At 37.1% G+C, this 72,089-nt stretch overlaps 1 protein-coding gene across 1 annotated transcript; it reads left to right on the top strand.

The window, feature by feature from the left end:
- The first annotated feature begins 23,854 nt into the window (after window positions 1-23,854).
- Window positions 23,855-55,179, top strand: LOC149246283 (cytochrome P450 709B1-like). Its single transcript, XM_089440381.1, has 6 exons — window positions 23,855-24,172; window positions 24,373-24,596; window positions 24,997-25,247; window positions 25,507-25,897; window positions 26,005-26,467; window positions 54,806-55,179. Exons 1-6 carry the CDS (start codon window positions 23,881-23,883, stop codon window positions 55,177-55,179), a joined length of 1,995 nt encoding a protein of 664 aa, XP_089296507.1. The 5' UTR covers window positions 23,855-23,880.
- Window positions 55,180-72,089: the final 16,910 nt, after the last annotated feature.

The following is a 72,089-nucleotide window of genomic DNA, read 5'->3' as shown; positions in this document are numbered from 1 at the left end:
TTCACATCTATCTGTTCTGCTTCAAAATCAAAAGTAGCAGCAATAGATAAAAGTAATCTAATAAAAGCTACCTTGGCAAGAGGAGAAAAAATATCACCAAAATCAATTCTCAACACCTAGGAATAACCTTTTGCTACCAACTGAGCTTTGTATTTCTCCACCTTCCCTTCTTCATTTGTCTTCTTCTTGAACACCCATTTGCTGCCAATGGGTTTCCGTCCAGCGGACAACTCCACCAGATCCCAAGCCTCATTTTTGTGCAAAGATACCATTTCATCAACCATGGCCTCTTTCGAGAGATTTCCATCCTCTGAATAATCTGTTTCCTTCATAGTTCTAGGATCATCATCAGTAATAGATAAAGAAATATTTGAATAGAAAGAAAATGGACTATACCTTTCCGGTTGCCTTCTTTATCGAACTGATCTTCTCACAACCGGAGTTTGTGGCTCTTCATCTTCTTATTCCTCTTCTGTTGTAGAGTTTGATTCTTCCTCCTTTAGTTAAAACTCTATCTTCTCAGGTTCTTTTGATGGGACTTCATGTTTAATAACATTTTTCACCTCTCTGAACACCACATCTTAGCTATACACAACCTTCCTTGTTACTGGGTTCCAAAGCTTATAACCATTTAGACCATCCTTATACCAATATAGATGCACTTTTCAGATTTACTATCCAACTTTGTTATTTTCTCCTTTGGAACATGTACATATGCATCACATCCAAATAACCTCAGATGTGAAAGAGAGGGTTTCTTACCAGTCCATACGTCTTATTGAGTCTTATCCTCCATCGCTGATGAAGGTGATCTGTTGACCAGGTAACATGCTGTCTCCACCACCTCTCCCCAGAATTCTTGTCCTAACCTGACACTGTTGAGCATGCTTCTTGCCCTTTCCATCAATGTCTTGTTCATTCTTTGTACAACTCCATTTTGCTCAGGTGTGTACGGAGTAGTATTTTGTCGTGCTATACCACACTTCTTACAAAATTATTCAAATTCCTTGCTACAAAACTCTTCACCGTTATCTGTCCTTAGCACCTTTCTCTTCTTCACTGTCTGGTTTTCCACTAGATCCTTAAATTCTTTAAACCTCTCAAAGACTTCAGATTTCTTCTTAAGGAAATATATCCAGGTATTCCTTAAGAAGTCATCTATAAATGATACATAGTACAAAAAGTTACTTAGTGATGGAACCTTCACAGGTCCAAACACATCACTGTGCACAAGCTCTAATATCTGTTTTTCCCTCTTACCACCAAAGGGGAAACTCACTCGATTCTACTTCCCATATACACAATTTTCATAGAAATCAAAATCTAGAGAGCTATTAGTCATACCTTCTACGATACCTTTACCATGAAGTATTCGAAGGCCCTTCTCTCCAATATGTCCAAGCCTTTGATGCCATAGCATGGTCTTTTATCGAGAGACCACCAGATTTTCTGCTCCACTTTTAGGAACCACAAAAGTGTTGCACCCATAAATAATAGTGATACCTTGTAGCTTGTACAGAGTTCCAATCCGAACTCCCCGCATCAATACCAGTGCTCCTCGAACCATCTTGTAGGTATCTTTCTCGAGCACTGTTTTTACACCTGCATCATCCATCTTGCTTATAGAAATCAGATTTTTGGCCAATGCGGGAATATGCAGAACACCTGGAAGTGTTCTAACCCTTCCACCTTGCAACTTCAACTTTAATTTTCTGTGATGAACGATTTTAGCCTTCTTATCATCCCCTAAGAAGACATCACCACCATCATATTTCTCATACTCGTAGAACCACTCTATATGGGGAGTGAAGTGAAAGGATGCACCTGAGTCAATCACCATGCCTCATGATCTACATGTGTACTTGAAGAAGACAAGTATACATCCCCACCTTCATCTGAGGTTGGTTTTTCCTTTGCAGAAGGAGCATCATTAGATCCATTTCCTTTGTCAAGATCTTTATATTTACAATCCCTTTTGTAGTGCCCTTTCTTTCTGCATTTTCGGACCCTGTAGAGGGGGCTACCCATCCCCCTCAAACCCCTTGGATAGGGGGGGCTGTCGCCCCCCTTGTGACCCCCCCGCTGCGCAATCAAAGCAATGAAGGGGCGGCTCCACCCCCCTCTAACCCCCCAGTTAACTAAGGGGGCTAGTCGTGGAAAGAATATAACACAACCCCACGTTCTCGCACTTGTCGTTTTATTTCCACAGGGGGCCACAAGAGAGCTTAGTCATTTATCCAGCCCTACAATGCCCATTGTTTCTCTACACCAAGAGAACTTCTCAGAGCTCACAGATTTTGTCAATGCATCTACAGTATGCTTCGAAGTGTCCACCTTTACAAGCAACACCTTTTTTACTTTTATCATATCCCTCACAAAGTGATACTGAACATCAATGTGCTTTGTCTTTGAATGGTAAGCAGTGTTCTTTGCCAAGAAAATTTCACTTTGGTTGTCACAGTCTATCCTTATAGCTCCCTGTACTAACTCCATACTTGAACACAATCTCTGCAACCAAACTATTTCCTTGCTTGCATGAGTGGCTTCCATATATTATGCCTCTGTAGTTGATAGTGCCACTATAGATTATTTCTTACTCATCCAACTGCATGCACCTCCAAATAGGTTAAACAAATACCCACTTGTAGATCTTCTCTGATCTAGATGTCCAACCTAGTCTGCATCAACAAAGCCATGAATATCCAAAACTCTATCTAATCCTGGTCTTCCTTGGTAGCACAAACCATAATCACCAGTGCCACGCAAATACCTAAAAACCCGCTTCATTGTTGTCCAATGATCCTTCCCTGGTTTTGACATAAACCTATTCAATACTCCCATTGCATGTGCAAGGTCTGGTCTAGTACAGACCATCACATACACCAGTCTACTGGCTACACTTGCATATGGAACACAGGACATGTCCTCTTCCTCTGCTTGTGTCTTGGGACACTATTCAGCATATAAATTTACACCTACAGGAATAGGAACCATCACTGGTTTACTATCCTACATATTAAATTTCTGCAATATTGTCTCGACATACTTCCTCTGGTTTAACCAGAGCTTCCTCTTTGCCTAATCTCTTTTAATTTCCATGCCCAAAATATAGTTTGCAGCACCAAGATCTTTGATGTCGAATTTGGAGGACAATTGGGTCTTCAAATCTCGGATAATTTCTTTGTCATTTCCAGCCAACAACTTGTCATCCACATACAATACTAGATAAATAAAATGGTAAGCAATTAATTTAAAATACACACAGCGATTTGCTTTTCTTTTAGTGAAGCCAAGTCCCCGTATAAATGTATCAAATTTCTGATAGCACATCCTTGGTGATTGTTTTAACCCATACAGAGACTTCTTTAACTAGCATATTAGTTCTTTCTTACCCTTCACCGCAAAGCCTTCAGGTTTCTTCATGTAGATCTCCTCTTCTAGATCCCCATGGAGAAATGTTGTCTTCACATCCATCTGACCTCAAAATCAAAAGCAGAACCAACAGATAAAATTAATCTAATATAAGCTACCTTGGCAAGAAGAGAAAAAATATCACCAAAATCAATTCCCAACCCCTGGAAATAATCTTTTTCTACCAACCGAGCTTTGTATTTCTCCACCTTTCCTTCTGCATTTGTCTTCTTCTTGAACATACAATAGTTCTACAAATCCATGTTTCTCTTTAAAAGATCTAACACAATAGTTATATCTTCATACATGTAATCAACTATTGTTTCTATGCTTCTGCATATGTGTTCTTTTCACATAGTTATTTTCAAGAACCTAACATAGTTTCTCTATCATTTATGTACAAAGTTATTATGCATTTGTTTCTAAAAAAATATCATAAAAAAGTTCTCATTTATTTGTTTTCAAGAAAGCATCATAATCGACCTTTCTTTTGGGCATAAGAACTAAGATAATAATAATAATGGTAACCATTTATGCATTAAACCATGCAACTAAATCAAACTATCCAATATGCAATCACACAAATCATTTACCTTTTTAGTCACTAAAACATGTACCTTTTGCAAACTTTTGCAAAGGAATTAACACAATTAACTTATCTTTCACACACAAGAAAAACATATTCTTTCCAAAGAAGATTCTTATGACTTATATTATCTTTGTGCATTTCATCTATGCATAGATTATTAGATTTTCTCATAACTAAGTATTCGTTTTCAAAAGAATTCTCTTAAGCATGAGAATCGATGGGAATCTTTCCCATGGATTTATTAAATAACTAATCTTTTCCAACATTATGAAAAGATTGTACCATGATTAACCACAAAATCATTGTGTTCTTTTCAAGAACACCACAAAATTTGTTTATTCTAATTAAGCAAAAAATCATAGTTATTTATTTATTTATTTTCAATAAATATTTGCCTTATAAACAAGTAAGGTAGTTATTAAAACCACACTTTTCAAAAAAATCCCACTAAATAATAATGATAAAAAATAAATAAAAAATAAAACAAAATAAAATAAAATATTCACAAGGTCTTCGAGGGAAAGCTGTGACTAGAATTTTGTGCATCATTATATCTTCTTAATGAGTTGAGTTGAATATAGCTCTTTTTATTATTATCTAGTTGAGATATCCTTTTCCCTGTAATTAAAATAATTTATCTACCTAAAACAAATTTTAATATATTTATATCTAAATGGAATAAAATATGCATGATATAATTTTAGTTGCACAGCTGTGTGCAATAATTGTAAACGCATGTTCCTCCGAGCATTCTATGGAAGGATGAGAGTTGTGCAACAGTTAACAGGTGGCATAATACCGTTAGTGTACTGTACTAAATTTGTATTTAAAATATACCTAAAATAGTTGAAAACGAAGGAGAACAGAATTAAAACCTTACTATTTATATTAAATAACCTATATAATGTTAAAACTATCCATATCACGTAAAATAAAGCTATACAATTTTGTCGCATAGTTATATTATTTCTTTTAAGATTTTTGCTCTGAGAGGTCCTCTCACTTATAGTAACATCAAGAAAATATAAAGCATTGATTACATAAAGGTAAAATATTGTAGGAAATTTAAATAATTAAAAAACTAAAATATTGTCTGCAAAATTACATATATTAATATTATGGTTAAAAGATGTTTGTGTGAAGTAATTTTTAATAAAGTAAAAAATATTGCATGAAATTACATATTTACAAAATTAAAATGTAGCTTAAATCCTAAATCCATCTTATCTTCAAACGTCTAGAGGGATCAAATTTCTTGAGATGCGAATTCCTTTTAGAGCCAAAATAAATTTGATCCCTCTCATGTCCGGAGTTAAATGGATTTAGGATGGTAAATTATATTTCAAAGTGTATTTTGTTAACGTTTTAATAATTTTATATTTATATAGTAAATGATATATTAATTTAAGTAAATTTAATAGTTAAGAATATGTGTTTTTTTAAGAAGGTGATATATTCAAATCCAAAAGGAAATAGAGTATGTACATTTCTATAGATTTTATTAATTTCATGTCATATATTAATTTTTTTTAAATACATCGATCCTCCCAATATTTCACGAATCAAAGTTTTAATTTATTTTTTACATTTTATTTAATTTCTTTAATTAATTCATTAATCATGTTAGTAGGCATGTCTATTTTAGAATAGGGTTTCCATACTTCTAATTTAATTGTCAATTATTATTAGGTAGATGGTAGGGATTTAACTTCCACATAATATTCTAAAATATTTTTAATAGTATACACAAATCATAAGTCGAGATTCATCTCCAAAGTACTTATGTCATTTTTACCTTTTTAATTAAATCAATTAATTGGAAAATAATGTCATATGAACAAATGAGATTTGAAGAATTTTCATGAGCTATCCATACTCGGTTGCATCCTCAAATTCATCCCATTCTTTTGATGTGAGCTTCAAATTTTGTTCCATTGGAGTATAAAGAGGGTTACATTCAACCATGCCAAACTTGTTCAACTATACTCTAATATATTTATTTTGGGAGATGCATATGTACTTTGGTTGTTGAGTCATTTCCATGCCCAATTAGTAGTGAATTAGATGCCCCAAATTGCTCAAATCCATTCTTAAAATATTTCTCTATGGATTTAATACAAATTCTATTTTTCCTTGTCATCAACAAATCATTTACACTATAGTGTTGTCATTGATGTCAAAGGGGATGCCTAAGGAAGTAACAATTTCATTCATGAATCAGTATTATTACTTGATCTCTTGCATGCCCTCATCAAGTGAAGTCAAATAGGTTTGATGTTTATTGATTTTTATTTATCAAAATTATGATGTCCTAATGAATCTATGGATGGTATGGTTAGACAGTCCTCTCTGAGACGTTTCCAATGGTATATCACACTTAGAAAACTCCTCTTGAATGAGAAGTTATGTCCATTTGAAGATCAACATTAGTAAAGGACCTAAAACTATGTGGAAAACCCTACTAACACAAAATTTGTTGAACAATGTGCATGTTGTGGGTAGATCTATGGTTCAATGATCAAATCTGCGAAAAATAGCAGCCTAAATTGCATGAATTTTAACGACATTAAAGTTTGAGCATGTTGATCCGAATAGAAAATGGCATCCACCCATGTTATTCATCCACCCATGGAATTTACCCATGGTATTGTAAGTGGCATCCACCCATGGTATTTATCCACCCATGGTATTGTGACATCCACCCATGGTATTCATTCACCCATGGAATTGACCCATGGTATTGTAACCAAATAATACTATAAGTAACAAGTCACATTTTGTAAAAGAACAGTTTGTCTGCCACAATGTAGCTTTTACAGTTATTCTCCTCTTTAATAAAAACATTCTTTGTGGTTTTGTTTATTGATCATTCTCCGCTTTTTCTTATAACATTTCAATTTTTCAGATCTTGCGAGCCTGTCCCCCAAAATCCATTTCAATCTTTTAGATCTTGAGGGTCTCCACCCAAGATCCAGATCAGTGGTATCAGAGCAGGTTATGATTCCATGTGAATGAGGGTTTGATGCATATTTTAGTTTCAAATTTTTTAGCAATATTCAACAAACTTCAGGCATGTGCTACGTCCTCAACATAACATTTTCTTGGGCCAAGCGGGAAGGTTTTTTCTTTTTCATTTTTTGTAGGAATGTTTTTGGGCAGTGAGTTTGCAGATCAAATCTGAAATTTTTGGTGCAAAATTTACAGCAAAAACAGTAACATATCTGTATTCCTTGCGAAAATTACCCAAATAAACAAAAATTTAAAAAAAGTCAGCCAAATCAACCAAATTGGAGTTCGGATGAGGGAGATATCACTGATTTAAAATTAGCTATGTTACATAAATGTTTCAGACGTTAATTTGTGGACGACAGCTCTCCTATCTATTTTTGAAATTTTGGTACAGAATTTTAGAAAAGTGATCCTAGATCTCAGCTCCTCTCAAAAAATCGTTCAATTTCAAAAAAGAAATGGGTCAAATCGAAGTTCAGATGTGGGAGATGTCGTTGATTTAAAATCATCTATTTTTTAAAAACTTCTGTGAGGGCGGAAAAGTTAAAGCGCAAATTTGAGATTCTAGAGTGTCCAAATAAGGATTTCCAACACATGAGAAGATCAAAAATTGTCCTTCTCTTTTCAAAAACATGTTATAATAAATATTCTGAGTTATATTGACCAAGTTATGTCCATTTTAATTCTGGACAAGCATTAGGACCGGGTTCCTTTTGGAGATGTGCCCTCCCACCCCGCTTAGTAGGCACCTTCTTCACATTCATTAGTTTCAGCATAACAACATTCGACTTGGGTTCTTTGGAGACGTTCCCTCCCACCCCTAGCTATGTAGGCACCTGCTACTTCATCAATAACCAACATCACGATTATGGGTCAACCATACAAAATCCTTGTCATCGAAGTCCATTTGCTAGGCCGCACACTGTTAGTATCACAGTTGGTCACAGGAATTACACGGTATCTCTATCCTCAGACCTTCGTTCATCAAGGTTATGGGTCAGCCACAAACCCACACTTCATCAAAGTCCATTTGCTAGGTTGCACACTATCAGTATCACAGTTTGTCATAAGAATTACAAGGTATCTCTATCCTCGGATCTTCGTTCATCATGGTTATTGGTTAACCACATAAAACCCTTATTTTCAGTGCCTCTTCATATTCAACAATAGTTTCGCAGGAGGGAACTTCACGCAATGGGGACCATTGCTTCTTAAGGAGGGAGGAATGATACGAATAGAAAATGGCATCAACCCATGGTATTCATCCACCCATGAAATTTACCCATGGTATTGTAAGTGGCATCCACCCATGGTATTGTAAGTGACATCCACCCATGGTATTCATTCACCCATGGTATTTTCCCATGGTATTGTGACATCCACCCATGGTATTCATTCACCCATGGAATTGACCCGTGGTATTGTAATTGAAAAATACTATAAGTAACAAGTCACATTTTGTAAAAGGACAGTTTGTCTGCCACAATGTAGCTTTTACTGTTATTCTTCTCTTTAATAAAAAAATTCTTTGTGGTTTTGTTTATTGGGCATTCTCCTCTTTTTCTTCTAGCATTTCAATTTTTTAGATCTTGCCCCCCCTCGCAAGATCCAGATCACATGTTTTCATAGATCAGATGGATTCTACAACTAGATGAGAATTTGAATGACATATGTCATATCAATCTGCCCAAGGTTTAACCATGGTTGACCCTCCATGTTGGATAGTCCCATAGTGACGTGGCATATTTATATTAACCAAAGATGAAGACATGGACATGATGACAATAATGATAATGACATGTGGCAACTAACTATAAGCTGGAAGGAAATGATGTGGTAGCAAGATGAAGTGGCGATGATGAAATGGCTTGACACATCATTTGGATGAAGTTAGCAAGGTGGCACGGTGACACTAGTGATTTCCAAGTGGTAGGAACAATTAACACATTTTGATTAGCGAAAAAGTTGAAAATGGGTGACACGTAGCACCTCTCACAAGATGCCACATGGCATGATGACATCATGTTGATGTCACTATGTGGATGACCATGGCCCTCTAAGGAACACGTCACATGGCATGGTCATAATGGGAAAGGGAACAAGCTTAAGTCTCTTTAGGTCCTGACATTGGTCACATGGTCCATTCAAAACATTCATATGGTTTAGTTTACAGTGATGTTAGTGTGAATGTCAATTCCATGATCGACCCTCCATAATCCTAGGAACACATCAATATATAGATATATATATATATCCTCACACATTGTGGGATCAAGGAGGAAGAAAATACTCATCGATTATAACAAGAAACATAAGCTCTCTAGTTGGAAATAGAAAGTTTGGTGTTTGTGGTTACATTCTTTGTTCTAGTTCGATGATTTTTCAGAGAGCAATGAAATCTAGGCTCGTGGTTCTAAGTATATTTTTCTAGTTTTGTTTTGGTTTGGTGGTTTTTTAGAGAGCAATAAACTCTTGTTTTGTAATCCTACTCATGGTTATGTTGTTTTGGTTTATGGTTCCACTAGGATTGGAACCTCTAAATCATACTACAGAGGTGGTTTGACTATAAATGGAGGTGGAATGATGATTGACCATAGACCATCGGATTAATATGGTGGAAACATGGATCAACTCTTATATGAATAGTGACATAGTTGGATGATGATTGGCCATACTTGTGTATACAGTGAGATGAGTTGTAATGTTGAGACTATAGAAATATGGTGATAGAATTGCAACTGCTCAAGAATTTTAATCTAAATCAAGAGACATGATTCTACTCTGCTGCTCTGCACAAATTAATTTTAGAGAAACATCCACAAACATGCATCAATCACATACACAAGTACACATATTTATCTAGGGGAAACCAACTCGTAGAAACCACTTAAGCCTGCTTGCATTAATTAGATGAATAGAGAATGCATTACAATTGCTTGCTTATGTTTAGCTCAACCTGCAAGTGAATAACCTTTCTCTCTAGTCAATGAGAGATCTGACCCAGAGTTAGTCAATTTCTGCCTCCACATAAGCTCTTATTTCCTTGCATAAATCGTGAGGAATTAGGCCCCTATTTTTTAGGAATTTTCTTCCAATTGATTGCGCAATTCCCAAGGATTGATCTCTGATTGCATGCAACACTTGTACACTCAATACTAGTCTACAACTGGTATTCCACTACCTTGGAATCTCCACCACAGTTGAGGAACTCAAATTCTCTGCATGCACTAGATATTTTAGGTTGATTGATCAATTAACTAGATGACCACTGAGTTAGATTGTTGTCCCATTGCACAACTAACCTCCAACTAGTTCTATCAATAGTTAGAACTAGTTTAATTGTATATAAATTGAAAAAATTGAACTCAATTGCTACAAATTAGCAATCACACATGCATAACTGAACTCAAAGCCCTCTAACTAGAATTTACTGAGCTAGCTGAGTGACAAGAGCCATGTTGCCTTAGTTAACAACCTCCAAGTTTTCTACTGATGTGGAAATTCAAATTTTATCAATTTTACCAAGGCAAAACCAAATTGAGACTTTCTTGCTACACTTATCAACACTCCCTCTTAGCAAGAAAGGGATTTTCAACCACCCCTATCCTATACCTTTGGAATTTGAACTTCACTCTTGACAAAGCCTTTGTGACCCAAATGGATATTGGTGGCCACCCACCTATTCCACTTGGACCCCCACCATCATTTCTTTCATTTTTTTCAGTTTCCTTAATTGTAGCACAATTTACTATTTTTGGCAGTTTTTCGGGTCCTGAACTTCCGAAGCCATTTTGAGGCCCTAAATGATGTTTTCTGGGAAAATCATGGGTGGAAGATCTGAGTTTTTTACCCAATATTAATTGTCGCCATTTGTAGTCCTCATATAGATATTTCTAATGAGGTATCGTGTGCGTCAAACGAAGATCGTATACCAAAGTTACGACCATAGGAAGTTGATGTACCAATTTACCCCAACGGGGCCCACAATTTGGCGTGTCATCTCCTAGGGTTAGGTTTTTGGATGTTTGGGGTTTTCTAGTGTTTCTCAATAATAAATAGGTCCTCAAGCTGCATTGTAAAATAGTTAAGAGTCATGTAGTCATTGCATCTCTTCTCAGAGATAAGCTACCATTATCTGAGCTAGTTTATTTCCATTCTGTATGTAAGCATATTTTAGTTCTTTGATATTAATGAAATGAAGTTTTATTTACACTGCATCTATATTTTTATGATTATATCTGTAATTTTTTGCATTCCTATTTAAATTCGAATCAACGGTATCAGAGCAGTGTTCTCTTTCTCGATCCTTCTTTGCATGTCCCCATTGGGGTCAGGTTATAAGGAGTTAGGGCCCGATCTGGTTGAACCTTTACAAGATCAACCTTGCAAACCTCGACCACTGCCCATGGGGGAAGAACAGAAAGATGAGGGAGCAGGAGGTCCTATCAAAATATTGCCCGAGGAGGCCCTCGAGAACCAAAGGAACGCGATAATGGATAAATTTGCCCAGATCCTCCAACGGTTGCCCACTGTCGGTGCATCCACATCTAGCAGCCACTCTGGAGGCATCACTCCCTTTAAGGTAAAATTAAACTTTGACATTCCCATATTTGAGGGCCAAATAACTGCAGACCCAGTAGATAAATGGTTAAATCTGCTAGAAGGATATTGTTCTGTTCATGATTTTTCCAGCTGGGAAAATATTAATTTTCTCTTCTCAAAGCCGCCCCACACATCAAGGACTGGTGATAAACCTACTATAAGAAGAAGGATGAAAGTACGCCCCCATTGTTTTTAGCCACACCCACTTGTAATTCATTCCGGGATGCCATCAAGGAGCAGTATTACCCTGTCGGTAGCTATGAGGATAAATGCATAAAGTGGACCATGATGTGGCAGGGAAGGGACCAAGATGTGTTGAAGTATACCAATGTTTTTCATACCCTTCGCATGAAGTTGGGTATCAAGGATTCTGAGAAACATTTGGTACTCAAGTACCATGGCTACCTACACAGGTACATCCAGGATGAGATGGAGTTCCCGGACATCTCCTCGCTCAGCACAACTTACCAATATGCTGTCAAGATTAAGCAGGAGCTTAAACAAAAAAGGTGAGACTTTGGATCTGCGAATCTGAAGCAAGGGAAAGGTGCCCCAAACCACAGAACAAAGGAAAAATCCAAGGCAAGGTGACCCAGGACAAACCGCCAAAGCTGCAAGTAAAGAACAAGACCACGAAGTCGAAGAAGGACATGGGAAAGTGGTGCGAGTTCAATAAGGGCTCCACTCACAATACAAGTGAGTGTCAGGCCAAGGAGTCATTGGTGGCCGAGCTGAAGGCTTCTAAATCATATGCATGTTCTGACCCTGAGTCAAAAATCGACAAGGGGAATTATAAAGGGAAGTAGATTTTTGATGTGAATGTTGATTTTGGGTAGCATCGGATGTGATCTAGCCACAACAATTGATGGAGAGGCTAAAGCACATGAGATTTCCAATACCCTAAAATGGTTTGGGCAGATTCTAAATAGTTTGGGAGACATTAAAATAATTAATATTTTTAATGGAGTCCCTAAGTCTGAATGTAGGAAAATAAAATATTAATGTGAATTAACATAAAAATGTGTTAGAAGGGTCAAAAGTCATGGATCAAGCTAGAGTTAATCTTAGTTGTTGATTAGGCACTTAATCTCGGTCATTGAATTGTCAACGACAAAAGTATAAAAGGAGGCTTGAGTGTCACTTGGAGAACACACTCAGTTGATGAAGATTTCGATTTTCAGGGGTAGGGTTTGCTAAGGAAGTCGAAAGAGTGATCAGACTTGTAGCTGAGGGGCAGTGAATACAGAAGAAGAGAGGCAGAGATAGTACCAAGAGGATCAATGCAGAAGCCAGGAGAGAGGGACGCAGAGCCAGCCAGAGGTTCACGTAGAGCTAGCTAGGGCTCATGCAGAGGCATCCAGGAGCTACGCAGTGCCTCAAAGAGCCAGCGTGGCTGACACTGAGGCTCTAAGGGCTGATGCAATGCCTCCAGAGGCTGACGTACAGAGAGCTAGGGTGACGTTGGGCAGACACTGGGCCAGAAAAGGCTGACACAATCCCTAGAAGCTGACGTTGGGGTTTCAACCGGAATACCTACTTCCGAATAGAGAGGTACTACTGCCGAGATTATTCTTTTTTGGGCAAGACAGTTTTTGCACCCAGATTGTATTCAGAAACTGCATAATAATAAAACCCTTAGATTGCTGCATCGTTTTTCCCGCATTGGTTTTTTTGGGGACATTGGTCCAAAAACAACGGTGTCTCTTGTGTGCTTGTTTTTGTTTCCTTCAGTTGATGATCTGTAATGTGTTGAGCATGTACTTGTATTTATTTTCAGTATTTAAATGGTAAATAACTTGTTAATTAATCAGAAAAAGTAGGCAGAAATAAATCAGAAAAGTACATGAAGGGTTTCTAATGGGTTAGACTTAGAAATTCCAACATTGTAGCAGAGCGAGGTTACAGATCATAGGAGAACTGAGGACATCAGCGAAGTAAAGAAGCAATAGTAGAAAACAGTTGTCCCGAGAGACAGACGTTGTTCCTAGCAGAGAAGCAGCAGGGAAGGGGTGACATAGTGCTTGCATCATCAAGTTTGAGCCGGGAAGAGGATCAACGCAGTGGCAGAGGGGCAAACTTGACCTACGCAGTTGTCGGTCATCTTTCTTAGTCAGGAAGGATTGATGCCCGTGGCCAAGAGGTTCAGATTTTGCTGGTGCCAAGATTGCGCAGAGCCTAGAGGTTCTAACCTTTAGTTGCTGGTGCTTAGGAGGCTATGGGTAAGTTGCAAAGTGAAGCTGGTGGGGTACTATAGTCAGAACAATACCTAACAGGGCAAGACCAAGGAGGAGGGAGTTGTTATCGAGGATTTCTAGCCAAGAAATCCAGGTCAGTGGTGCAGTTGCACTAAGGATCGGAGTGGGGGCATCTTGACATTGGCCGAGGGGTTTCCAGGAGGGAAATTGAGGCTAAGAGGGAGTCACACCGAGAACTTCTAGAAGGGAAGTAGATGAGCATCGAGATGGTAGTGAACGGGGTAAGAGACCAGGACAGACTCGATGGAGCCTCAAACTTCGTAGTCTGGAAAGCCAGAATCTTATTCGTTTTAGACGGGAACCTTCTCAAGCACTTCGCCTTGAGGACAATAACAGTCCCAGTTGACCCAACTGATAATGATAAGTATGAGGATGCGATGGAGAGGCCCAAGAGCATCATCCTTGACGGGATCAAAGACCATGTAGTACCACACATTGCCGAGAAGAATACGACAAATGAGATGTTGAAGGCCCTAAAGAAGTTGTATCATCATACTTCTATGCAGAGGAAGACGCTACTAGAAAATCAGTTGCGGTCATACCAAATGTAGAAGCAATAAAATATAGACACCTCCCTCGGTTGATTGAAGGAGATCCGAGATCAGATGACTTCCATACAGCCACATCGGATCAATAATTGATGGTGAGAATAGCCCTGAACGCAGTCTCAGAAGACTAGGAGGTGTTTGTCCATAGCATACTAGCTAGGGCGACCCTTCCAAATTGGGAGGAAATGTGGGTGGCTCTTCACCAAGAAGAGATCAGAAGGCTAAGCAAGGTGGGAAGCAGTGGCAAGGGGATTAGAATCAAGGAGGAGGAAGAGGAGGATGTTGCCGTAGAATTTGAGGGAAAGCAGGAGAAACAGAAGAAGAAGGACCTCTCCAAGTTCAAATGCTTTAACTGTGGGGAACTGGGTCACTATGCCACCCAATGTCTGAGGAAGAAGAGCAAAGGAGAGGCTTACGAGACCAAGGCAGTGCCAGCAAGGGCGGAGAAGGAAGTGGAGACAAATGATGACTGTGCCATGAGTGCTCACACGCCACTTGGGCGGAAGTGGGGACGTTGAAAGGAAAACAGCTAATGGAAAGGAAAACAGGAACCTAGGGTTCAGGGTCTGGAGCAGGGCATCAAAGGACTCCTCCCTCCCTAAGACAAGAAACCAAACAGAAAAAGAACACACACACAAGAAAACCTAACACTTCAAGACCTGAAGTAGGGCACCAAAGGACCCCTCCCTCCCCAAGACAAGAGATTGGGTTTCTCAAAATGAAAACAACAAAGATGTTGGAAAAATCTAAGCTCAGGTTCTGGAGAAGGGCGTCAAAGGACTCCGCCCTCCCCAGGATGAGAGATCGACACTGAAAAATAGGAAAACAATAAAATCACAAAACAAAAGAAACACCTACGCTCAAGACCTGGAGCAAAGTGAGAAAGCTCGTTCTCTCCCCAGTATGAGAGATTGAGCCTCTGGTTGATACAGATCGTGTCTTGCACCTTGTTAGCCTCCCCGACAACGGCGCCAAAACATTGGTGTCCAGGTGTGAACAAATTATTCACCCCATTTCCTACATTAACTTATCAATCTGGGTGCGTATTCTTTTCAAGGTAACACATAAGGTATATGTAGGGGCAAGGTTACAATCGGTCATTGACCAAGGGTTCGCAATTACAAAATCAAGGCATTGTTGTAACAGGGATAAAAACTAAACTGCAAAACTTAAAAAGGCATTCATAGTAATATAAATAAATTTGTAACAAAAATCAAGAAATACATGCAACAATGAACAACATATGTAACAGGAAAACACGCAGCACCTGATCAGAAAAGCGGGCCCAACTCTCTGATTAGGGTTGTGTTACTCAAAGCGAAAGATAGAACAACAAAAAGGGTTGTATTTTATTAATTTGAAAAATGTTGTTACAATACAGATCAGGGTCTAGCTAACCCCTCGTACAGGAATGACCCGTCTTTTATACAGTACAAAGGGGAATAACATTTCTCCCCAAAACCTGGAAACTATATGCCCAAAAATATACATCAATTCAACACAACACCAGTGCCACAAGAATAAAAATGATCCAAAACGGGTTGAGAACAACTGCAAATCGGTTATGTTGTTTCATCGTGGTCAATCAACTGCTGTGAATCGTGGAACTACTGTGATATGCTGTGAGGTCAACACCTGTGCTCCAGAATTTGTGGTCATAACATGTTTTAGTGGTTCGCATAGGCAAAACCCTCATGACTCTACTTCATTAATTAAATATTCCAAGAGACGAAGAAAGGGGAATTACCTCATAGTTTTAGCATAGTAAATATATGTGAATGAATACAAAAAGGATGAAAAGAGGAGTGGAAACGCAGGAAAATGATAGGTTGATTTGTTGCCCAACACTCACTTGACTCTATGACTACTTTGCCCTTGCCAACCTGCTGCAATAATTTGGTTTTCTCTTTTTCCATGATCAATTGCTTCACTTTGAGATGACTATTCTCCTATTCAAGGAATGAAATGATGTACCTTGCTCTCACCATGTTGACTGTGAGCTCTTTGATCTGATAGTCTTTATCTTTGATCATCTATTGCATGCTTGAAGTCTGATCCTCTGCCTCTAAATAAACCATCACAAATTCATGTTCAACCATGTCCTTATCTTGCGCTGTCGATCCCTATTTTGTTGATGTAGAAGGCTTGGCCCCTTTCTCACCATGAGAAGAAAACACAAGCCTCTTCCCTCTCTTGTACATCCTAGTCACCTCAGGCTTAGGTTCTTTGGTTCTTTCAACTGGTTTGCTAGAGGACCCCACTTCCATTTGTTGTGTTGGCATGCTAGAGGGTTGAGCTACTACATTGGCTTCATGCCATTTCAGGGTTGTTTCCAAAACAGTTTCCCAAGTCATACCTTTCTCTGCAAGTTGATGAATTACTATAGTCTTGATCAGACTATGATGAAATAGTCTAGGGTAGTGCTCCTTGTTCTTCATCTGAATCCTCTCTGACATTTTGGAAATGATCCTACGTAGTTAGTTGCACATATTGAGTGGGTTTTGAGAGGTAAAGTGCATTAGGAGGCGAATATGATAAGCATACAATCTAGATAATCTTCCTTCACATGTAAAGAAATTCATGACAATCTTCATCAAGGGGGCATACTTCTCCAATAAGTACCTGAAAGGCATAACATGAGCATGTTTTTCCTTGTATGGTGTTTTCAAGAAGGGTATATAATACTTAATATCTAGGCTCATCCCCTTGAACCAATATTCACCATTGTCTGGTAGCCCTATAGCAAGTGAAATGGAGGCCACTGAAAAAGTGAATTCAACACCAACAATAACAACACTTTCACCTTTCAACTGAGTTGCCACCCAATCTGTCAACTGCTCATTGAATCCTACTTCACTCACCCTTTTGCAGAAATCCAAGCAATTCACATCTTCAAAGCACTGTTTGATAAAGGGAGATGAGTTGATTTCACTTCAATTTGATGGCTCATATCTGAGGATTTTCCCTCCCTTGTGATGTCTCTTCCTCTCTGGTGAATATTTTGCTTCCATGATGACAGAAACCCTAACAACAGGAAAATGAGAAAAACTGTGAGGTATGAGTGGAAAGTGGAATGATGGGTAGGTTATGTTTGATGAAATGGTAAACAAGGTTTGAAAGAGGTGGATATGAGCTATGGACAACTGATGAAAATGAATGAAAAAGCAATGGAGGAATGATATTCTTATGAGAAGGAAAAAATAGAGTTTTTAGTGAAAGTGCCCAAAACCCCTAGGAATGAACTAGGGTTTCACTTTTAATGAGGTAAACTTATATTTTGAGGTTGATTGAGTGGTTTACATAGTTTATCTAACATGTATAAAGGTGTAGGGAAATATTTTACATGTTAAAAATCAAGAAATGAAAATGGCCATCATCAACCCTATCATTTTTCATGAAAAACTCACTACAAAACCCTAATTGGAGAAATCTTTGGCATGAAATGATTTTGAAAAACAAAGAAGCAAGTGGAATGATGTACTTACTTGTAGCCTAGCTTAGGATGCAATGAAATTAGGTTAGAAAGCTTTAAAATCGGTTTTGGGAGAGATTCAGGCATTTTCTAGACACTCTGGCCCAAGCACATCGCAGTTAGCCTGAGCGCACCGCAGTTTCCTGAGCGTAGCGCTAGGCCTCCAAGTGCAACGCAGTCTTCCTGAGTACAACACCTTGAGGTTTTTTCCAATTTCGCCTATGGAAATGAGTTTTTCTCTCTTTTGGGTAGGAGAGCTCGATACACAAGAGTGAATGAGAGGTAAATAAGACAAGTTTGGGGCTTTTGAGTTTACATAGGAAAATTAATTTCTCCTTTTAAAAAGAAATGGGACCCACAAACCTTTGAAAAACTAATTTTTTCACTTTTGAAAATAGAGTCACCTTTAAGGTTGAAACCTGAGCTATGTTTTCACTTTCCTGAGCACTGGAACTTCTTCTTCTAGAGGTTTTCAAACTGAAAGCATGATGAATTTGTGATAACTCAACAAATCAATGTCAAAGAGCTGCTTGTCATGCTCTATTCACTGTTGGATTTATTCATGATAATGATGGACCTTGGAAACCCTAGCGACCTAATGGATGACCTGAAACTGAATGAAATGATGATGATGACTGACTTGCTTTTATTATGACACCTTCATAGAAATGTGATAGGTGACCAGCATGAGTGAATTTTCAAAAGACTGAACTCATTTCTATACTAACCAAACAGTGACCAAATTTTACTATGTAAACCTAGTGACATGAAAAATTTGATTTTGATAGTCCTGACAAGCTTAGTAAAAGCACATTTGATCTAGGTGACAGGCTAACAAGACTGACACTAATAGAAAGAAGGTTAAAGAAAGAGTGAGAGAAGACCTTTAAACTACAAAAAAAGTAGAAACCTTAGAGGCACAAAAGAAAAAACTTGGCATATTTATGGAATCTATATTTAGTTTCATAATTCCTTCTCTTGTATATAATTTTTTTTTTTATGTGAGAAGTATTTGTTATCTCAATTCATGGAAATTGCTCAGAGGAAATCCTACAAGGTGACCTCTATAATTCTGGAAGCCTACTATAAGTGTAGCAATGGGGATAAAATCTTGTTGTGAGAATTGTATGAACATAGTATACTACTGCATCATGATCTTAGGTAGAAACCTAACCATTTTTGGGTGATGTTCAACCCAAAGTTTTTACTTCTTTATTAAATACTCATGCTCAGTAGAGAATTTCCCTATTCATCATTCAGAAGAATCAAGATTGTCACCTTTCAGTTAGAGGTGAATTTCATTAGCCAAGAGCTATCATCCATTGGCATTATCAATTGGCTAAATCTCCCCTACAAGTAGAACTGATATCCTTTACAAGAATGGAATCCATTAATCGATGCATTAGGAAATTTGAATTTTTGAAGATAAAATACTTGGAAGGATGTAAAAAAATATGGAAGTAGGCTATAGAGGATATAAGGAAAACAAATGCACTTAATTTTATGAACCTCCAAGTAACCACCCATAGGATCAACAAGTATGTTCAGTGTAGAAGGAGACGTGGGAATAAATAGATTAGACTTTGGTTCCATTTTCCCTTGATTTGGCTTCCTTCACCAGAGTACCAAAGTGATTGCAACATAGAAGCCATAAGTGAGGCTATCTATTGGCAAGGGATTGAATCCACGGGAGGATTTTACATAGCATATGACCATGGTCAAGCTGACTACAACATTAGAAACCTCCATGCTAGGTGCTCCTACTCAAATTCAGATTTGGATTAACTACTTGGTTGCATGAGAACATGCAACAGTTTTAGCTGGGGGGATATGATGGCACTTAAAATGCCATATTTTCCACACATATTTACCTCCTTTATTGACCACTTTTATTCATCATACTATTATCCTAAAGCCTACCTTGACTTTGAATAATACATTTTTTCCAATGTACATTTTCTCATGAATTATTTCATTTCAAGCAATTATACTAGTGTGTTTAGGGGAGAACTAGCCTTTTGGTGCTTGCTAATTAAAGGAATCATGAGATGTTGCACCATCGTCACATAATTTTCATCATCAATTTTCATTGTTGTTACATCATTAGGTTTTTACATATGATATGATGACCTGCCAAGTGGATGATGCATGGTTTGGAAAATGACAAGGTTGTTAGTTTGGGACAACTTAACCACACCAATTGACCAAGATTGCTCCAACACATATTAACCAACATCGTGACCAGATGATGTGGATTCCTAGCTTTTGATTGTCATTTTTTTCTATCTTTAATGAGTTGTTGTAATGAGAATGAGATAGCCTAAGAATCATAGATTCTCATGGCTATCCTCAACTCTCTATGTTAAGATAGGAAATCAAAGAATTCTATAAATACTATGCTCAATGTGGGTAGGGGAGGAAGATTGTGAATGCAATTTTGATACTTTGTTTCTAATTAATAAAGAATACATTTTTTATTTTCCTATGCACTTTGTTTCCATGACTAAATGTTGATTTAAGTTCTAGTTGCTACTATAACTTTTTCCCAATACCTTAGCTAAGGATGTAGGGCCCCTCCTTAGCTAGTTACTACTATAAAATAGTTTAGGTTAGTATTTGTCCATTTCAACTAAGTTCCTATCTGTATGCAAGATATTTCATTATTTCTTTCTTTCTGCAAGCCTAATTAACTTCCTATTATAGCAATTCCAATTCATGCTCATATTTGTATTTATGATATAATTTGATTACATTTATATTTAGTGGCACAATTGTCTCTGTTCTCTTAGTTTACAACAACATGAATGTGATTAATGATTAATTGTACGTAGAGTTACAATATATTCATATGGTGAAGGGTTAGAACATACTTGTAAACATAATCACCAATTAGATTTTACTTTCATGCATTTTCCATTTCGTGTGTGTGTGTCATTTCTTTCATGCAAACAAGTTGGAATTTACTTTTTTTCTTTTTCCAACCAAGGGTTATAGTATAGAGGCTTCCTATTCGAGTTGGGTTAAATTAGGTTTGTTTTCCTATTTTCATCCAACTAAGGGTTACAACAAAGTGGCTTCATATGGCAACTAGATTAGATTAGTTTTTTCTTTCCCACATTTCTTACGTTTTCCAATTGGGGGTTATAACAGAGAGGCTTCCTATGTTGGTTGGACTAGATATATTATCATTGTCAAAATAGTCTAGTATAATGACTCTACCAAAAGTGTCCTACAACCCCTACCTTGCAGTCAATATCTCCCGCTAGAAATTCATAACCTGGAGTAGTAGTAAATGGATTTTCTTGGCATACACAATGCATCATAGTTCACGTGTCTGAATGTGTAAAGTTAAAGATTTTTAACAATTTGCAAGTTAAATTTATATGTGTTTTGGGTAGAGGATTAGTTTATTAAACACATATACAAGTAAATTTTAACCAAATTTTATAGCCAAACAGAGAGAAATAAGCATATCTGAAACACATAACACAAAGCATGATAAAGGAGGTCACCCCTCTCTCGGGCTACATCTCTTGGTCCAGCTTCCAATGCAGGGCCTCTTTAATTAAAAATGCTCAAAAGTGTGTTTACATGCTTTACACAACTCAAATAGCAGAACTGATTTCTCCAAGGGATTGAGCACTGTCAAAAACCCCTATTTTGGTTCTTTCTGCACCTCCTTTTGGCCATAAATTGAGTAAAATATGTGTGTTTCTCCATTTCTCCCAATTCGGTTGCCAACCATCCTCCAATTCAGCCTAAACCTAGCTCGAGCACCCCGGGTTTTCTCTGGTGTATGGTTCGTGGTGGGCGTCGTGACCATGGGGCTAGGGCTAAGCCCTGGCCCACGGTCCCACCCTTTGGTCCTCTTGGGTGCGGTGACCAGGGTTGGGGCTTCGCCCCGTCCCTACCCCCAACAATGGCAACGTTAAAATTTAAATACATATGCTCTTCTATCTATGTCAAGTAACATTGTAGTGGAATTGACGAAGGTCTTACTTGGTCTATGTGAGGTCCTGTGTTCAATTCTCGATAGGGGTAGTTTGGCCTCATAACAAAAATTTTCATCACGAAGAGGATCCACGTGGTTCCATGATATATCATTGTTGATTCACATATATATTCAGTATTAAATGATGACTCTTACGAACAAAAATGGTTGCTGAAGTTTTGTTGATTGACAGAACTCAAGAATATGGAATATGTAAAATGAAATGGAAAATTGTCCTTAACTGTCTTGATTTATTGAGATGGGAAAACAAGAACTTGGTATCAATAACTAATATGTTTTATATCTTTAAATAGGACAAAAATGAAAAATAAAAAGAATGATTCATGGGTAGTCTGAAATACTATCTCTCTTACACCTTTGTATAGCTCACACTATTTCCATTTTTGGAAAATACAACAAAATATGGATCAATGAACTTACGAGTTTCTCTATGTTTCTTTTGGATATTTCACTTGACACATAACTAGATTAGTTACGTTTTTTGGTATTTGGCTTCATGGGGTAGTCAGAAATATCATCTCTCTTGCAGCTTTTTATAGCTCGCACTATCTCCATTTTTGGAAAATACAACAAAATGTGGATCAATGAACTTACGAATTTCTCTATGTTTCTTATGGATATTTTACTTGACATATAACTACCTCTCCATAAACGAGGTCACAACTAGGAGATTTGACCCATGATTAATTTCATTAGCCTAGCTTAATTCTTCATTGAGCTCTTTCTATCTAATAACATTTTTTATTCAATCAACTTGAATTTAAATTGTAAAATAAAAAGTATAAAATGGTAAACCCTTAATTAAGTGGAATAAAAAAAATATACTTTGATTTGATTTAGAAACAAAATTAAAATATCATTATCATACCTAAAATGTATCTCAAAATTTAATAGCAATTTTATTTTATCAACTTAAATTTAAATTTGTAAAATTTGTTTTATCAAAAGCTAAACCCTTAATTGAATAGAATAAATTTTTTTATAGTATGATTTAGAAAAATAAAATAAAACAACTTAAAAATTATATCATTTTCCTTAAAGTTTGTTTGTGGTCTTTTATGTATACAAATATATTTTAATTTAAAAATATAAAATACAAAATCTTTAATTTTCAAACATGGTACTAACTTCTAGAATATCAGTTGAGTGAGATCACATTCAATTGTATTTTATATTTTAATTAAAAAACCTATCATGTAAAATTTTTAATTTAAAACCTAATACTAACTTGTAATTTAAGTAAGACTATATATACACTATTATCATATTTATAATATAAGTAAAAAAATATTAAATTCTTCATATTTATGTTTCAATGCTAAATTTTGTCTTTTATCTTTTATGTATGAACATCATTTTAATTTAAAAATATAAAATAAAAATTCTTTAATTTTAAAACATTATACTAACTTCTAGAATATGACTTAGTTAAAATAAAATTCATATTCATTTTTTAATCATTCTACAAGAAGACTTTTTTTAATTCATTATAGATCATAAAAGCTTGGATACATATATTTCTTATATTTTTAATTTAAAACATAGTTATACTTTGAATGAGAACACATCTATATATTATAATATAGTTGTGTTTTGAACCCATCTAATTTTGACTTAAATATTCTATAAACTTTAAGTGTTTTTATTGGTTAAATTGAACCATTAAAATAATTAGCTATCCTTCTTTTCACTCAAACTCAATTTTATAATGTTAGCAAATGAATATAGACACATTAATGTTATCGAATACACTATTATAATTGGATATTTTTTAATGAAAAGTCTTCTCGAAGGAGGGACATGCAACGACAATTATGGAAGACTGTCAGTTTTATATACCGTTTAGAACAGGTGGTGCACTTAAGTGTCTTTCATCGATATAGTTCTATAAATTTGAAGTGTCTTTCATTGATATAGAGAACTATAGGTAAAGCCTAGTCAAATAGCCCTGTAATAGTACAGAGTAGTTGTGTGAGGTTTTGATGATGGATATTGAGATTAAAAGCAGTGTTGAAGCATTGGTTGCTATTTTAGTTGTTTTGTTTGGGATCTTACTGGTTAACCTCTTTAGAGACCTCATATGGAAGCCTTATGGATTTAAAAAAGCTTATACAGACCAAGGAATAAGAGGTCGGCCTTACCGGATACTCATTGGGAGCGGGCCAGAGCAGAGGAAGCTTCTCAGGGAGGCTCATGCACAGCCTATGCAGAATATTTCTCATGATATTGTTCCTATAGTCATGCCACACTACCATACGTGGTGTCAAATATATGGTTCTCTAATTTATTCATTCTCTTTTCCTTAGAGACTTCTTTTACTTTCATATGTTGCTCTGGTAGTTATTGGCCTGCTAAAATCTACAACATATACTTTCTGCTAGTTATTTAGAGTTTTGCAATAGTGTCAAGGTTGACACAGGGATTGCTAAACAGTTTGAAATCGATGTTTGATTGGGTAATTTGTTTGTCTTCAGGAGATACCTTTTTCTACTGGTATGGAATCCGTTCAATCCTCTACATTGCAGAACCAGAACTAATGAAAGAAGTTCTATCAAACAAGTTCGGGCACTATGAGAAGCGGAAACTCAGGCCTCTTATACTGGCTCTGCTCGGTCAGGGACTGGCCAGCATAAAGGGATTGAAGTGGGTTCACCACAGGAGGATTGTAAACCCTGCCTTCAATATTGATAAACTTAAGGTTTGGACTCTTGAAACGTCCTGCAAACACAGTAGCAGTATAATAAGATTTGATAATGGATTGAAGATTTTGGCAATAGAGAATCACCTTATATGTTTAGGATTATTGAACATAGGTATGTTGGTCAGATCTTGCAGGCCACCATGAGAACGTGGTGTCTAATAAGGACGGAGTTAAGAAATCTAAAATTGACTGAAACTGAAAAGACTTGTCAATTGGAGAAAATTTTATACATGGCCATTTGATATCTTATTTTTAAGTGTTTTCCTCTAGCCTGTCAAATTACATTTTATATGCTGTGAATTTGCCCATCTCTACTAACCAAGGATTTGCATTAGCTAGACTGTTTGTTAGAGATTCTCTGAGCGTTGGAGCCTTATATAGTTCAAATGAATGACAGACAATGGTGAAGAGAATGGCTGGTTGCACTTCAACCATGCTCAATAATTGGCAAGAGATGGTGGCTCAGGCAGACTCTCATGGCAAAGAAATTGATGTTCATAAAGAATTTATAGCACTAACAGCAGATATCATATCCCATACTGCGTTCGGTAGCAGTTTCAATGAAGGAAAAGAAGTATTTCAATTGCAGAGAGAATTACAAAAAATGGCTATTGAAGCTGAACATTCTATCTTGATCCCTGGAAGCCAGTAATTACAATATATTTATCTTTGAATTATATAGTTTTGCATGTGACTGCAAGTTCATGTGTACTTCTGCTTATGTCTTCTTTTAACATTCTTTGGGTGCTGCTCTTTTATGGGTCAGTGCCATAATCCTTAGATCTCTTACTTTTGCACAAGGGTCTACCAAGTGGTACACTTAGTCAATAGAGCTTTCGCACAAGTATAATGCTTCTTAGTACTTATAATTAAGGATTGTGGACTGACATTCGGTGGGTTTTTTCAGATATATTCCTACAAGCAAGAACAGGTATGCATGGCAGATTGATAGAAGGATTAGAGAAATCCTAAATTCTATAATTCAAAGAAGGTTGGAGCCCAGAACAACAGTAACCAGTCAGGTTGACTATGGAAATGACCTTCTTGGAATCATGATGGCTGCCAACAAGAAGGAATTGGGTGGCATTCAAAGAAATCTAACGTTAAGTATGGATGAAATTATGGATGAATGCAAACTATTTTTCTTTGCAGGCCATGAGACATCTTCCAATCTGTTAACCTGGACAGTATTCTTGCTTGCAATAAACCTGGATTGGCAGGAAATATTAAGAAAAGAAGTTAACAGTATTTGTGGCACGGGCATACCAGATGCAGACATGCTTAGCAGGATGAAATCAGTATGTATTCCATCACTTTTCTCATTCGATTTGTTGATTATTTCTCATTTAAGGTAGCCTAGTGACTCTTGTCTGTTTTTTGTCTGTTTTTTTTTTCTGGCTGGCAGATGACTATGGTGTTAAATGAATCTCTACGGCTATACCCACCTGCGCATTCGATAACAAGAGAAGCATACAAGGAGATGAAGCTCGGCCCGTTTTCACTTCCAAAAGGTGCACTCTTGAGTTTGTCAATTTTGGGAGTGCATCACAGTGAGAAGTATTGGGGCCCAGATGCAAACATGTTTAAGCCTGAAAGATTTGCAGATGGTCCTTCAAAGGCAGCTACTGACCCGAATGCTTTTTTACCATTTTCAATGGGTCCAAGAACATGTATTGGCCAAAACTTTGCCATGTTGGAGGCCAAGACTGTGTTAGCTATGATTTTGCAGAGATTCTCATTCAGTCTTTCACCTGCATACAAGCATGCTCCCATCGCTATGGTTACCATACAGCCTCAACATGGCATGCAGATCATATTTAAACTTGGAAACGTATCACTAGATGAAAACATGATGATTCCTTCATGTCGTATCACTAGATGCTTATGTAGCAAACCAATAATCCCAGAGACATTTCAAAACCGCGTAGTAATTTCTAGTGGTGCTTTTTTATGTTTATTCATTTTTAGTGGTGCAATTTTTATTTTTTAATTATATATATATATATATATATATATATATATTTTGCGCGGAAAAGTACATTTTCCATTTAAGATGATTGTTATGTGTGACTTTATCTATACATGTGTTTTTTTAAAATAAAAATAATGTTAAAGATAAAAATTGTTTTTCATCAAAAATGTAATAGGGAAACATTATAATATATTTTTCTTTTTAATAGGAATTATCAATTCTATTAAGCTATGTTATTTAAGAAAAACCAATTATATATATTTATAATCATATATAATAATAATGTAAATATATAAAAAAATAATTAAAACAAAAATAATGTTAAATATTAGATAAAAATTGTTTTTCATAAAAAATAAAATAGGAAAACAATGTGATAATTATTTTTTTAAGGAGTTATCAATTTATTTAAGATATGTTATTTAAGAGGAAACAACTATATATATTTATAATCAACATAGTTTGTTAGGTTGCATTGAGAGTGACTTTTATTTTAATTTTTAGTGTGAGTTTGTTAGATTGTTTGTTAAGTTTTTATTTTTTTAATACTTTTTTATTTTATTTTTGAGTTTGTTAGGTTTTTACTTTTATTTGTTTTTATCTGAATACTTATCAACAGAGTTTGTTAGGTTGCATTGAGAGTGACTTTTAGATTGATTCTCAAGGGAATATGCTCAACGCCTATAGAGTGTTAGAGAGTTAGAGAGTTTGTTAGGTTGCATTGACTTTTAATAAATTAAAGAGTTTGCTAGGTTGCATTGACTTTGTTTGCTATGGAACAACTCACACGCATACATTTTCTTGCCCAAGATTGGACCACAAGACCTATGAGGACCAAACCTCCCCACCTAACCATTGGATCACATCCTTGGGACTATATATAAGGAACTTACCGACTTTAAATTGGCACATCAAACCATGATATATGAGATTGCTTGTGGATAAAAACTCATTAGAAAATCATATTAGAGGTTTCGGCCAAGTAACCTATGAAATGGTCGTGCGATGTACGAATTTAAGGTTGGTAAGCTACAAATATGGATGGTTTTTTTGGATGTTTTAATCCTAACCTAACATCATTCATTTGATAACAAATATGAAATGAATTTATTAATGTGTACATGTTTCCATAAAAGAATGTATTAACGTGAAAATGTTTCCATAATGTTGGGTTTTGAATTTATTAGAGATAAATTAATTGATTTGTATGGGGTTTCTTTTTTATCAATATAAATAAGGTGGGGGGAGTCTATTCCGAAGGGCCAAACATATCCCTGATAGGAATTGAGCAGCTCCTTAGGATGATATTGAAAGGTGGAGGGAGTTTATTCCTTAAACTTTATTAGAAGGGTCAAACATAAAATTGTTAATAAGGTTTTTAAATTATTTTATTTTACTTTATATTTTTTTAAATATAGATTTTTAAATAATAAATATTATAAATGTATTCTTATTCAAAATTATAATTTAAAAGTTAAGTTTGAAAAATGATTATGGATATTTACATCATATTTTAAAATTTCACATTAAGATTTTTAAATTAAAAGTTTTGTATTTTATATATTTTTAAATAAAGATATAGACTTAGAAATTAAGGTTGAGAGATAATTATGAATATTTAAATGGCAATCTAGAAGTTAGTATTAAATTGTTTAAATTCAAATTTATATATATTAGTAAAATAATGTGTATAGTTAGAATTTTAAGTTTAAGATTGAAAAATTAATATAGTTGAATATAAATTAATTCCCACTCAAACTATAATTATGTTTTTAAATTAAAAAAAAATAAAAAATACAATTTTAAAATAAAAATATGAGAAATGTTTAGAATTCAAAGATATAGGTCACATAAGCTACAACTATAAATTCTTACTATATTTTAAATTAAAAAAAAAATTATATATTATATTTTTGAATTAAAATATAGAATACATTTGAGATTAAAAATGAATATGAAGGTGACTTTACTCACTAAAAAAAATATGAATATGTTCTTATTCAAGTCATATTACGTTAGTACATGTCTTTAATTTGAGAATTTCTGTTGTGGTATACCTTCTTGGCATTGTGTGGATCATTTTTTTGTGGCTTTGGAGATTTTGGTTTTGTACAGCCAGTTATGCTCTCTCAATTCAGAGTTGTTATTTCCCTTTGTAGGATCATATTAGTGTTTCCCTTCTTTGGATATCCATGGATTCCGATGGATTTCTTGTTTTGCTGAATGCAAGTTTTATTTCTGCCGATTGAGAGTAGATTGTAATCTGAAGTGTAGTTGGATTCAGAAAAATTCAAATTCAATGGTTGGAACCTTGTATATGTAAAAATCTATTTTTTATTATGTGTATTGGTGTAATTAATGTTTTATATTACTAAGTCATAAGTAACTAAATTATAATATTAACTTATTTGAACATAATAAGTGTTAAACGTATATAGATTGTAAAAGAAACATGTAACAAGATTATTAGCCATGGAGATTTATCACTACTTTATCATGGAAATTTCTTACAATATAATGTGCAATATCACATCTTATCGTTACCACATGATATAAAAACCATAAGTGAATTCTTATGACACTTCTTCATCTGAAATTATTTTTAACTTCTAAATTAAATTAAAATGGAAAAAAAAATGTGTATACTATTAAGCTAGCACACCTAAATTTAATTCTACTAATATGTTCATCCCCAATTTCGTCCACATATAAATTTACAACATAGATATAATCAAATTTCATAAAACTAGTTTTGAAAACATTGAGTGTGTTTGAACGCAACTCACAACTTACATAACCATATTGTTTAATAAATAAAATAATAAAAATAAAGAAATTTCAGTGTTAACTTCATAACACTCTTGAACATAGACAATTATTACGCCGTAAGGCATTCCCCTTTGAGAAGAACTCCCTTAGCTGCCACTTTCCATCATTTGTCCCTGTCAATTTTTTTGTTAGACAATTGAAATATTATCTGTCGTTGATGCGAGTTTTGGTTGGTTAAGGTATACCCATAATCCTATACATACAACTTTTGTTGTGGCTTACCTTATTGGCGGTGTGTGGACCCTCTTTTGTGGGTTTGGAGCTTTTTTTAATGTTCAACCATGTATGCTCTTTCTGAATTTAGAGTTGTTATTTCCTTTTCTTGGACCATTTTAATGTTTTCCTTCTCTAGATCTCCATGGATTTTGATGGATTTCTTGTTTTGTTGATTGCAAGTTTTATTTCTACCGATTGAGAGCAGATTATAATATGAGGTGTGGTTGGGATCAGAAAGATCACAATAATACTCAAGTATTAATGTTGAAAGTGCATGGGAACTTGAGGCAGTCAGAACCAATGGCAGAGAAATTCAATTAATTCTTTTAAGAAGGGAACACACAAACTATACTATATTTGCAACGGAGTTTGGTTTTGGTTGAACCCTCATTTTTACCAGCCACATGCCTCTGTTTTGTTCAACTAGGTATGCTCTTTCTTAATTCAGAGTTGTTATTTCCTTTTGTTGGATCATGTTATTGTTTGCCTTCTCTGGATCTCCATAGATTTTGATGGACTTCTTGTTTTGTTGATTACAAGTTTTATTTTTGTTTATTGAGAGCAGATTGTAATCTGAGGTGTGGTTGGGATTAGAAAAATCATAGGAATGCTCAAGTATTAATGTTGAAAGTGCATGGGAACTTGAGGCATCTGGAACTGTATTTGCAATGGAGTTTGGTTTTGGTTGAACCCTCATTTTTACGTGTGACATGCCTCTGTTTTGTCTTAGAATGTAATCTTGAAGGCATCATAGGTATGGATTCTTCCCCTTTTTTCGATTCTTTTTTTTATAACCTTTGTTTCCTTTCGACAACCCTTCTTTTGATTTCAGCGACGTGGTCTCCAATGCAACTGCAAACTCCTGGATGAATGGTTGGCAAGTTTCAAGTGGATTTCATATTTCGGATATGTTGGTTCAAATTCGTGCCATTTCCTGCGATTCTCGATATCAGAGCCATCAACAGGACTTGAAATAACAACAAGCTGTAATAATGACGACAAAATTACATTGAGGAGATTATTAATAATGTAGACGGTTAGAACTTTCGAATATAAACCAATGGTGGAACTAATAACTCCATTATATACACATGAAGAAGCTGACAAACAAATTATCATAACACTTAATTATATTATTTTGTATCAATCATCAAGGAATTCACTTGTTTTAATAGGAAAAATTAGGTTTGCATCTAGGTTCTATCTATAGATTTTTTAAGGTAACAATTTTGTCAAAGGTGCAATTCTGTTTTAGGATTTTAACCATCTTAGAATCCATTAAATTTATAACTATAAGACGGTTATATCACATGAAACTTTAGATGTGACATTTCTGAAGAAATGGATGACAATATATTCCCACCAAACCATGGAACGAAAAGCCAATAATGGAGCAATTTAATTACACTCTCGGCACAAGGAGTAGCTTAAGGAGGTGACTTTATGGGTGTGAGGAGGTGAGTAACAAAGTTTCTGAGTTTGTTTAATTTAACAGTGACAATTATTTCAAAACATCAATACTATAAAGACTCCAAAACTTAATGTTTTTTTAATTAAAATTATATTAAATTTGACTAAGAAATTTATGCAAAAAAGTAACCTCATTGAACAACTACGAACATTGCATTGAAACATAAGTATGCCCTCCTATTCCCACATGCAATGCTACCATCCTCGAGGAGGAGGAGAATGCATTTCATGATTACAAATGCACAACCATGCATGTGCCAGGAGTTCCTCTATCTCTTCCTTTCCTTGTTCTTATTGACGAAAGTCAACTAAAAACTTTAATTTGAAATACATGATGCAATCATTGGTTTCCCTTATTTTGGTGTAAAAAACTAAGACAATGGTGTCTTGGTCATAAGCTATGGCATCAAAATGCGGGCGTGCTTTCTTCTTACCCAGGGGTTCAACATAACATGCATGTTGATCGAGCAACAATGGAGTTTTTGTGAAAAGCAATGGCATCAACATGTAAGCATACTTTCTTCTTGCCTGAGGGTTTGATCAAGGAGCAATGATGCAAAATCACATCAGAGGATGAACGTAGACCAAAACCTTATGCATCGCTCAATCTATGTTGGGGAAATTATGTATTATAATTCTAACATTTAAATTATCAATCTGAGACTCATAAGCTTCGAGACACAAGCGCAAGTAACGCAGGATCAAAGCGTCTAGCCTAAACTAACATCATGAGATACATAATGAAGAAACCTATTTTACTGTAATCCAATCTATCTCATTCAAAACACAAATCACTATTCTATTTTAAATCTATGTTCAATTCAAAACTCCAATTACTATTCTACTTTAACCATGACCTAAGACATACTTTATCACAACTTAGGCACTCTGATTCAGTACTTAAAACAACTTGAATTGAAATATACAGCTCAAAACAAATCACTTTATTATCTACTCTCGCTTTGAATGATAGGAAGCTCAAATCAATGATAAGAGCTTCTTAAATACAAAATCAATTGAAACTAATTTAAAAGGAATCAAACTTATACTAACTTTCAATCACTTCAAATGATGTCAAGCTAAGGCAATAAACAATTCAAATAAAATTGTAACTAATATAATTCCCGGGATCACACAAGTCAATAAGCACTTCAACTAATTTATTGATCTTATCTAGCTCACACCTTCAATTCTGGATAGGCTTCAAAAGAGATTAAATGACAGTTTCAAATTAATATTTTTACGCTACCTAAATTAACACACTCAGATTTAAAGATCAAAGATTAAAGTTTATTTCTAATTTAAAATTGTTGAAAATAAACTCAGAAACTCATTCCTACGGAAAAGCATTCACTTACAATTTTCAATCCAATCTCATTACGATTATACTAAACTTGAGAATTAAGCTGCAATCTTAATCAGTAACCAATATTTAGGTGCTAACATAGTGGCGACCATACTAGGGAACGAAACTGAAATCAAATCCCCTTGTTTCTTAATAATTCTAAGCTTCCAGATGATGAGCTTAGGATTGGATAGGATGAGTAAGTTGGTTGTGTCCTGTGATTTTTCTCAATAGTACGCTGGCTTCGAGACGATATACCAGAGCCAATCCAGACCCGGATCCTCCTCATATCTACGAAAATCTCAATTTGATTCCTAGACTCCTACGTCAAGAAAGCACCATAACTCCCATGTTCAAGTCTCTTTCAAGTCCTGATATTTTTGAGTATCTTGAGGAGCTTGAGTTTGACGAACGGTTTGAAATATCATTATTTGAGTCTAAGTCTGAAAGGGCTGTTGATTATACTGTCCCCAATCCTCAATTTCTTGTAGACCTCGAAACGGAAAGAGCTAATCAGTTAATTGATAATTATATTGCGACACAGCCTCAAACTCCAATTGCTAGCCCCTTACAAACTGTGCAAACTCCTCCAACACCTCCAAGGCCAAACCCAACAAGAATGATGGCTACCCGTTTTGCACCCCTGGTTCTGCCTCAAATTCTAGATGATATGCCCACAAATTATCAAAGCAAAATCCCATTTTTTTAATGGCACTCCTAACAACATTACTGCTTAGCAACATGTGGACAAAATGGCAGACTTCTATGAACTTCATGAGATCGATGTGGAGAATGTGGCAATGAGACTCTTTGTACAAACATTTGTAGGTGAAGTGAGGAAATGGTTCAGAGGTTTGTCGGCGGCAAGTATCACTACCTTGGTCGAACTACAAAGACAATTTTTAAACCGATGGGAAGTGAAAAAGAATCCTCTTCAAATTCTTGCTGAATATGAGCAAATCAAACGAAACACCGGTGAGTCGGTCCAAGACTATTGTGTTAGATTCAATTTAGTTTATAATGAAATTCCAGATCGTCTAAAGCCACCTGTGGCACTAGCTATGATGAAATTTCCGGATGGTTTTGATGCTGATATGGCCTACCAATTAAGAGAGAGAGAGAACCGGCCACAATGGAAGACATGTAGAAAATCGTGGTCAGCGTTGAAGCAAATCTGCTGTCCAAAAGAGCTAGAGCGAAAGCAGAAAAGAAAGTCACTGTTAAGGAGGAGTCTTCTTCAATGGATCAATTACTCAAAAAGGTAGAGCAGATGCTTGAAAGGGTGAAACTCGACAAGCCTGAGCCACAAGTTAGGAAGCCTGAGCCAGCAGAAGCCACAATATAGAATAGGACAGAGAGATCAGCGAACCCAAGAGCAGGCAACACAACAGTCAGTACAGACACCTTTGCAGCAGAATTTTGTGCATGGACCGGAGTCAGATGAGGACGGGAATGTAATAGGTGAAGAAAACCACCTCTTTACTCCAGATGAGCTGCCTACTTACATTACTGAAGAAGAAGAGTGTGCAGTGAGTTCAACTGCGTACAAAGATGCAGATTTCATCCTAGCTAGTGACACTGTTTTACAAGAAGAATCAGAGGAATATCAAAGGGGGTATATGAATGCTCTGTCCACACAGCAGTAACGATATTCACTTAGAAACAGAGATGTGCCGGCCAAGCCAATTCAGAAAAAGAAGGAGGTTGAAGCAGCAAAGAATGATTCATCAGCTACACAAAGAAAAGGAAAGGAGGCGGTTGGTCCGGAGAGAAGCCAATCGAAATCAGCAGAACAATCACAGCAACAAGTTGCATCAAAAGAAAAAGAAAAGAAAGAAATCCCAGTCAAAGAGGTAGAAAAGACTCCCGCCTTTAGCTTAGAGATTGAGATTTCTAAGTTAAAGGTATCCATCCCATTGACTGAAATAATGAAGAACAACAATTATAGAGCACATATATCTAAGATGTTGAATTTGGACCCAATGTCCAACATGGTAAATGTAGAAGATGATCAACCTGAAATGATTTTTGGGCCAACATCGAATGGTGAGTCTCCTGATAGCGATGTTCCACCCTTTTATATCAGTTTAAGATTGCATGATTTTGTGTTACATAATGCCATGTTCGATTCCGGAGCCTCTCAAAATCTTGTGCCCAAGGCTATCATGAATAATCTTAGTCTGGACATCACCCGATAGTACCACGATCTCTATTCATTTGATTCCAGCTAAGTAAGATGTATAGGACTCATCAAAGACTTGGTTGTGAGTTTGGATCAGCTTCCCATGAAAAATGTTTTGATGGATGTGGTGGTAGCAGATATTCCTCCAAGGTTTGGGATGCTTCTTTCCAGGTCTTGGGTAGCGAAATTGAAAGGGACACTACAGCTGGATTTCTCCTATGCAACGATCCCAGTGTTTGGACAAATGAGGAAATTATATCGGGAACAAAAAATGAAATATATGATCACAAGCATGGAGAAACCAATAAATCATCCAATTAAATATGTACATACAGATTTAGAGTCTTTTGTTTTGTATTCAGATAGTTTAAATGATATAGATAATCAGTTAGTAGAAGCAGATGATATTCCAGAAATAACAGAAAATTTCAGAGAAATTTTGAAGAAAGAAGGACAAGAAAAGCAGAAAAATGTTGGGCAATTAGCTGAAAGTAATGGACAGCAAGCAGACAAGGCACATCAAACAGATTTCCAGCACTTACAAGAGGAGGAAGAAGGCTTGTGGACCATGGATTTTGATGGAGCAGTAGGAAATGATGGCGTTGGAATTGGAATTTGGGTACGTAGTCCTTTCTCCGCCCCAAACAAAGTGCCTAGCAGTGTGAGGGTTTGCTCTTACAAGCTGGCCTTTGAGTGTTCAAACAATGAAGCTGAGTATGAAGCTCTGATTGCTGGCCTGAAGATTCTTAGAAAGCTGAATGCTAAAAGGATTTTGATATATGGCGACTTTTGAATTGGTAATAAAGCAGGTCAGAGGTGAGTATCAAGCAAAGAATCCTAGGATGCGGGCCTACCGTAATGCAGTTTTAGACATCTTAAAATTATTTTCAGAATACACCTTGACATGTGTACCTCGTATACAAAATAGTATTGCTGACGCTCTTTCCAAGGCAACAAGTAGTTTGAAAATCCCAATGAATTCTAGCAATAAATTTGAAATCCTTGTCAAGCATCATCCAACCATTCCAGACAATCAGAGATATTGGTAAGTGTTTCAAGATGATGAGGAGATTAATGATTTTTTGCAAAACAAAGGCAAGTTCAAAGAAACCTCAATTGATGTAGAAAACGACGATGGTAAAGGGAATGGTACAGATGAAGTGCAGATCAATGAAATGGATGTGTTGCAGCTGAAGAATAACATTATTCCTAAAGGCTTGATACCTCTAGAAGAACTTTTTGATCAAGATGATGTAGCCTGCAAGCCAACATTGCAGCCAACTAAGAAGGGGGTAGAAGAGGTCAACATCGGAACAGTTTCCAATCCTAAGTTGGTAAAATTGTCTAAAGCATTGCCGCCAAAGATCAAGGACAAATATATCAGTTTGATGGCTTCATTTGCAGATGTGTTTGCTTGGGATTATTCTGACTTAAAGACCTATGATACCAATATAATTCAGCACACTATACCCATCAAGCCCAATCAAAAACCATTTAGACAGAAGCTGAGAAGGATAAATCCAAAGTTGCTGCCATCTATTGAAAAGGAGGTAAACCGGTTGTACAAGTCAGGTATCATTGTGCCTATCAGATTTTCAGATTGGATCTCTAACTTGGTGCCCATACGAAAGAAGACAGGTGAGATCTGCTTATGCATTGATTTTAGAAATCTCAATAAAGTTTCATTGAAGGACAACTATCCACTGCCCAAGATGGACCATATACTTCAGCGAGTAGTGGGGGCATCTTGTATGTCACTACTTGATGGTTATTCCGGATATAACCAAATTTCTATCCATGAGGATGACCGAGACAAGACAGCATTCACCACTCCATGGGGAACCTTTCATTATGCCAAAATTCCTTTCGGTTTAAAGAATGCAGGTGCCACATTTCAGCGTGCAATGGACTTGGCTTTTGAGAATGAGAAGGATGTGTTTTTGGTGGTGTACCTGGATGATTTGACAGTGTTTTCCAAATCTGATGAAGAGAACATGCATCATCTAAAAATTGTCTTTCAAAAGTGTAGAAAATATGGTTTATTGCTGAATCCAAAGAAGAGCTTATTCGCCATGGAGGAAGGAAAATTACTCGGGCACATTATTTCAAAGGATGGAATTCGTATTGACCCAGCACGTGTGAAAGCAATTCAACAAATCGATCTGCCCCGGAATAAAAAAGAGATACAATCGTTCAATGGTAAGATAAATTTTCTGCATCACTTTGTGCCTAATCTTGCTGAACACTTAAGAGAGATGACCAACATGCTCAAGAAGGACAGCCAAGTGAAATGGACAGAGGAGGCTATAAAATCTTTCAATTTGGTTAAATTGGCCCTTTCTTCAGCTCTAGTTCTAGTCAGCCCGGACTACACTGAGGATTTCACATTGTTTTCATTTTCTTCGGAGCACACTATAGTTGCAGTATTATTGCAGAAAAGAGATGATCATGAAAGATCCATAGCATTCTTCAGCAGGGCTATAAGAGATGTAGCTTTAAAGTACAACATCATTGAGAAGCAAGCCGTGGCATTGGTGAAGGCATTGAAGGATTTCTAGGTATATATTCTACATTCTCATATTTTGGCCTATGTTCCTAACGTTGCTGTAAAAGATGTTTTAGTCCAGACCGATCTGGAAGGAAGAAGAGGCAAATGGATTACAGCCTTGCTGGAATATGATGTGGAAATAAAGCCCACAAAGCTGGTCAAAGGATAGGGGTTGGCGAAGTCAATGGCCGAATCAAACTTGCATGCCTTGGACATAAACCTGATCGTTGCTATGTCCGATGAGAACGAGGAAATATCATCCATTCAGGTATCTGAAATGTTTGTTCTGTCCCCATGGTATTCAGATATAATATATGTGCTAAAAAATCTATCACCACTGCCCGACATGACTAGAAATAAAGCGAGAACACTCAAGTTGAAGGCTGCCAAGTTTTGCATTCTAAATTCTGCGCTGTATTGGAAAGATCCCGATGGCGTTTTGTTGAATTGTTTGGTGGAAGAGGAGGCAAAGAAAGTCATGGAGGATTTCCACGGAGGAGAGTGCGGTGGTCACCTTTTTTGGAAGTCAACAGCAAATAAAATTTTGAGAGCAGGGTACTATTGGCCCACATTGTTTGCTGATGTGTACAAGATGGTCAAGTGCTGTCATAAATGTCAGATTTTCGAAGGAAAACAGAAATTACAGCCTTTACCACTTAAGCCTATTGAGGTGAGCGCTCCTTTCCAACAGTGGGGGTTGGATTTCATTGGTGAAATTCATCCCGCTTCTTCCGGTCAGCATAGATGGCTCCTCACAGCGACGTTCTATTTCACAAAATGGATTGAGGCAACTCCCACCAGATAAGCTACAGATACAGTAATCATTTCATTTCTCGAAAATAACATCTTGTCTCGCTTTGGTTGTCCGAATAAGTTAATCACCGATAATGCAGCAACTTTTAAATCAAAGAGGATGGTAGAATTTTGTCATAAATATCACATCATTTTGGGCCACTCAACTGCCTATCATACACAAGGCAATGGATTGGCAGAATATTTGAATAAATCATTGGCCAACATCATCAAGAAGCTACTGGAAATAAATAAAAAGAGCTGGAATAAGAGGTTGGTCCATGCGCTTTGGGTAGATCGGATCAGTCAGAAAAAATCCATTGGTATGTCACTGTTTGAGCTTGTTTATGGAGTTGACACAGTATTTCCCACCTCTCTTGCTACCCCGGTAGTCAGACTTCTTCAGGAGGCAGGAAGTAAAGAAGATCCCATGCAGAGAAGGTTGAATAAAATGGTCCACTTGCAGCAGACAAGAGAAGAAGTTTTCAAGAACACATCCAAATTGCAGGAGAAAATAAAGAAAATCTATGACAAAAAAGCAAAGGCCGATAGATTTCAGTTGGATGATGTGGTACTGAAGTGGGATGCAAGGAATGAAGAGAAAGGTAAGCACGGAAAGTTTGAGAATCTTTGGAAAGGTCCTTTCAAAATTGCAGCATATAGGGGTTAGAATGCCTTTCTTCTGAAGGAAATGAACGGGGAAGATTGTCCTGGAGGGCCGATCAATGGTCGGTTGCTCAAGCGATACCACTACTGATTTATTAACGCTGCTTCCACTGTCATTGTAAATACCATTTTTATTTTAGTTTGGTTTCAGTCTATCAAGTTAGTTTTTGAGTCATTTCAATGTCAAGTTTGAGTCAATTTCTTGGTCATTTCAGTTTCATAAATAAGTCAGAGTCCTGTGTTGTAGTCGAAATGATGACTCCATAGCCCAATGGACAAAAGGCACTATCTAGCTCCTCTAGAGATCTGTTGTTCTTGGCACCTCCAAGGAGCTACCATCCCCCATTGGAGCCAATGTTAGAGTCGGTCTGGTCAGTCCTCCGTCAGAGATCAAAACTCTTTATGCATTTCATGTTTAGGTGTCCCGCTCCATTCACTCAGCTGCATTCCGCTAGGGGCATGCCATAATCTGATGGAGAAGGTCATGCTAGTCATTTCCCCTCATGTCTGGTTCCTGTTGGCTTATGTCTTTGTGTCAAATAATCAAAAAGTCCATAACAGTTAAGGTCTGGTCCTTTAACAGACAAAAGTCATTTTTGGTCATTAGGTCTAGGGATTGATCAATTTGGTCTTTAAATATGTCCAGTAAAGCCATGCAGGCCAGAGTGATGTTCTTGCAAAGTAATGATCCGCAGAGTTTCATCATCATATTGATAAACTTCGACTGTTCTTCAAAACTCTGTTTTGAAGAAAAGTCAAACAATGCTATTGGTGACAAAATTTTCAAAAGGGGTCTACAGTTGATTTCTTCAGATGCAGCCATGGTTTCCATGGTCGAATGTCCTCTCATGCAATCCCTGCAAAGAGTGCCAAAAATGTCATCGTTTGAGCTAAAATCTCAAAGGGAAAGTGAAAATCAGTGTGTTCTAAAGTCAGTGAAAAAGTGTCAAAACATAACATTAGAAAAATGGGTTTTCAAGGAAGAAAAAATTTAACCCATCACTTCCAAGGCTATATATACAAGTTTTCATCAAAATCAAAGGCATTATGCTAATCCAAGCCTTGGAGAAACGTTGCAAAAGGTGTGAGTGTGCATCGTGAGTGTTTGAGGGAGTTGGAGGCAGTTTGAAGGAGCGTGGCGCATATACTTAGGGGCGCAGCGCACACAGAGGGCGCGGTGCACACAGAGCCTGCCCGCAGTTCAAATTTTCCACAGGCGCGGCACATACCCAGGGCGCAGCGCACTGGGTTTTGCGCATGACGCACACAGACCAAGGGCCAAAACAAGGCCAAATCACCTCCAAATTTTTGTGAAGCCCATCAAATTAAAAGGTAGGCTCTTTGACATCATTGGTTCATCAAGTTTTATAAATGATATGGTGGTTTATAGCGATGTTTGAATGCAACCAAATTCAATAAAATCAACCATAAGAAATCACCAAAAAACCATGATGGCTAGGGTTGCTAAAGTGGGTTGTTAGTGCCAAGGTTCCATTCCACCCATCATTTTCCCCTCACCTACCATTTTTCCTATCCTCCCTTTCTCATTTTTCCTAATATCCCTGCCCTAAATTACTACCAAACCCTCTCACCTATCCCTCCACTATTTGGTCAACATAACATCCCAAACCCTACCTTGTTAAAACCCCAAACCCTACCCTATCGAAATACCCAAACTCCTCCCATATCCCTAAACAAATTTCTCCCTATAACCCCTATTCCCATTACATTACTCCCCTCCTAATACTCCCTTGTTTCATTGTTCCCCTTGGTGGCAGATATCAAAGCAACACCCAACTTCACCATCATCAAAGGGGTAGCCTAAATACAGTTTATAAACAACAGTCATGGCATCCGAGGTTTCATCAGAGTATGAGGTGGAGACCCACAGTGATACAGCTTCAGGAGAACAGGCCCCTAGGAGACATCACAGGAGTGGAAAACATGTTAGGGATGAGCCAAACACCCTCACTGAGTTGCAGGCATGCCCTCTTGCTATGTCATGTTTCCAGCATTTAGCATGTCTTGAATTTTGTCAAAGGGTGGCAAATGTCAGAGTTCATCATGAGTTGGCCCGTCTTTTTGCACTTCACCTACATGGAGGTCAGTCTATCTTGGCTGGGGTCACTTTCACATTGACACTCGAAACCGTATCAGTGGCAACAGGCATACCAAACATTGGAGAACAATGGCATAAGAAGAAGAAGGTGGAGAGGCATCATTATGAGCCTTACATTAAGGCCAGTTGTTTGAGTCAACTCACGACAGTTTTTCCATTCAGATTTTTGAGAGATGAGTATGCTTCGCTCATGAAATTGATCATGAAGTACTTCGGTTGTGAGGGGAGGTTTTCTCGCCTTTATGCCTATCACATCAGGTTGCTCGTGCACTTTACCAGGGTGCGAATGATGAACCTCCCATTTTTCATTTGTGGGAACATAGAGAGGATGAAAAATTTCATGCAGCACAAGACCCCTCAACAGCAGCTCAAGAGTGTTTATCACTTTGCTCTTATCCAGATTTTGGTGGATCATCAGTTGGGATTGCAGGGTATTGCTTGGGAGGACTTCATCTCCCGTGACTTCTTCAGCGCTCCACAGGTAGTATCAAAGGCAGAGCATGAGATAGGTGTCCCATCTCATCAGTATGATCGACATGAGACTGCTACTATGCCAGTATACATCACCTATCAGAAAGGTAGTAGACCTTTGTTTGCGACAGAAAAGCGAGTGTTATCTCCACCCGGGGTGGAAGGGGCCTCGCTTCCGACATCGGCATCACATGAGTAGGGCAGAGGTAAGGAGCCAGTGCGGGAGGAAGGGCCATCAGGTGAACGAGAGACCAAATTCGTTCTCCTCAATGATGATGAGACAGATACAAAACCAACAAATACAGAGCTTACAGAGATCATCCAGGAGCAGCAATTAGTGATTGAGGCCTTATCCCTTGACTTGGAGAGGGCCAAGTGGAACATGAAGTACCTAGAGCAGAGAAACAAGCAGCTTGAGGATCAGCAGGTGATTATGGAGCTGCAAAACATTCGTGAGCATCGCCAAGCTGCTCAAAGGAGAAAAGTTGAGCTCACATCATTGGAGCAAGAGATCAATGAGGATACGGAGGCCCATCTCGAGAGCGTGAACATGCACTTGGAGAGGCTACTGGACAAGGCCGATCAGGACCTTGCCTTTCTGAGACACATGGCTTATTTTTACAGGACACGAAATATGAGTGCAAGGTCCCGGATAAGGAGCTTTAAGGTGAAATTGAGGAAAGCAACAAGAAAGGAAAAAGAGGCAAAAGAGCAAGATCGACTTTGAATCTTGGCTGAGGCTTCCTTGGCCCATCATAAGACCCCATAGAGAACCTCCAGCTCAAATTTCAAGAAATTTGGGGAATTTTTGGTCACATGACAAATTTTTGGGCAAAACACAGGGTTTTTCTCCCTGTGGCGCGATGCTAAAAATCTAGAGCTCCAAATGAGGAATTGTTTGCATTTTTGGATTCAGCATGGAAAATCATGACTACTGGTGCCTGGACAAGAAATTTGGGTAAGATCTGAGTCTCCTAGAGGTCAAAAACACCCAAAAATGGCCTCTCTGCCCCTTTTTTGACACACAGGAAGTAGTCTTGGGAGAATGAATATTTGGAGGGGAAAATGAGCACCAAATTCAAAAATGCTAGTTGGGTTAGAAAGTAGACAGGACATTCTTTCCAACAAGCCCTTTTGGGCACATTTTGGACACCTACAAGTGCCCCAAAATAGGCCCCAAAGTAGCGCGGCACACAGAGAAAATGGCGCAGCGCACAGAGGAAAAATTGCCAAATTTGCTTCCGTTTCGCGAAATTTCGATTCGCGACTTCTTCAAGTGGGCCCGATCATCTACACTCCAGTTTTTTGGCACCTAAGGTGGCATTTAAATTAATTTTTCCCTATATTGGCTTCTATCCAAGTGGCAAAGGAAGTCAAATGGTCACCCAAGCCATTTGTCATGTTTGTAACGCTGCACCTGTAGTTGATGGTTGGCTCTTCATCTCCATTTTGTAATGATTCGAGTAACTCCCCAACCCTTGGGTGTTCTATCTCTTCATGGCACATTCTATATATTGTATGTAAACCATTTGGAAAAGGTTGGTGAGTTTGTAACTTCTGGGAGACTGTGGGAAAGAAACTTTGTTTCTTCACTGTGTATTTTTGACAGAGATATAATGAAAGGAAGCGGCTTTGTTTCATGAGATTCTTGTGCTTGTGAGTGTAGAAAATGTGTCTCTTATGTTTTCATATGTATTTTGTTATGTTTCATAATTCAATTCATGTTCATTTCCAGTGAAATTTTCTGAGTGAGATTAGGTAGAATTCAATTTTATTGCTCTGCCTGTGGGAAAATTTCATGTTCAGTGTTCTTCTTCTGTTGAAAAGGATTCATGTTCCTATGCCCTTTTCACACTCCTCAGCAATCTCTCCGTTCCGTGTTATTTCAAACTAAATTGCTACACTTTCCGCCTGCCTTGCCTCATGAAGTAATATGTGCCTTTGTATTAAATTCTCTATTCTTTGCTGACCGTTGGTCCCATACCATTCCAGAAGCTCAGTCATTCATAAAAATTGTTTCTTGTATCCCTATTCACTTACTAGCCTAAGATCAATATTTCATTGTAAGTCATCTCAGACCATTTTTTGCTTATCTATGCATTGAGCGTGACCCGGAGAGAGCCCTCTCCTGTTCTGGTAGGGCTAGCTACCAGATTGAGCATGGTTTGTGGTTACCCTGAATTTTGCCTTCCTTCAGCCTAGGGCAGATTTAGGTGCTAACAGATTACATGTCGGTCCTTCCTTCTACTCAGAATGGAATGACAGGTTCTCGAAGACAACCCTTATGGCGATCTGCAAGAAGAATATCACAACAGAAGCCACTGCTAAACTCTTCTTTGAACTAGTGTGGGTACACTTTGGGATCCCACAGTCTATCATCTTAGATCGGGACAGTAGGTTTCTCAGCAGTAGGTTTCTCAGTACATTTTGGTCCAATCTCTGGTCAATGCTGGACACCAAACTCACTAAGTCCATAGCCTTCCATCCCCAAACTAATGGCCAGGCATAGGTTATCAACAAGATGATCGTACACATTCTACTCATGTATAACTCAAAGCATCCACGCACATGGGATGAGAGCCTCCCCTATGTTCAGCACAACTATAACCAGGCTCTCCACAACTCGAGTGGCCACAACCCTTTTCAGGTGGTCTTGGGATTCCAACCACTATGTCCCATTGATGTGGCCATGCCATTTGTAGCTACTCAAGCAGATTCGATGTTGGAAATAATACTGAGCGGGGGGGGTGAATGAGTATTAGCAAGTCAATAATTTATTTCCATAATCAGATTTATATACGGTACTTCAGTTAATGGAATTCGCTTATACACGCAACTATGTTTATGGCAACTAACGTATATCTAGCAAACTTATGATTCAGTGAATTCATCATATGTTGATCTTTAATCAGTGCATAAGAACTTCATTAACCATATAAACAGTACTAGGTGCAGTAAAAGCAAAACAGACCATCACACATAAGAAACACACATGAACACCATGATTTAAGGTGGAAACCCAATGCAGGACAAAAACCACCTGCTGTTGTCTTCTTTTAATATAAGAAAAACCTGTTTACAATATTATACTGAAACAGACTCATACCAGTACACAGGCACCCACCTGTAGAAGGCTACAACCATCTCTTGTTCTCCATATTCTACTGGAAGGGAGCTACAACCCCCTAGCTCTTGTACTAGCCGATCTGTTTACTAGTACGTAGGCGTCGACCTACTGAAGGCTCCAACCTTCACTCGTTTTTTAGCTACTACTAGAAGGGAGCTCCAACCCCCTGGATCTTTTACTAGCCGATATGTTTACCAGTACGTAGGTGCCAGCCTACAGAAGGTTATGACCTTCTGTCTTTCTCTAGGGACCACGTTTCATAAATTTTCAGACTGGATACTCCTGGATCACAACACCATAATATGAAGGCCATGTTTCATCCAATTTTCATACTGGACCCATCAACAACATTGAAGCTCAAAATAAATCACCACTACAATACAACCATTGCATTAACCAATCATTAAATACTCAATCATCAATCTCTGAATCACCCACAACTAAATCACTAAAGACCTGTCATCAAAACACAGTCACTAGAACACATAACAAAACCCAGAACTTTGCAACAACCACTAGAACCATCTACAAATTCAGATATCATATTTCATAATGTATACGCTACTCTGATGAGCCGAACTAGTGTGTATACGCGCTTTTACCAAAGCAAACCCATGTACAGATCTACAAATACTAACTTAAAAACTTCACAGCTATTTCAAAATTCATTCATACCCAGATCATAACATTTGTAGAATAAAAAATGCGTCATTATTCAGATCTAGCCTATCCATGATCAAACCACATAATGATAATACATTCCAAGCCTTAAGATCCCGATCCATCATCCATCATCACCCACATAGGTGCATCCTTTGTTCAGATCAAGCAAAGCATCACAAACCCATAACCTACATACTGGATCTCACACTTTATCAAATATTCAGTACTTTCACACTTGGCCTAATGATCTTCTCCTCCTTTTATAGTTTTAGGCTTTTCTCAATACCATGGACCAAAACCACTTAGGACCAATACCTTGGACCAAATACCTAGGGTCAGTACCTCAGACCAAATACCTTGGACCAATACCATGGATCAAAATACCATGGACCAAATACCTTGGACCAAAACTTAGTTTTCCAAGATATACACGCTTTTCCTTTTTTGAAAGTGCGTGTGTACATTATATGCTCCTTTTGGTTTGTTAACCCATGTGTATACGCTCCTTTGTCAAGGTGAACCTACGTATACCTCTCTTTATACATTCTTTGTAGTCTGATCATTAATTATTTGCTATTGACCTGTTGCACTATGATCTGTCATCTAAGTGAGTTGCCATCAAGGACAACACCTGTATCATAATGCCAACAATATCCCCCTTTGGACTTGATGGCAACAACAACACCAAGTCACGCTCGCCCTTTCACATCAAGGGAAAAGGGTGGACCAAGATATTCTCTCCCTTTGACATACATTATGTTGTTCATGGTCCCCTTGAGAACATGCTAAAATCTCTGATTGAGTCTCCCCGTTTGTACATGCTGAGATGCACTAAACCATCCATGCTCCCCCTGAGCACATGTAGAGTCTGCAAAAATATTTCCAAAAGAATAGCATGACTCTATATCTCAACTATGTGAGTATGACCTTCCTATCACCAATGACTCATACATCCATCTCCAAACCAAGTGGGGATATACCAAATGTTTACACATGACTGAAATAGAAATTATTACATCATCCTTCCCATGCATAGTGGGGGTACAAATACATCATATGACTCATGGGTCTTTAAAATATATACATGACATTTAGACCAAAGACCTAAACAAGATCATGATAGTCATAAACTATCATACACCATATATGATATGCACCATAAGCATCTGTCAATAGCATCCAAACCTGTAACCTACAATACCATTCTCTTGGCCAACCAACAATAATATGCCACTTAAGTGATCATCCATGAATCTGATCTGAATACCAACAATGTGACCCCAAGTATCATCTGAGGTAGCAAGATGTATCATTTAGCCACATAAGCATCATCACCAAAGACTTCTAACTATAATGCCAACAATGCATTATTCGAAGCATAAGCTCCCCTTGAACCTGTTCCATCTGTTCATTGTCAGATTTGATCATGCATATATCAGCAAGAAGTATCAAGGCATCCTCATCAATTAGATATACATCAAGTTAACTTGTGAGGATCAAAAGCACTTCTAAATAACATCTTATGAGTACCAACATATTTCCACACATCATCAACAGATTGTAACCATCATCAAACAGATTAAATAATTGACTGAACCACATTAGACCCTTTTTCTTCAGTCTATCCCACTATTTTTCCTAAAACCAACATATACGCAACTATGTAGCTTCGAACTCGCGTATATATGCAACTTGCCTTCATGAAACTTGTGTATGCGATTTAGAACACTAAAGTTTCACACTTTCAACTCCCTCTGAGTCTTTCATGTCTGTATACTCTGCTATGCCACATATTTCTGACTGTACTTCCTTCTTCTTCCATATCTTAGAGTGTGATGATGTTTTCTCCTTTTGGTATGGTGCTCGAAAACTTCTCCTGCATTCCTTTGCTATATGTCCAAGCTTGTTACCTACATAACATCTTACATGTTTCATATTCCTTCTACAATAGCCAATGGCCTTGTGACCAGACATATTTCAAGAAGAACAATATCCCTTAAAGTACCTGGAACATGATGATGTTTCTGTGCGACGGTCTTGAACCATTCTACTTCTGCATCTTGCTACAACATGTCCAAGGTTATGACATACATAACACTCAACATTATTCATCTGAGAAAATAACCAACTATCACTTCTATAGTTTGGAGTAAAATATTTTCTTTAAAGGATTTCTTTCTTTGGTTGTTGATGGGGTTGACCTCTTATCTCCTTGTTGAGAATTTCAGGTTTTGCATTAGATTTCCTTGCCTCACCTTGTCAGCTAGATTCACCTTCAATAGATTCATAAAAACCAAGACCAGTTTTGATGGTAGGAGACCTTTGACTACTGAGAATATTATCCAAAATCTTAGTACTCTCTTGAAATCGTAATAGTTTATCCTTTTCTTCTAATTTACCTTTTAAGATATTTACCGCAACTTGATGTTGTTCTTCCTTTTCCTGATGTTGCTTCTTCAGGATTTCTTCAGCCTTTCTTCCTTCTTCCCCTTGTTGCCTTAATTTGAGAGTCTCATTTTCTTGTTCTTTATATGCTTGAGGTAGTTCTTCATTCTACCTATTTTTTATTGATATCACTTCATCCTATAGCATTTGACGTACTTTGAAGGCACACTCCAGCGGAGATTTTAATTTGGTAACTTCTTCTTTGAGGGCACACTTCCTTTTGTTAAATAGATCTTGTTGATCTATGATTTTATTTGATGCTTCATTTGCTTGTTCATCTTGAGCTTATTTGGAATTTAAATCTTTGCTTCCATCTAACGGCCAATTGTTTCTCCTACTGTCACCATTCCTTTGAGTTGTGTTCTTCTTCTGAGGTGCTTTCTTCTTTAGCTTCCTTCCCATTGTTTCTGCGGATCTCCTTCAAGCGATCAAGCTTCTATCAAAGGACCTGCTATGATACCAATTGTTGGAAATAATACGGGGGGGTTGAATCAATATTAGAAAGTCAATAATTTTTCCATTTCCATAATTAGATTTATATACGCTACTTCAGTTAAGGGAACCCGCATGTACATGCAACTGTGTTTAAGGCAACTAGCGTATATCCAACAAACTTATGATTCAATTAATTCATCATATGTTGAGCTTTAATTAGTGCATCAGAACTTCATTAACCATATAAACAGTAGCAGGTGCAGTAAAAACAGAACAGACCATCACACATAAGAAACACACATGAACACAAAGATTTAAGGTGGAAACCCAATGCGGGACAAAAACCACCTGCTGCTGTCTTCTTTTAATATAAGAAAAACCTATTTACAATCTTGTACTAGCACAAACTCATATCAATACGCAGACACCCACCTGTAGAAGGCTACAACCTTCTCGTTCTCTAGCTTCTACTAGAAGGGAGCTACAACCCCCTAGCTCTTGTACTAGTCGATATATTTACTAGTATGTAAGCACTGGCCTACTGAAGGCTCCAACCTTCACTCATTTTCCAGCTACTACTGGAAGGGAGCTCCAAACCTATGGATTTTGTACTAGTCGGTACATAGGCACTAGCCTACAGAAGGCTATGACCTTCTCTCTTCCTCCAAGGACCACGTTTCAAAAATTTTCAGACTGGATACTCCTGGATCACAACACCATAATATGAAGGCCACGTTTCATCCAATTTTCATACTGGACCCATCAACAACATTAAAGCTCAAAATCAATCTCCACTGCAATACAACCATTACATTAACCAATCATTAAATAATCAATCATCAACCTCTGAATCACCCACAGCTGAATCACTGAAGACCTATCATCAAAACACAGTCACCAAAACACAGAGCAGGACCTAGAACTCTACAACAACCACTAGAACCATCTGCAAATTTAGATATTATATTTCATAATGTATACGCTACTTTGATGAGCCAAACCAGTGTGTATACGCTCTTTTACTAACGCAAACCCGTGTACAGATCTGCAAATACTAACTTAAAAACTTCACAACTATTTCAGAATTCAGTCATACCTAGATCATAACATTTGCAGAATAAAACATGCATCAGTGTTCAGATCTAATCTATCCATGATCAAACCACATAATGATAATACATTCCAAGCCTTAAGATCCCGATCCATCATCCATCATCATCCACATTGGTGCATCCTTAGTTCAGATCAAGTAAATAATCACAAACCCATAACCTGCATACTGGATCTCACACTTCATCAGATATTCAATACTTGCACACTTGGCCTAATGATCTTCTCCTCCTTTTATAGTTTTAGGCTTTTCTCAATACCATGGACCAAAACCACTTAGGACCAATACCTTGGACCAAATACCTAGGGTCAATACCTCAGACCAAATACCTTGGACCAATACCATGGATCAAAATACCATGGACCAAATACCTTGGACCAAAACTTAGTTTTCCAAGATATACACGCTTTTCCTTTTGTGAAAGTGCGTGTGTACATTATATGCTCCTTTTGGTTTGTTAACCCATGTGTATACGCTCCTTTGTCAAGGTGAACCTACGTATACCTCTCTTTATTCATTCTTTGTAGTCTGATCATTAATTATTTGCTATTGACCTGTTGCACTATGATCTGTCATCTAAGTGAGTTGCCATCAAGGACAACACCTATATCATAATGCCAACATTCAGCTCATGTCTAGTCTGAAACAGATAAGGCAAACAACATCATTGAGCACATCCAACATATCCGCCAGTAGGTCCATGACATTCTAGAGAAATCAAATTCCAAGTACAAGAAGCGAAATGATCAAGATTGGGTGCCACACAAGTTTCAGGTGAGCAACAAAGTCTGGTTGCATTTGTAAAAGGAACGCCTTACCAGAGCCTATCGGAAACTCAGACCACTCCGATATGGTCCTTAGACCATTACCAAGGTAGTGGGAGATAATGCATTTGAGCTCAGGATTCCCCCATTCCTTGACCTGCACCCAATGTTCAATGTGGACCGCCTTCGGCCATACTTTCTACCATTACTAGACACATCTGACATTGCAGAACAACTCACACCAACAGAGTTAAATCCAGATTGCATGGAATAAGATGCAACTGATCAGATCCTGGACACACAGATCAAGCACACTTGCCAGCAGAAGATCCAAGTGTATCGAGTTGTCAAAGCAGGCCAACTCCTTCACTAGGGTAAGTGGCTCACCAGGGACCAAGTTTAATAGAAGTTTCCTCATCTCATGGAGGAACTCAACGCAATGGGGACCATTACTTCCTAAGGGGGGAGAAATGATCCTGGTGGATATTGGTGGCCACCCACCAATTCCACTTAGACTTCCACCATTGTTTCTTTTAGTTTTTTAGTTTCCTTAATTGTAGCACAGTTTACTGTTTTTAGCAGTTTTTTTGGGTCCTAAACTTTCGGAACCATTTTCAGGCCCTAAACGATGTTTTCTTGAAAATCTATCGCCAACAAGTTTTTCAAAAAATCATCTTTTTTACCGTATTCCTCGGAGAGATCTTTCCAATGGGGTATCATGTGCATCAACGGAGATAATATAACCAAGTCATGACTCTGGGAAGTTGGTTGTCCAACTAACCCCAACGAGGCACATAAACTCTTGGTGTTGCATCTCCTCGGATTAGGGATTTGGTTGTTTAGGTTTTTCTCTTATTTTTCAATAATTAAAAGGCCAGTGAGCCTCCTTGTGAGGTAGTTTAGAGGCATGTATCTGCCACATCTCTTCTCAGGGATAAGCTACCATGGCCTGAGCTAGTTTATTTCCATTGCTGTTACTAGGCATATTTCAGTATTTTAAATTAATGAAATGAAGTATTATTTCTGTTGCATCTCTGTATTTATGGTTATATCTGTAACTTTTTATGTTCCTGTTTAAATCCAGATCAATAATGCTTCCCAAAATGTATCTCCAAGTCTTTTCATTTGATTTTTCGACTTTTGACCTCCTAATAAGAATGAAAAGATACAATCTATACATAGGTAATTGAACTCCAATCAACCCTATGTGATAAAGAAACATAACAAGATGACACCGTTATTTTATGTAATTCTAGCCTCCTAGAAAGTTGGTACAAATGTTCTAATATATCCAAATCCCATGTAATATACCTCGGTAACCTCACATGAAAATGCAGGGAGTTAGAATTTTTTTACAAAAAATACCCACAAGTAATTATTCAAATCGCTACTATAGATTCCTCATTAACCATTAAATGAGATGTTCATTAGTACAAAAAGTAACTTTAGTAGAGGAATAATAAATTCCATAACCATTAACAACCACTTTTGTAGTATATTAACATCAAATGTATGTTGTAACTTTGCATCCATTTCATGATTCCTCAACCACATTAATTAATCACATGAAATTATCAACATCACATTATGCAAGGAATCAACATCACCAAAATGACATAATAAGCAATCACATCATTGAACCTCGATATACCCTAGAAACCCCGTAGGGTGAAAACCAACAATTGTAAAATTTATTTATTAAACGCTCGTGAGGGTGTTGACCCCTCACTCAATGCTATAAGGGACTCCATCCCTTATCCATTGTTATAAAATAATACAATGAAATATCATTAAAATACCACATACCTAGAAAAAATCTATTACAATTGTCATGAAACCATTTACCTACATATCGCCACTCTCTACATCCTTGTGGCATGATTGTTCCATCAATGGACCATCCTGCAACTCATACTCATCAGCATGGACCATTAGTTCTTATATGCCACAATGTTAAATATATTTTTTGTTTTGCACAAATCACCATCCTTTCCTGTCATTGTTGTCGTCAACAATCTTTGGTAACATGATTAGATAAAGTATTAATCAATCGATAATCAATCTTTAAAAGCAATCTTTTAACACCTATTCATGTGCATACATAGATGTAAATATAATATAACATCATGCTTCGTCTAACAACATTGTGCATGTATAAACAAATAATTATCAAGCATGTCAAAATAATTACCCCATTACTATGATCATTCTTGCACCAACATACGTTCATATCCAAAGGAAACCATTGTAACCATTCATTTCACTTAAAAGATACTAGAAACTTATCTTTGTTTTTCATGCATGTAATTAGATAAAAACTTATTCGAAGACAACTAGCCCCTTAGCTTCTTCTTTGTGCATGTAACTAAGTAATCTTTCCAATACAATAGATGTTCCCTTCTAAGGGGAAGCTAACATGATAGACATTATTATCATGCATGCAAATGTAAGTCCCTTTTCGAAAAGCATCTTTTCCAAGATAGATCTATTTACAAAATCTATTGTATGCACAAAGACATGCATTGCTCTAAACTAGAACTAATGTGTTAGTCATTATTTCTTGCATGCAGGTATATGTATTTTACAAAGGAAAGCTGGTACATTTATTGCAAGTAACTACTTGTTTTACTTCCACAATACTTATTCTTTTTTGCAAACAAATCCATGCTTTTCTTTAAAAAATCTACCAAAATAGTTCTACAAATCCATGTTTCTCTTTAAAAGATCTAACACAATAGTTATATCTTCATACATGTAATCAACTATTGTTTCTATGCTTCTACATATGTGTTCTTTTCACAAAGTTATTTTCAGGAAGCCAACATAGTTTCTCTATCATTTATGTACAAATTTATTATGCATTTGTTTCCAAAAAAATATCATCACAAAGTTCTCATGCATTTGTTTTCAAGAAAGTATCACAATCAAGCTTTGTTTTGGGCATGAGAACTAAGATAATAATAATGGTAACCATTTATGCATTAAACCATGCAATTAAATCAAACTATCCAATATGCAACCAAATAAATCATTTACCTTTTTACTCACCAAAACATGTAACTTTTGAAAACTCAAAGGAATTAACACAATTAACTTATCTTTCACGCACAAGAAAAACATATTCTTTCCAAAGAATATTTCTATGATTTATATTATCTATGTGCATTTCATCTATGCATAGCTTATTAGATTTTATCATAACTAAGTATTCTTTTTCAAAGGAATTCTCTTACAGAATCGATGGGAATCTTTCCCATGGATTTATTAAATAACTAATCTTTTCCAACATTCTGAAAATATTGTACCATGATTAAGCACAAAACCATTGTGTTTTTTTCAAGAACACCATAAAATTTGTTTATTATAATTAAGCAAAAGGTCATAGTTATTGATGTTCCTATGGTAACTTGCAAAACTTAGCACTTCAAAAGATCTCAAAACATGTTATTGATGGAATTAGTACTTAAACAAAAGTGTAAATATGCAGCTACTTTAATCAAAATAGATTGCAACAACCAATCAATGAGCTAGTGACTATGAAACCCAGTATCCTTGCTGCTATATGAAAAAGAAAGTAAAAACTGAACTTAAAGCAACTCAAAGACTGAAAGCAAAGCAACTAAATCAAACTACTTCAACCCCTATTCTGATCCTTTACCCTTCAACTCAATCTGTCTATAGGAAGTAATCATAAACAAGCTGAGTAATATGATATCTAAATTGCAGGAAATTAAATTGCATAAAAGGAAACTAAGATCAAATCACACTACTTCAACCCCCGTTCTGATCCTTCTCCTTTCAACTCAATCTGTCTATAGGAAGTAATCATAAACAAGCTGAGTAATATGATATCTAAATTGCAGGAAATCAAATTGCATAAAAGGAAACTAAGATCAGATCACACTACTTCAACCCCCGTTCTGATCCTTCTCCTTTCAACTCAATCTGTCTATAGGAAGTAATCATAAACAAGCTGAGTAATATGATATCTAAATTGCATGAAAGTAAATGAGCAAAACAAAACTGAAAGAAATAACAATGCTGGAATTAGAACTCAGAAAATAAATCAGCAGAAGGACAAGATGATTCCATCATGTCATTAGTCATTAAAAAGCTATGTGCATTACTAATCTACAATCAATCGGTTGAACACACTTGCATGAATTAAAATTGCATGAATGAAAAATCTAATCTATCAAACTTGAAAGCAATCAAATGACATAATGAAATCAAAGCAAAATTTACAAAATGAAATCTACTCTACCTTACATTCTAATATGCTCCATGACATCTACTTCACATCTCCTTCCATGTTGAGAACATCAAAGCTTTATTCAAATTCTTTAAAATCAAAAAGTACAACAAAGCTCTCCAAAGCTTTCAAAAGCCATCAAGGAAGAACTACAAACTCACAAGCTAAAAAGACTTAAGAACTCCAAACTCTAAGCTCTAAGCTCTAAGCTAACAAATGAAGGAGAGAGATCTCCTATTTATACAAAAAGATGAGAAGCCATCTCATTAATGAGAGTCCATGAATCTCTCCCTCTACCTCTAGAGTCCTAATCAAAATAGGAGCTGATAAGACACATGTCTTCTTAGAGTTACAATACAATTAGGAGATATGACACATATCCTCATGATCCCATGATTCTTTCCACTCAAATTCGAATTTGGCCTTAGAGTGCCACATAAGGGTCTTCTAGAAGCCTTCTTTCAACCTACCCATGTCAACAATCTCAACCCATTTGTTAGGTATAAGCATATGCACATTATTTTCTAATTTTTAACCACAAATTCACTTAAAAGGCTTAGAATTAATAAAGATTGGAAAAACATAAATGTGGCCCAATGATAATGAAAGTGGGATGAATGTGGTGACATAGTAGTGAAATGGAGGTGAAATGGAGGTGATATAATGGACATAAAAGTGAAAGTGTAGTGGAAATGAATGACATTTTCAAGACTCAACACCTTTCGCGCAAAATATCCCACTCACCTGTTCCGCATCGAAGCTCTATTTCAGTGTACCAATTCCTTGGGATGACATCTAGGGTATGAAAAAAAGGTGTACCCATTCTGGTTGCGGCTCCTCACCATAGGCTTTGGTCCATTTGCTCAGGTGTATGTGCGGATTCTCTCGTCTGTCATATTTCTCTGTCAGTTGGAGTGCTGGCTTCCCAAATCGTATCTGCATCATGCACTCACGGCTTCGCCAAGCTGCGGAAGTTCCTTCATGGGTACCCCACCATCACGCCGGTGTCGCGCGCAATGCCCATTTGAGCGCATCAAATCGTTGGTACTCTGCTACTGCATTCTCAAACTTCGTCAAGAATTCATTTACTATTGTGAGCCCATCATACACTGGCAGCTCGCGGTCCTAAGCTTTAATGCAGTATACGGATTTTGTCAGCATATTGCAGCTTAAAGTAGTTGCCCTGTTCATTCTGGCCCGCCATTACTCGTCTTCTTCCTCCAAATCATCAGTGTATGGTTCCACGTACCCCTGTGAAATTCTTTGTTCCTTCATTACCTTACCCTTTATTGGCCATTGTGCAGCAATTTGGTGGATGCAATCCAATACTTCATCCAGCTCATCGTCGCGCACAGGTTTCGTGTAGCAGGGTCCCTCGGTTGGATCTAGCGGAACCACTATGCGGCGCGACTTTTTCTCAAATATCATCTTCCTGTGCTTGAAATTAATAATCCCATTCATGTCGATGGCCCAGTCTATTCCCAACAACACGGGGTACGGGCTTTTTTCATCCACTATCTCAATAACTTCAAAGTTCGTTTTAGTGCTTGCACCATCCAGGTCTATGGTGATTCCTTGCAGCCTACCCATGGGCAAGATCTTCTGCTGATTTGCCATCCGTAATTGGATCGGTGACCATTGGAGTGGGGGTTTGTCGATACGCTCCCATGTCTGCTTGGGCAAGATGTTTGCATCTGAACCGAGGTCCAGAATGACCTGGTCCATCTCATAGTCACCAATCCGCGCTGTTAACGGCATTTCTTGTCCGGCCCACGACGTATGGCTCCCCATTCATTAGATTATGCGATGTTCTCCCCATCCTGCATATTTGTTAATTACCTCCTACAATCCTTTCGCTGCCCTACTATAGCGAAGTAACTTCATGAAAGTTTCTATGAAAGTTGTCAATATCGAGGGACCTTTATACAACTTAGACTAATCTCCTTCTAAGGTTGCACTGCTCCTTAGTACCATATTTACTTTAGGTTCTTCATCGCATGGTTCGGCCCTTATCATCTGGACATTCTGTGTCGGTGCAGGAGGTGCTGTCCTTTTTTTGTGAATCTGTGCTAGCAGCATAGGGAAATCTAGCAGTTCATGGTCGAATTGTTCGCAATAGGGACATGATACTCGAGTTGGATTTGTGCAATCCCGTGCATAGTGTCCTGGTCCTCCACAATTGTAACAAATTAGCTGTCCTCGACCCCTTCCTAGCCCTATTCCACCCGGTCCTCGACCTTGTCCTTGGAATCCACTGCACGCAAACGTTGCACTTGGGTTTTGACCCCGCCCCTTAGTCTGCATTCAATAGGTAGATGCCTTATCTACCAACATTTGACAATCCCTCTCCTCGTGACCTACCGATCTACAAAAGTTTCAAAAGAGCTGCTGGGGGGTCTGATTATATTTCGGCAATAGGTGGCAATTATCCGTTTTGTGTTTTCCTCCTTCTTGACAGATTACGCATGAGAGCAGGGAGATCATGCTCAACCCTGCCTGTGCCTCTGGTCGCAATGGTGCTAGTCCCCCTATGACCACAAGGTTTATCGCAATTGGTGTGGAGCGATAAAAAGGTGTCTTTTTAACTCCTAATTACCTTCACATTAATTATCAACCCAGGGACGACTTTTTATTTCAAGAGTGTACTCAGTCTGAGGTGGCTATTTACTCAAGAGTAATGTTTTGTAGTATAGTGCTTAAAAGCTACAAAAGTAAATGACTGCATGTCTATAACTTAACTACTTCAAAAGGCTAAATCACACCAAGCATTGCATCAGTCGAAGGTTCGGTAGCAATAACCCATCCTTTTCATAACTGATGAGAACAAATCCGAGGTCTGGGAGCTAGGTAGCAGATGCTGGGGCTCACTACAGCCTGAGATCGCCCTTGATGAATATAAATGAAACGGCAAGTAAAGGAAATAACGATGAAATAGAACAGCGCATCAGCCAAGGGTTTGGTGGCAATAACCTATCCCTTTCATAACTGATGGGAGCAGATCAGAGGTCTGGGAGCCAAATAGCAGAAGCTGACACTCACTACAGCCTGAGTCTGTCCTTAAGAAATGGCAAGTAAATGAAACAGCAAATCAGCAATCTTGAAATAGACCAGCAATTGAAATGGAATAGCAATGCTAAAATACTAGAATTAAACAGCAATCTTAAATGGAACTGAACAGCAAAACTAAGTAATTAGAAAGACACAGCAACTATAAATGTAATTAAATCAGCAACCTATCAGAATGAACATTAATCGCAGTTATTGAAGCAACAGCAATCGTAGTTATAATTGAATAGTAACTTAATTGAACAGCCATTGCAATTATAAATGAGAAGCAATTAAATGAACCATAGTCTTAATTAGATAGCGCAGCATTAGATCAGAATTATCAACAGGACATTTCAAGTTATAATTAATAATTCTATCACTGACACAATCCAATTATGATTTCAATGAAATGTTCATAAACAAAAGATTACTGAACAAACAATTTAAAGAAATGAAAAGGAAATCAAACCATCACACGAAAGCAATTGTAAGGATATGATACACAGCAGCAGCGTACTCCACCAGAGGCTGGGCCCTTAGCCGCCAGCGGATGCTGCTGGGTTACTTCAGAATGAGAAGAATGAACAGCAACTCCCAAATCATTTATTAATCAGCCAATTGTGGAATCATTACAACAGAAAAAGCTTGAGAATTATAGCATGCAACAATCCCTATCCTATCATGAATAATCCACCATCATTCTTCATCATTTTTCCATCATTTTTCATCTCCCCAAATCATCCCATCTCTGATCTCTGTTCTGATTTAAATAAAGAGAGATCAGAGAGCAGTTACAATAAAGATAAGTACAACATGATTTCTATTACAAAATTGGTTTGCTTCTAACCAATTGATCAACAAGAAGATATATTTCCATCCAGCTTTTAACAAGAGCAAGACGAATTTGGCTTTGCAGCTGAGATTTGGAGGACGGCCGCAACAACAAATCTGAGAAAATCGTGCTCAAAGAACCCTGTGTTTCTCTCAGTACAAGCTGAATTTGGGCAAACCATTTTCTACTAAAGTTAATTGGGTCCGTTCTGGACAAAACCCATGTTCCAGATTTTCCAGATTCTACTTCATTTGCTCAGAATCTCAACCGCAAAATCGTCACTTCTTATTCCAGCGAATTTCTGAGTTGGCACTTTTAATGATCAAATCTTCAATCTGGAAATTATCTTGGAGGCTAAAAATAGTGAATAATGTTACAACTGATTTATTAAAACTATCATTGATAAAATCATGCATAATCATCAATTTATTAGAAATAAAGGAGAATAAATAATATTCATCCATAAGAGCATAAATCATTTATAAAATGGATTTAAATGATAAATTATAATAGATGATATAATAGAGAAGAGTAAAAATGGATGAAATAAGTGTTACAAAGTGGTCGTATTCATGGCCCAACAACTGGACACTGGTCTTTATCATGTCCCTGGCCCCTACACTTGATGCACCAAACTTCTTCCCGAACTTCCAACGCCTGGTCTTGTTTTAACTTCTGTATTTCCAAACACAAATTTTGGACCTGCGCTTGGATTTGCTGAACTCCCAACCCTGGGTCCTGTACCGGGGTTTCGTGCAGCTGCATTGCTGCCTCCAGCGCTTCTGCTTGGGTTGAGATCTTCTGCTGTGACAAAGCCAATTTCAGATATGGCGTTAGTGATGCGATGAACCAAGCGCGGTGTTGTGCATCCATCAGGGTCATGTTGGCCTCGTGAATAGTGCTTTTTAACCTTTGATCCAGATCCCACGGGGTCTCACTAGGCATCATTGTGATCTCTTTGAATCCCACGACCGACTGTGATTCCGATTTTGGCCAACTAAACTCCTTTTTTAATTCCATGTGGATGTCCGCTATCCCCGCCATTGGATTGATGCCTAAACACTTCATATACCACGTTAACGCTCAGTCCTGCAATGTACTGACTAAGATGGCTTTCTTGATATTATCATCAGGGAAAATTTTAAGAACCCCCCCTAAATTTACATGTATAATAAATGGGCGAATCTCCATGGTATATAGGAAAAATGGAAGGCGATTTCATCAATAATATGATACGTAATATAATTTTTTGGCGAATCTCTCACCAGGCATGGCCAATATTTTACTCAATTATAAAATCTTGTGTTTATTGAATACACAAATGAAATCATTGCTTTTCTTTAAAATATCTTTTGAAATCAAAATTACCGAAATTACACATCGATAACCTAGTGGGTGTAGGATAAAATTCACCCATGCCATTCACAAAAAGCATGAGAAAAAACTTAATACTATATATAAAACCAAGAAAAATCAAATTCATCACTTCTAGGGACCTCGTAACCACCCTGCCAATACACAAGTATGTTCCTGTTTGCAATTAGAAAAATTACTACCCAAATTACAATCTGTTTACTCCAACATATGTTGGAAAGTTATAGAAGGATGACTAGTGCAATCAATCCATTCCTTTTAGCCCTGGATTTGTTTCAGTATAAAACAGAAGTATACAAATATACTTGTCCAATGTCTATGCTTTAACCATTCACCTTAAGATGTTTTTACAATATAATTTCCTAAATCTATTTAATATCTTCATTATCATAAAAACCAACCTATATCCATCTTAACTCCACATCTACCACTCTTAGGGGGATGAAATCTATTTATCCCTCTGAGCACTTGGTAGATCCAGAATTAAGATGGATCTAAGATGATAGAATTTCCCCTTTAAATAGTCTATGCTGACATGAATACCATGGTATTACCATGGGTCAATACCATGGGTTATCATAAACCTGGAGCTTAAAAATTACTATTAGTAATTTATAAAAATTAATAAAATTAATAGTTGATTTTTATTTTATTTTTTATTTTAACCAAGCTAAAATGTTTAACATACATTAAATTACAACATCCATTTTTACTCTTGCTCGGATCAAATATTTTTTCACTCTATGCTAGTTTGCATATCACGATATTTGATACCTCTCGGGGGTTAGTAGATCCACAGTAAAGATTGATCTATGCTGGTTTAATTCCCCCATTTAAATAGGCTACATTCCAAGTGAATACCATGGGTCAATACCATGTGCCATTTTGGTGAATACCATGGGTCAATACCATGTGCCATTTTTATTTTTATTAATACTAATATTAGGGTTAATAATGTTTTTTTTTTCATGGTATTAATAACAATCTAGTCCATGGTATTTGTCCCATAGTATTTTGCCCATAGGTTTCACCTAAATATAACGCATTGTTTGAGTGTTCGTAAATGTAAGGTGACTTATGGAGTAAATATAAAAAAATGTTTTATTTGTTTACCATACCTCTCGTTTATTTATATTTTTATTAATTTACCTTACCTCTTTTACAAATATGGTATTTGGCCCATAGGATTCACTTAAATAAAACCTCTTTCTTGAGCCTTCATAAATAGAACACGGGTTATGGACTAAATATAAAAAGAGGTTTTATTTATTTACCATGCGTCTAGTTTATTTATATTTTTATTTATTTACCATACCTTTTGAGTAAGTATAAAAAGACGTTTTATTTATTTACAATACCTCCACTTTACTTATATTTTTATTTGTTTACACCCTTGCATGTATATAAGGTGACTTATAGAGTAAATATAAAAAATGTTTTATTTATTTACCATACCTCTCATTTATTTATATTTTTATTAATTTACCATACATCTTTTATAAATATGGTGTTTGGGCCTTTGGCCCATAGGGTTCACTTAAATAAAACCTATTCTTGAAAATGGGCGAATGGAAGGTTGTAACTCCTAATTTCAACGGCTAAATTTACCATTTTTACCCTCTCCCTTAAAATAAGGTGAGCTATTTGAGGTGATTTGTAAAAATGTACTATGATACAAAATATTCGCCCACTAAAAATTTAAAACCCCTTAATTTCGCCAAAGGGTGAACATTCGCCCCTAAAATTTTCTATGATTATCATCTATGATCTACTGCACATCCCATACTGAATTCAATAAAAACCAAAACTTTTCCGGATCTTCACTTCCTACTCCCTTGAATATTGGTAACTGGATGGCACTCGCCATTACTACCGTCCTGATCCTTCGTCGCTCTTTCTTCTAGTGTCCCTTCCTTTCACATCAGACACCCCTTAGGCAGATCCCGGTCCCGGAAATGGAACCATTTGTTGGCTTATTTGGGCTTGACCTAGGCTCAAAAGAATTATTTAGCCAAACAAATCCCACAACTACCGGCCCTTTTGGCAACAGCCCACGAAGCGCGAACTGAGGTCTCACCCAAGGTAGCAGAGGAGGGTGCTGGAACGAGGTTTCCGCACCCTGGGATATCTTGGATGTGAGATGGGGTTCACACGTTGTTCCGCAGCCTCGCGCTATGCCAGATCCGCACAGACCAGAATACCCTTATCGTGCTTATTACATATTGAATCACTTATTACTGGTTTGATCTAGTTAAAACGGTCTTTAACCAAATATTTATTACTTTTGGTTACTTCATGCATCAAGATTAACCCAGTTTACATGTGTTCAACCGTAGCAAATGTAGAAAACATAATAATTCATTTATCATAAAAGAGTAAAGTCATAATCAACCCAGAATTCAGAAGAAACTTATCTTTATTATCAATCTTCAACAATACATCCATATCCACCTTGCACACTCAGCTGTAGGAGTTTGCGCACACAGTTGTGGACTTTCCAAGCCTCTGCACACACAACTACAAAGCCTCTACCTTCTACCCTACTCCCTTGACTCGGACTTCCAGATGCTTTAAGCTATTGCCTTTTAGGACCCATTACATTCCATATTTTAAAAGAACTACTTTTCCCTCATAGAGCCACGCTCTATTTATACTTTTCCTTGGCCCGCGATCCCTCCGTGGGCCAACTCTATTAATATTTCTTTACATTATTTTTGGGCGGACTACCCTTTGACTCAACCTACTATAGTTCACGCTCCGCGCTTTCGGCGGAGTATTTTACCCTAATATTACCCAAAATTCCGAGCTTCACACCCCATACTCATTCCGCGGGGCTTGCGCTACCAAACAGTAAAGGAAAGGGGTTCCTTAGACACATCACCACAAGAGAGGTGAAACAAATTGGTTCACGAGTTAAGAACTTGTATGCTCTTGAGGTTCAAGATACATGCAAAGCCTTGAGGAGCAAGGAAAATGTTAGAGACTTGGTGGTTGAGAGGGAGAGTAAATTACCTCTCAACATGCAGTCCCAGAAGAAGTCTCAGACAATTGTGGAGGAGCCACAATTGGAGAAGCAGAGAGGAGACCAAGTGATGAGATCCACTCATGTAGATAACTCCATTAGGGGGGAACAATCCAATTGGGCAGAGGGATCACATGTAGCCATACCTCTAGGTGTGAGGTGAGGCGATGTAAAGTGATAGTCTCGAGAAGGCTGAAATTGGGAAGGGTCCATTGAGAGGTTTATCTCATGGATCGTACCTTGCTACGGGAGCCCAAAGTACATAGTAGTGGGAGGAATTAGTGGGATTGATGCAGTTAGAGATCAAAGTGACAAAGGCTAGAGCAATTAGATACTGAAGAGTGCAGAGAAGGATTGACATCTGTGCAAAAAGGCAGAGTCAATAGAAGCGCAAAGTTTTCAGTTGACAAAGGCAATAGCAGTCAGAGACTTTGATGACAGATGCATCATACTGATTCAGGTTGGATGTTTTTTTTGTTTCTGGAGTAGCTGAAGCAACAACACTAGAGAGAAGTGTTGCATGCATAACATTCCAAAGGTTCACGATCGGGATCGAGTTGAATTCCTTTCTTGTTGAGACGGAGTGTTGAAAATAGCAACAAGAAATGATAAAAATAGAATCCATAAATTCCAATTTTATTTTTTCCTTGAATTAAAATCAAATTTAGTCTCACCAGCTGCTTGGAAATAATTAATTAATTCATTATGGATTAATTAGTTGGAGAAATTCAAGTTAGAAGTCTTTCTGAAGTCATGCAACAATTATCCCTTAAATTAAGGAGATTATCCCTTAATTAAGAAGATAAGATTGAGCTATATTTGAGTTGTAATTAGTTAGCTCAGTTTATTGAGTTAAGTCCAGTTAAATTAGTTCCAAACTATTTGAGGAACTAATTGTGAGTTATTAGTCAGTTGATGCATGCATGCATTGAACTAGTATACTTCAGATAACTGAAGATTCCCTCATCAGAGACTCATGCATGTCTATTCTGAGAAAGACCCAGTTGAGCTAAATGTCAAGGATAGTGTACTATCAGTTGCATGTGTTTTCCTATAAGGGAAACTCATGCATGCAATCAAGGTAAGGTTTCTTAAGGATTGTGTAGTTCTGACAGGGTGTGAGATCAGTGTGAGAGATCAGTGTTCCATGTGGTTGAGATTTTTCCACTTGGTACCAGGAAGATCACCTAGGAGAAACTGCACAAGGAAATAGGAGCTTGGAGGGCAGAGGAGAAGGCTTGTGAGAATCTTTCATTGCCTATGAGCATCCAGGAGGATTGTACTCAGAGCTGGCTAGCTGTGAGAGCCAAGGCTTTGTATAATTCTGATGTATTTCCACCTTGTATGATAATACAAATAGTTGGGGTTTTAGCTGAGGCTTTTCCCTGAGTATTTTTTGTGTTTCATGTGCATTGATTCTTCTTCTTCTGGTTATATGTGTTTAGCTCGATCTTGCTCAATCTTTAAGCTTCTGCAAATTGATAGTAGAAGTAGATTATAGTATTTTTCTTTGGTATATTGCATTATCAGGTTAATCTACAGTCAGATTTTCTACATGATCTTAGAGGTAGATTTGTAGAGAATTTGCAGAATTTCTACATGGTATCAGAGTTAGCTAATCCATAGAGAAATTTCTACAATAATTTTGCAAGAATTTACACACACACACACACCAACACTCTTGCAATCAGGAGAATGAGCTACATATAAGCTTAGTTTCCTAACCTATTCTAGTTATGGACTACTTATTAAATTAACAAGTGACCATTTACAATAAATGCCATTCTAACCAATCTACTAACTCTACTCCTAAATTGGAGCCGAGATACGACATTATTATAGATGTCATATCTTTTACAACAATATTTTATTTCTAAGTGTCTCCAATATTTAATTAAATATTCTAAATAAATAAATATTCTATCCTAACTTTGTGAACTATGAATTTTGTATTTTGAATCATCTAATAGTTGAGTGACGCAGCACAGTTTTGGGTTGACTCAGCAACCAAAACCATCAAAATAGGGCCACCTTTCCTTTCAGCTTCCTACGTGGCCTATTTTTCTACCAAGATTAAATCATATTGTTTGTATTTAGGGTAATAATACATTGTCGGTTTGAAAACGATTTTGTAAAGGATTTTTGTAATTTTCATTATAAATACTTCACTATTTGAAGTATTAAGGGTTGATTTCTGAATGTAATTTATTTTGCATATTGTATTTTTCAAAGCACTAGAGCATCAATAGTACAAGGACCTTTCACATGATTCATGTGGTGTACCAAATGGTGATGTGCCTCTTCTGTTTAGCTATTTGAACATTGTTTTTTCTTTCTTTGTCATTCTAAATATTTGAATTATTCAACAAAAATTGCGATAAATAGGATATGTTATTTAGAGCATCGTATTTTGGTTGTTTATAATTTTAATGTTTTCCATTGAAATCAAATCTGGGAATTCTTAATTGCTCATGGAATTCTACTTAACCTTACACTTTTGTTATTTCACCATCCATTTAATTTCTTAAAAGATCCAAATAGTGCAACTTAGCTTGCCCTGTGAGAACTCCTCTAAAAGTTGATGCAAAATCCAGTTTTATTTATAGACTCCATAGCCCAATGGAATTATAACACTCAAATCAACCAAACCAATCAAACAAAACAAACAAGTACAGTCATAACTAACCTAAAATTTACATAAAAACAAAGCTAAATTAAACAAACAGATCCCTCTCTGAAGCTGGAAGGGCTAGATCCTAGCTTCCAAAGTGGTTTTGATGTTTTCCTATGTGTTTACTCCCACAACCTCAAAAATATAGAATGACAACAATTTTAACAACATTAGCCTTGGCCTAGTACGTTGCAACTTCTTATAGACAGTCCTAGCTACTCAGAACTATGCCAAGGTGACAACAAACCTACTTTAGTGTGATGCTGGCCCTTGAAACAGAGTGAGCTCCCTCAAATATTAAGAAGCTTACTTGTTGTACATTGTCACTGAACAACAACCATAGAGTTTGAGCGGGGTGGCCATATTTAAGTGATGGAAAAAAAACGGTGGACTAAGCTCTATTTATTCCAGGCCATGAATCCAAGAGAAACCCCATGGATATGAGAAATTTACAAAATATAGAGGCCCATCAGGCTTACAAAATGGCACAAACCTTAAGCAGCCTACTCCCTAACCTAAAAAAAATCCCCCTTTCTCCATCTACAACTGACTTTTTTATTCTTTTAAAAAGCTAGGCCTTTACCTAGAATTGTGAATCAAATTTCTAAAAACAAAAATGAGGTTGACAACTTTGACTATGTCATGTATCAACTGCCCAATAAACAAGGAAAACTTTGCCATCTATTCTAACATTCAGTTGTCCTTAAATTTATTATATTTTTGATGAGGATACCTTTTCCACCTATTGAAGTATGATTTACAAAGCTTATACCATCATTACTTGTAATATTCTACAATATTAAATTTCTCCCATCTTAATTTCTTAGTCTATCAAAATACACTTTGAGTAAGTTCCGCCATCCTTTAACCAAATTTACTATATGAATTGTTTCTTCAAAACTAGGTTTTTTCTACATTCACTAACTTTCTAAAGATCGTGGAATTCGTGATAGTTGTTTAAGGGAAGCTATTGGACAAATACTAGAAGGCAATTCCCTTAAATTGCTACAGTAATCAATAGTAAACTTAAGAAGATGTGAGAAATAAATATATAATGGGGCCATGTCCTCAAAATATTCACACAAGATCACGGATAATTTTTTGATTTGATGCTCATGATTACCATGAACAAGGTCTAAAAGAGTCGATGTTATGCAAGCTTTGTGATAACAATACCAAGACAATAACAATTAATTGCATTAAGTACCATTTCAGGTACTACAACAACAACATTTCTCTAAGGGTTAGACACATCTTTCTAAAGATTTACCAAGTGCTCAATCACACCATTCTAAGCTTCCTCAGTCCTACTCCAAAATGTTGACAAAGTTTCTCCAAGGTTTTTGAAATCTTGATACAAGTAATACTGCCATTTTCCTTGCTAGATAGCTTGTTTCTATCATTGACCCAACAATGCTTCCCAAGACGTATCTCCAAGTTTTTTCATGTGTTTTATTTCTACATATCGATATTTGGTTTTTCGACCTCATAATAAGAACGAGAAGATACAATCTATACATAGGTAATTGAACTCCAATCATCCCTATGCGATAGAGAAACATAATAGGATGACACTTTTATTTTATGCAGTCCTAGCCTCCTAGAATGTTGGTACAAATGTTCCAATTTATCCAAATCCCATGACAAAGAACATTGCAGCTTACCGAAAAAGATATCTCTCTCTGATTTCAAGCCTAATTCATTATGCAATTTTTTTTATATAATATAATATCTAAAACCTTTCCTAATAGAATTAAGAAGATTATATCGCCTCACATTTTTTTGGAGAAATTTGGGTTATTTTCAAATAGGGGGATCCAAGACGCTTAGCTGCTATTTCGCAAGAGTACATCCACTCGATCAAAACAAAGAAATTAAAAGCTTGTCTTATGAAGTTTGATCTCCACAAGGAATATGATTGCGTGGATTGGGAGTTTCTATCATTGATTCTTTATAATATTGGCTTTAAGCATTAACATGTCAAATGGATTATGTCCTGCATAACATTCATGTCCATGGTTGTTCTCATCAATGGTGAGCCTTCCCAATTCTTCAAAACTCATAGGGGCCTTAGGCAAGGTTGTGCATTATCTCCTCTTCTTTTTATATTGGTTATGGAAGCCTTTAGAATGGGAATCATGGTCAAATATTCAGAAGGGGCTATCATGGGATGCATTCTCGCTAGAGGTTGTAACATTTCCCACTTAATGTTTGTGGACAACATATTTTGTGCTAGTGAGGCCAAGCTCTCTGTGTGTGAATCATTCCAAAAGATTTTGTGGATTTCGGAAAGGCATCTTGTCTCAATATCAACCAATAAAAAACAAAGTTGATCATCGATTTAGTGGATACTTCGGTGATGCTTGAAATTGATTACATGTTTCGGGTCGATATCTGATCCATGTCTAGGGGCTTTAAATATCTAGGATGCAAATTAAAGCCCAGAAAATATTTTATAATGGACACAGATTGGCTAATTACTAAGTTTAATAAGAATTTGTCCAACTAGGATAAGAGATGGCTTTCTATGGGTGGCAAAGTCATAATGATAAAGGTTGTTTTGCTTAACATTATGGTCTACTGGATGCATATCTTCCACATTCCACAAGAAACTATTAACAAAATAGACTCCATCATTGCCAATTTTCTATGGTCTGGAGTTGGTGCTGTGAGGAAGTTTCATCTTACTAGATTGAAGTCCATTGCCAGGTCTGTGCAGAAAGGTAGTTGGGGTATCATAGAAACTTGTAGTTTCAATTTGGCCCTTCTGGTTGCGAGCATTTGGAGGCTATTCTTTGAGAAGGGGTTGTGGAAAAATATTATGTTTGGGAAATATATTAAACAGTCAAGCATGGAGGAGTGGATTGCAGTGGGGGTACCATCAGCTGGTAGACCTTCAAAAATCTGGAGCAGTCTCAGGCTTTCCATTCCATGGCTTTGCAGCAATCTATGTTGGAGGGTCAGTGATGGGTTGAGAATTAAAGTGGGTATGGATGCCATTAAAGGTCTCAATGGTAGTCATCTCCTCCCTATTTCTATCATTAATGAACTCAATTCTCAGGGGTTGGATACTCTTGCTAGCTTGTGGGAGTGGTCCAGGAAGCGTAATGTTGCACATACCTGGTCACATGCATGACATATCAATTTATCAGAGGATATGTTGGCTGAATGGGAAAGGTATCATAGTCTTCTATGCATGGCAGGAATTAACATCTCACACAAGTTTGATGTGCTTGTGTGGGGCAGGCGCATTGGGAGTGATAGGATTATGGTCAAGGAAGCCTATGATCACATCACATCAACATCCCAATCACTATCCTTCTTGGATACTACCTCTCTGCTATGGAAGTGGGAAGCTCCCTTGAAGATCAAGTGTTTCTCGTGGTTGGCCATTCACAATTGTATTCTGACATGGGACAATTTACATAGAAGAGGTTTTTTGGGTCATGGTTGGTGTTCTTTGTGTAGGAAGGAATTTGAGAACAACATTCATCTTTTTCTACGTTGCCCCTTCATTGTCAAGATATGGGTGGAGGTGGCCTCTATATTGGGTGTCCCTCATATCAATGATGCCTCCTCCATCCATGAATGTTTCAGTCTATGGAATATAAGAGCTAAATCCCATAGGATTGTCCCCCTCTATGTCCTTTGGGGGATATGGAGAGCCAAGAATGCTCTAATTTTTTAGGATAAAGTCTGTGTTATTAATGTTGTTTCTCTTAGCATTGTAAATTTCTTCTAAGATATTGGTCCCTGGATTCCAAATACCTCCCATCAATCTGTCTCAAATATCAATTTGGTTGGCATTTTTCCTATCTATTCCTTTGATGGAGCCTCCTCTAAAGGGGATTGTGGATGTGGTGTCTCTCTTCACTTGGACCCTTCTGTTCATTATCATTTTTTCTAGTATGGTGGCAGGGGGGACAATTGTAGAGCTGAAATGATTGCATTGTGGGGTGCATTGTGGGGTGCTCTTCAGTGCTATTCTAGGTTGGGCATTGAAAATATTATTATTATTGGTGACTCCCTAGTTATGATCAATTGGATTCAGAGTCATTTCTCTCTAGAGGTTCCAGTTCTCTGCAATTGGATTCAACTGATTAGGAACATTATCCTTTCTTTCTCGGTTGTCTCCTTCCAACATGTCTATCGGGAGCAAAACATGGAGGTTGATGCTCTCTCCAAATTCGGACTCTCCTTATGTCTGTGATCTGAATTTAAACAGGAATGCAACAAATTATAGATATAACCATAAACAAAGAGATGTAGCAAAAATAAAACTTCATTTCATTAATATCAAAGAACTGAAATATACTTACATAAAAAATGCAAATAAACTAACTCAGGCGATAGTAGTTTATCTCTGAGAAGAGATGTGGCAGCTACATGCCTCTGAATTGTGTTACAATGAGGCTTGAAGGTCTATTTATTATTGAAAAACAATGGAAAACCCCAAAACATCCAAAAACCTAACCCTAGGAGATGAAATGCCAAACTATGGGCCTTTTTGGGGTAAATTGGTATATCAACTTCCCGAGGTCGTAACTTTGGTATACGATCTCTGTTTGTGCACACGATGTCTCATTAGAAAGATCTATCTGAGGACTACAACTATTGACAAGAAATATGCAGGCAAAGACTCATTCACCACTGGTGATTTGAAAAAAAAAATGTCATTTAGGGCCTCAAAAAGGCTCCGGAAATTCAGGGCCCAAAAAACTGCGAAAAACAATAAATTGTGCTACAATTAAGGAAACTGAAAAACTGAAAGAAACAATTGTGGGGGTCCAAGTTGAACAGGCGGGTGGCCACCAATGTCCACCTGGATCAATGTGGACTTTATGTTCGTTGAAAAGCTCACTAATGACAAGAGTTGTGGAATGTGTTCGTTTGAGATTTAATTCTCATATCAGATGTTGTTTTTTGGTTTTCTTTTTTGGCAGTGTTCATTTGGGTTGTGAACCTTGCAGATTCCTCTTTTTTTCTTGCTTTATGGATAGAGGAATAGTCTTATAAACGAAATTCTTTTTTGATGCGCTGATATGTAGATTTCAAAATCAATTACTCAGTATGATCTTTATATAAATTCGTTCAAAATCAATTATTCAATATGATCTGACATACCGATATAGATTCATGAAAGTAGGTTTCATAATCAATTACTTAGTGTAATCTGATATAAATTCGTTCAAAATCAATTATTCAATATGAAAGTAGGTTTTATTGTCTCACAAATAAAAATAAAAAAATTGAAATGGTTTTTTCCAAATTCGAGATAGTTCCACGACGTGGAGTCTTTCTCCAATTCCCGAGTGAGATTTTCTTGCTTCCAGAATTTCAAGCAAATGTTTGAAAACAAATGTCCTAGTTTTAATGGCTCGCCGCTCCACCAAACTGACTAGCCTGGGCCTCGCTGACGTTATAACATGGTATTGTAAAAAACCATGAGCGGTGTTATCTCAAAATCAGGTCCTGGAAGGCTGCAGACCAGGAAGACTTCAAGTAACTATTTCAAACCTACTTTAGGCTGAGGCTTAGCCTCCCCAACTTGAGAGGGCTCTCTCACAAGATTAGAGATTTGGATAATGAATAAGATGGCTAACTCTATGGATTGAAATCAAATGAAAATGTATAAATGGTTGAAATTCCAATCAACAAGCATCTATTGGGCTATGGAGTCAGAGCATGTTTTAGTACAACAACTGATCAGCTTACATGGAAGTCAGGGCATAAAGAGTTTTAATCTACTAGCAAAACAGAGACATCATATAGGAAACACAGTTTATGAACACATGAAGGAAGTTAGAGCATTATCAATGAATTCTAAGTAACATGTGTTCATACTACTGCAAGTGAGAAAATGAAGAAATCCATGAGGAAATAAAACACATAAAACCCTCTCTGAATCCTGAGTAGTAAAGCCAAAGTTCTGCATTAACATAAAACATACAGTGTTCTGCAATAACATAATATGCACTGTTTCTCTTGAAATTTCCAACCCCTAATACATTAGTTCTTCTCCCATATATAGAGTTCATGTAGATTCCTTCCTCCAGCATGAGGGGAATTCGAATTTTCCATCCTTGACACCTATTCTAACCATAAAACAAAACTTTAAATGCATTTGACAACTAACTAGTAGTCCTAGAGACCTAATCCAACTAGGAGTGTAACTCCTTATTATGATTACAACAACCTTATCTAAACATTTAAAGCATTCTTTGACACCTAACACTCCATGAAGTCGAATTTGATGGTGCTCATATCCTTCCATCTGGCCCTTGATGACTCATCCTTTTGCTGTTCCTAGAAACTAGGAGGCTGTCCCTTGCTCTGTTCTGGCTGAAAAATAGGTCTTGGGACAGAGCTCATAACTTCTCGTAAAAAATGTATTTGGAAAAACGGAAGGAGGTTTTTGTGAAAAAATCCATGCTGAACAAAAGCCTCTTTTTGTTTTTTTAAATACTACTCCAGCTGCTCAGAGTGTGTCTTTGAAACACCTGTGTCAAACAGAAGATGAAAAACTGCACCTACAGCAGTTTCGTAGCGCAACTTTGGTCATTAATTTCTCTCAGATCGTAATGGATTTGAGGAAACTGAAGGAGGTTTTTCTAGTTCAGTCTGTTAGGAATAAAAACCTCTTTCCATTTCCCAAAATAGGCTTTCAGTTGCTTTAGAGACCTCCTGGAAGTTGACTACCTTTTCAAACAGAGAAATATGCCTGTGGAAAACTTGCACCTACAGCAGTTTCGTAGCGCAAGTTTGATCATTCATTTCTCTCAAATAATAATGGATTTGAAGAAATTGGAAGAGGTTTTTGTACTTTAGTATCTTAAGAATGAAAACCTCTTTTACTTTTCATAGATGAGTTTTCCATTGCTTGGTAATCCCCTTGGAAGTTGGCTGCTGTTTTTCATAACATGAAACTTTGGAGTTCATAAGAGTCTTTCCTTTCCTTGTTTTGTCTTTGCTAGACACTTATACTTCGTGAATGCTGACCCTGAGTTTGCCAAGTGCTTCTTATGCATGAAAGGAGCATGACAATAACCAAAACCAAATCTTTCTTACCTTACCCTTTTCCTTTGAAATTTGTTTAGTGATAACAAGCGGGATGCGGGGTTACTAGTGGTATTGGA

The sequence above is a fragment of the Pinus tabuliformis genome, chromosome 7 (assembly GCF_031772625.1).
Source record: "Pinus tabuliformis cultivar Carrire ecotype Pingquan chromosome 7, CPIR1, whole genome shotgun sequence".
Taxonomy (NCBI): domain Eukaryota; kingdom Viridiplantae; phylum Streptophyta; class Pinopsida; order Pinales; family Pinaceae; genus Pinus; species Pinus tabuliformis.
This window is presented reverse-complemented; position numbering and strand designations above follow the sequence as displayed.

Excerpts from the sequence above, each read along its gene's own strand:
- LOC149246283 (XM_089440381.1), top strand. The coding sequence starts at position 23,881 with ATGATGGATATTGAGATTAAAAGCAGTGTTGAAGCATTGGTTGCTATT. Across the intron at positions 24,173-24,372 it reads TACGTGGTGTCAAATATATG|GAGATACCTTTTTCTACTGG; the intron begins GTTCTCTAATTT and ends GTTTGTCTTCAG. Across the intron at positions 25,248-25,506 it reads ATCTTGATCCCTGGAAGCCA|ATATATTCCTACAAGCAAGA; the intron begins GTAATTACAATA and ends GGGTTTTTTCAG.